The 70,904-nt window shown below is 35.3% G+C and overlaps 7 protein-coding genes across 16 annotated transcripts in view; 3 read left to right on the forward strand and 4 right to left on the reverse strand.

The window, feature by feature from the left end:
- Positions 1–8,504: 8,504 nt before the first annotated feature.
- LOC116402997 lies at positions 8,505–9,548 on the reverse strand. Its single transcript, XM_031883634.1, has one exon. The coding sequence runs from the start codon at positions 9,546–9,548 to the stop codon at positions 8,505–8,507; it is 1,044 nt and encodes a 347-aa protein (XP_031739494.1).
- A 1,859-nt stretch (positions 9,549–11,407) lies between these two features.
- LOC105435495 (mitochondrial pyruvate carrier 4) lies at positions 11,408–24,101 on the forward strand. The gene is made up of 5 exons (XM_011656850.2): positions 11,408–11,641; positions 14,924–15,022; positions 15,262–15,314; positions 22,770–22,843; positions 23,784–24,101. The coding sequence occupies exons 1-5, from the start codon at positions 11,587–11,589 to the stop codon at positions 23,827–23,829; spliced, it is 327 nt and encodes a 108-aa protein (XP_011655152.1). The 5' UTR covers positions 11,408–11,586; the 3' UTR covers positions 23,830–24,101.
- A 607-nt stretch (positions 24,102–24,708) lies between these two features.
- On the reverse strand, positions 24,709–33,825 carry LOC101221727. The gene is made up of 3 exons (XM_004150378.3): positions 33,334–33,825; positions 25,472–25,645; positions 24,709–25,227 (listed from the first exon to the last, which is right to left on the reverse strand). The coding sequence occupies exons 1-3, from the start codon at positions 33,676–33,678 to the stop codon at positions 25,087–25,089; spliced, it is 660 nt and encodes a 219-aa protein (XP_004150426.1). The 5' UTR covers positions 33,679–33,825; the 3' UTR covers positions 24,709–25,086.
- Positions 33,826–48,350: 14,525 nt separating this feature from the next.
- Positions 48,351–54,549, reverse strand: LOC101221492 (sialyltransferase-like protein 2). Of its 2 annotated transcripts, none has more exons than XR_004214027.1 (12): positions 54,262–54,549; positions 54,097–54,170; positions 53,700–53,789; positions 53,453–53,530; positions 53,148–53,248; positions 52,603–52,795; positions 51,328–51,418; positions 51,177–51,241; positions 50,546–50,700; positions 50,381–50,462; positions 49,464–49,602; positions 48,351–48,991 (listed from the first exon to the last, which is right to left on the reverse strand). XR_004214027.1 is itself a non-coding variant. In XM_004150377.3 (12 exons), exons 1-12 carry the CDS (start codon positions 54,347–54,349, stop codon positions 48,796–48,798), a joined length of 1,323 nt encoding a protein of 440 aa, XP_004150425.1. In that variant the 5' UTR covers positions 54,350–54,549; the 3' UTR covers positions 48,351–48,795. The 2 variants fall into 2 exon arrangements, 1 of the variants encoding a protein (XP_004150425.1); XM_004150377.3 differs by having other exon boundaries at positions 49,464–49,573.
- A 7,048-nt stretch (positions 54,550–61,597) lies between these two features.
- On the forward strand, positions 61,598–66,042 carry LOC101221254 (phosphatidylinositol N-acetylglucosaminyltransferase subunit C). 9 transcript variants are annotated; one of them, XM_031880357.1, is made up of 4 exons: positions 61,598–61,775; positions 62,021–62,203; positions 63,084–63,264; positions 64,965–66,042. In XM_031880357.1, the coding sequence occupies exons 2-4, from the start codon at positions 62,152–62,154 to the stop codon at positions 65,890–65,892; spliced, it is 1,161 nt and encodes a 386-aa protein (XP_031736217.1). In that variant the 5' UTR covers positions 61,598–61,775; positions 62,021–62,151; the 3' UTR covers positions 65,893–66,042. The 9 variants fall into 9 exon arrangements, with proteins under 9 accessions (XP_031736217.1, XP_031736218.1, XP_011655209.1 ...); XM_031880358.1 differs by lacking the exon at positions 63,084–63,264 and having other exon boundaries at positions 62,021–62,216; positions 64,962–66,042; XM_011656907.2 differs by lacking the exon at positions 63,084–63,264 and having other exon boundaries at positions 62,021–62,216.
- A 1,961-nt stretch (positions 66,043–68,003) lies between these two features.
- Positions 68,004–68,946, forward strand: LOC101221021. The gene has a single exon (XM_004150375.3). The coding sequence runs from the start codon at positions 68,088–68,090 to the stop codon at positions 68,679–68,681; it is 594 nt and encodes a 197-aa protein (XP_004150423.1). The 5' UTR covers positions 68,004–68,087; the 3' UTR covers positions 68,682–68,946.
- Positions 68,947–70,570: 1,624 nt separating this feature from the next.
- Positions 70,571–70,904, reverse strand: part of LOC116401719 — a 2,624-nt gene continuing 2,290 nt past the window's right edge. The window contains exon 3 of the mRNA XM_031880179.1: positions 70,571–70,732. Coding sequence (XP_031736039.1) covers positions 70,710–70,732 — 23 coding nt within the window. The 3' untranslated portion in view covers positions 70,571–70,709. The remainder of the gene's footprint in view (positions 70,733–70,904) is intronic.

The following is a 70,904-nucleotide window of genomic DNA, read 5'->3' on the forward strand; positions in this document are numbered from 1 at the left end:
AGGCCAAAAATGGGGTAGAAAAAGAGTTTTAGGATTGATTGTAAAAAAGTTGAGATTTAGGATAAATTGGAGGTGAAATGACGAAAATACCCTCTTTTAATTTCCTTCCTCTTTTCTTCTTTTTCCTTTTCTTCAACCCAAAGACAGAAGGCCGTTCAAAAGAAAAACGTAAACCAGAGCATTTGAACTCTCTCGCGTCTGCAGTTACCCCCTTCAACTCTCTCCCGCCTCCGGTGAACGTTTTTCTCTTCTGTCCATTTCTTCTCCACTTCCATCCATTTCTTCTCCACGACTCTCTGCTATATTTTCCGATTTCAACTTGTTCACCGAACGTCTCCATTTCTTCTGCGCGGGTCTCTGTTTTACTTTCGACTTTCAACTCCGCTTTCAATCCTCGGCGGACGCTTCTCCACTTCCATCCATTTCGATTTCAGGTTTGTTTTCACCGGACCTCTCCATTTCTTATCCACTCCTCTACGTTGGCAGTGTCGTATCTATCATCTTTGAAGTCAAGTGAGTAATAAAATCTCAGTTTTTTTTTTAGAGTTAGTCTGTTGTAGCTTATCTATTATTACAGTATTCCATCTTGTTTGTTTAAGTTGTCTGTTGAGATGTGAGTTTTTTTTGTTTTTGGCACATTTTAGAGAAGAAATGCATGTCATATGCACACAGACATAGAGAACCGTGGGAGCCATTCTGTTTTTAGGAAGAAAAACCATTTCCTATGCAATGTACTGTTATAATAGAAAAACCATACCTTGGAGTTTAGAACTTGAATTCGAACATATATTTGGTATCCCATATAAACTCTGCAAAGTTACCAGTACAATAGAATATCATAAGCTGCATTGTTGAAAGACCATTTCCTTTGCAATTTGCTTGAAAGACATTATCATAAGCTGCATTGTTGTTCTCTACTTTGTTAATGTTTTTAGTGATGTAGTTCCAATAGAATACAATCTTTAGAATGCTTGTTTAGCTAGTCTAGCTAGTCTACTAGGTGTTAAGGCTTTAGGGTTAGCAATTTTATTAGACTTAGCTACTTTGCCTTGAATTTTTCCATCATCTCGCACCTATCAGCACCTATCTCGCACCTTCCAAAATTTTGAGTAGAAGTCCCAAGATGAGAGTGTTAACCTTCCTAAACCGTTTAGAATGCATCTTTACCTAGTCTACTAGGTGTTATGGCTTTAGGGTTAGCAATTTTATTAGACTTAGCAACTTTGCCTTGAAATTTTCCATCATCTCGCACCTATCATCTCTCACCTTCCAAAATTTTGAGTAGAAGTCCCAATATAAGAGTGTTAACTTCCTAAACCGTTTAGAATGCATGTTTAGCTAGTCTACTAGGTGATAAGGCTTTAGGGTTACGATTGTATTAGACTTAGCAACTTTGCCTTGAAGTTTTCCATCATCTCGCACCTATCAGCACCTATCTCTCACCTTTCAAAATTTTGAGTAGAAGTCCCAATATAAGAGTGTTAACTTCCTAAACCGTTTAGAATGCATGTTTAGCTAGTCTACTAGGTGTTAAGGCTTTAGGATTAGCAATTTTATTAGACTTAGCAACTTTGCCTTGAATTTTTCCATCATCTCGCACCTATCAGCACCTATCTCGGCACCTTCCAAAATTTTGAGTAGAAGTCCCAATATAAGAGTGTTAACTTCCTAAACCGTTTAGAATGCATGTTTAGCTAGTCTACTAGGTGTTAAGGCTTTAGGGTTAGCAATTGTATTAGACTTAGCAACTTTGCCTTGAAGTTTTCCATCATCTCGCACCTATCAGCACCTATCTCTCACCTTCCAAAATTTTGAGTAGAAGTCCCAATATAAGAGTGTAAACTTCCTAAAACCGTTTAGAATGCATGTTTAGCTACTCTACTAGGTGTTAAGGCTTTAGGGTTAGCAATTGTATTAGACTTAGCAACTTTGCCTTGACGTTTTCCATCATCTCGCACCTATCAGCACCTATCTCTCACCTTCCAAAATTTTGAGTAGAAGTCCCAATATAAGAGTGTAAACTTCCTAAACCGTTTAGAATGCATGTTTAGCTAGTCTACTAGGTGTTAAGGCTTTAGGATTAGCAATTTTATTAGACTTAGCAACTTTGCCTTGAAGTTTTTCATCATCTCGCACCTATTAGCACCTATCTCGCACCTTCCAAAATTTTGAGTAGAAGTCCCAATATAAGAGTGTTAACTTCCTAAACCGTTTAGAATGCATGTTTAGCTAGTCTACTAGGTGTTAACGCTTTAGGGTTAGCAATTGTATTAGACTTAGCAACTTTGCCTTGAAGTTTTCCATCATCTCGCACCTATCAGCACCTATCTCTCACCTTCCAAAATTTTGAGTAGAAGTCCCAATATAAGAGTGTAAACTTCCTAAACCGTTTAGAATGCATGTTTAGCTAGTCTACTAGGTGTTAAGGCTTTAGGGTTAGCAATTGTATTAGACTTAGCAACTTTGCCTTAACGTTTTCCATCATCTCGCACCTATCAGCACCTATCTCTCACCTTCCAAAATTTTGAGTAGAAGTCCCAATATAAGAGTGTAAACTTCCTAAACCGTTTAGAATGCATGTTTAGCTAGTCCACTAGGTGTTAAGGCTTTAGGATTAGCAATTATATTAGATTTAGCAACTTTGCCTTGAAGTTTTCCATCATCTCGCACCTATTAGCACCTATCTCGCACCTTCCAAAATTTTGAGTAGAAGTCCCAATATAAGAGTGTTAACTTCCTAAACCGTTTAGAATGCATGTTTAGCTAGTCTACTAGGTGTTAACGCTTTAGGGTTAGCAATTGTATTAGACTTAGCAACTTTGCCTTGAAGTTTTCCATCATCTTGCACCTATCAGCACCTATCTCTCACCTTCCAAAATTTTGAGTAGAAGTCCCAATATAAGAGTGTAAACTTCCTAAACCGTTTAGAATGCATGTTTAGCTACTCTACTAGGTGTTAAGGCTTTAGGGTTAGCAATTGTATTAGACTTAGCAACTTTGCCTTGACGTTTTCCATCATCTCGCACCTATCAGCACCTATCTCTCACCTTCCAAAATTTTAAGTAGAAGTCCCAATATAAGAGTGTAAACTTCCTAAACCGTTTAGAATGCATGTTTAGCTAGTCTACTAGGTGTTAAGGCTTTAGGATTAGCAATTTTATTAGACTTAGCAACTTTGCCTTGAAGTTTTTCATCATCTCGCACCTATTAGCACCTATCTCGCACCTTCCAAAATTTTGAGTAGAAGTCCCAATATAAGAGTGTTAACTTCCTAAACCGTTTAGAATGCATGTTTAGCTAGTCTACTAGGTGTTAAGGCTTTAGGATTAGCAATTTTATTAGACTTAGCAACTTTGCCTTGAAGTTTTCCATCATCTCGCACCTATTAGCACCTATCTCGCACCTTCCAAAATTTTGAGTAGAAGTTCCAATATAAGAGTGTTAACTTCCTAAAGCATTTAGAATGCATGTTTAGCTAGTCTACTAGGTGTTAAGGCTTTAGGGTTAGCAATTGTATTAGACTTAGCAACTTTGCCTTGACGTTTTCCATCATCTCGCACCTATCAGCACCTATCTCTCACCTTCCAAAATTTTGAGTAGAAGTCCCAATATAAGAGTGTAAACTTCCTAAACCGTTTAGAATGCATGTTTAGCTAGTCTACTAGGTGTTAAGGCTTTAGGGTTAGGAATTTTATTAGACTTAGCAACTTTGCCTTGAAGTTTTCCATCATCTCGCACCTATCAGCACTTATCTCGCACCTTCCAAAATTTTGAGTAGAAGTCCCAATATAAGAGTGTTAACTTCCTAAACCGTTTAGAATGCATGTATAGCTAGTCTACTAGGTGTTAAGGCTTTAGGGTTGGCAATTTTATTGGACTTAGCAACTTTGCCTTGACGTTTTCCATCATCTCGCACCTATCAGCACCTATCTCGCATCTTCCAAAATTTTGAGTAGAAGTCCCAATATAAGAGTGTTAACTTCCTAAACCGTTTAGAATGCATGTTTAGCTAGTCTACTAGGTGTTAAGGCTTTAGGGTTAGCAATTTTATTAGACTTAGCAACTTTGCCTTGAAGTTTTCCATCATCTCGCACCTATCAGCACCTATCTCGCACCTTCCAAAATTTTGAGTAGAAGTCCCAATATAAGAGTGTAAACTTCCTAAACCGTTTAGAAAGCATGTTTAGCTACTCTACTAGGTGTTAAGGCTTTAGGGTTAGCAATTTTATTAGACTTAGCAACTTTGCCTTGAATTTTTCCATCATCTCGCACCTATTAGCACCTATCTCGCACCTTCCAAAATTTTGAGTAGAAGTCCCAATATAAGAGTGTAAACTTCCTAAACCGTTTAGAATGCATGTTTAGCTACTCTACTAGATGTTAAGGCTTTAGGGTTAGCAATTTTATTAGACTTAGCAACTTTGCCTTGAAGTTTTCCATCATCTCGCACCTATCAGCACCTATCTCGCAGCTTCCAAAATTTTGAGTAGAAGTCCCAAGATGCTAGTGCATCCATGTTTAGTAAGTCTCTTATGCAATTATATTTAATTAGTTTTTTTTTATGCAGGTTTCAGTATGGCTTCGACATCAACTAACGGTCCCATGTACAAGATTGACCATGCTCATCATTTTCAGTCTATAGTAAATAGTTTATCACATTTAGAAAACAGTACGCGTACAATAAAGGCTAAATTGAAATTTAATCAATTAACCTTATTTAGAAATACAAAGTTCAGCCACTTTTTGGATATGAATATAGTCTTTAATGGGCCGCTCATCCACTACTAGTTAAGGGAGGTTGAAGATGAAAGGGTTGATCACATCAGTTTCAAGATAGGGGAAGTCGTGTGCAGTTTTGGTAGGAGAGACTGCACGGAAGAAGACTGCACGGGAGTTGAAGGTCATGATGCCCAGACCGAAGATGTTGACACACCCGGTACACCTTCTTGGTTGAGGATGCCCAAGGAGGATGTCACAAGTGATGGGGTGAAACAAGTTGAACTTCAAAAGCAGGTTAGGAATCAAAGTTGTGTAGTGGGGTGAAAATCATCCTTACTAATGCTTTATCCTTAGTAATGCATTTTGACCTTCCATAGGGTGTCGAAGCAAACCGCACGGAGGATGACACAATGGACGAGTTGGATAAGAAGGTTCATATTGATTTGGAGGAGCCAATAGACGTCGTTGACGATTTGAACGAGGAAATTGGAGTAAAAAGTCTTACTTATTTTGATTCAGACGTCATGGAAATAGAACCATTATCCACTAAACGACCACATGTTCGGCCCGCACGTAGCAAGCGTGCAAGTGTATACTTGTCAACCCCCTTCACAGCTTTAGATAAACGGACTACAAAATCAACCACCACCACCTCTCAGTCTCAACCATCTGTCTATGATCCTATGCACAAAATACCTGACGCCCATTTAGATCGACTCAAAGCTTGGATCACAGACAAGCGTACGAAAGATGAGGTGCGTGAAACTTTTCACGGGAAAAAATCGAAGGAGTTTTTCAGAGACTTGTTCATGTGTCGTCGGTGGTTGGCGGATGAGGTTAGAACTTTTCTCATTATTTCTTATTTACAGTTTTAGAGCACTTAGTACCTTCAAGAAGTTGGTTTGATCGCATAACCGAATTAAATGTTTTATTTTGTTTCTATTAGCATTTGGATGCACTCTTTCTTCTCATTCGCTTCAACATTAAGACAACCATGATACCTTCTGCTCAAAACTTCACAACTGTAGACACACTATTCATGGTTTGTACTCGCAACCATACTTTATGTATTGAATTTGCTTTTGATATTTGTCTTATTGTCTTATTGTATTTGATATACATCCATGTGTGTTTTTTTTCCTTCCAGCGACTATTAGTTGCGAAGTGGCCTGAATACCAATGTATTAAAGAGAATCGACCATTTCACTGGAAGGAGGAGTATCGGTTGGTTGACTATGTTGTCGGATCAAAACAAGACTGTCAAGATCCTTGGGTGAATGTTGATTACATTTACTCTCCATTCAATATCCATGGCAATCATTGGATTCTATTATGCTTGGACTTGGTACGTTGTCAAGTTAAGGTATGGGATTCGCTTCCGTCGCTTACGAGTGCCGAAGATATGAGAAGCATATTAGAGCCAATTCAAGAGATGGTGCCAAATTTGCTCGATACTACTGGATTCTTTGTTAGGAGAGGCGGATCATCAACACACAAGGAACCTTGGCCACTTGTCATTGTCGACTCCATTCCACTTCAACGCAACAATAGTGATTGTGGTGTATTTACAATTAAGTATTTCGAATATGAAGCTTCTGGTTTAGATGTAGCTACATTATGTCAAGAAAACATGTCATATTTTAGAAAACAATTGGCATTTCAATTATGGACCAACAATTCCATGTATTGACTTTTAGTTCCAACTTTTGAAGGAATTGTATATGTTCCAAACTATGTACATAAATAGTTTTATATAATGGAATGAATATGATTTTTGTTTTTTGGTATGCAATTTTTATTTCATTCTCTTGGAAAATTGTAAAGTGTGCAGAACTTTTATATAATGTACAACAATGCAGGTGAGAGCAACATTCTCATGCTCTTAGAATTAGGAAGGCCAATTTATCCCACAATGTATGAAAATTTCACCTCTTTGAATGCTAATTGTTTTTGGCAGGTGTCTTAGAAACATTTTTGGATTTCAATGTATGGTAGCTTAGATTACCGGTGGTGGAGCAGAGGTTTGTGGTGGCTGCGGAACTGCAGAACCAATGGGTTCAGGTTCTGCATCAAATCAATTAAACTTCCAGAAGGTTGCTGATAGCTCTGTTATCTCAGCAAGAGCCTTCTTTGTATGACGGTGGTAAAGTATTGGACTTGGTCGTTGCATACATTAACAGGTTATGATATGATAAAATGTGGGGGATGTAAGTTTACCATGATACAAGAGTGGTCTAGAGAATTATGCTTGGTATTCAATGCCCATGGAAATAGTTTTAGTTAGCTCCTAGTGAAAAATGGATTTATATATAGCCTCACGTAGAAGGTTTTCATTATAAAAACATCTTATGTAGGAACAATTGATCCTCATTACCAATAGCAGCATTTTGATCTGTGTCTTGTTTTGTACCTTTGTTGTTAACCAATAGCAGCATTTTCATTATTCTTTGCAGCTTTGGAGTTGTTCTAATGGAAGTACCAACATAAAAGAAGCCCATTTTCTAAGACAACTGCCAGGAAAACAACAGGAAAGCAGAATGAGATATCTAAAAGGTAATTTGAAAGAGATGGTAGATCCCAGCATATCATAGGCTCAGGTGGAGAACGCAGTCAAAGTGGTAAGGATCGCACTTCGCTGCACGACTAAGATTCCATCTACAAGGCCCTTCATGCAAATGGTGGTTCATATGCTTGAAGAGGCTGAACCTTGTAAAAACTAAAAGTAGCAAAAGGTTTGCATTTATACTACTACTGCACACTTTAAGTAATCAGCAAGAGGCTTGAAATGCAGCAAGGGCTGAACCTTTAAGTAATCAGCAAGGGCTGAACCTTGTAAAAACTAACAGAGGCTGAACCTTGAAGATGAATGTAAAAACTAAAAGTAATCAGCAAGATTTGCATCATTAATACTGCAGTAGCAAAAGGAGAGCATTTATTGAGTTCTAAAGCACACAATATTGTCATAATAGGATTTCAAGTCTTTCTCAAAAAGCTTGAAATGCCAAAGGAGTAAATATTCTATAAACAGTTCACAGTAGGATAAAAAAAAAGAGAAGGAAAGTCTTGAAGTTGCAGAAGAAAAGTCTTCAACTTAGAATTGTCAGTGAGATGACTTTAGTGATCTTGCAAACAACACAGGACACAATTTTATAAGCATCTTCCATCTGCATTGAAAAAATGAACATTTTTTACATCGTGATCATGCAAACAACGCAAGCACAAACCAAGCAAGTATAAAACTATTACTACGTACCAAGACGGGTACTAATCTTGTATGCTCGACTTCTGAATGTATGAAATTGGATTGGTACACGTTAATCTATTGTGGCCTGTTTCTTTACATCGACCACATTTATGCAATTTTGGTGCTTCACCGACACTTGAAATCCTCTTTTTCTTCGGTCGACCAACTCTTTTGACTACTTTCGGAGGTAAGACAGTCATATGTACATATTCTTCAGTTGTCTTCCATTCCGACTGATTCCCAACTGGGTAGACGGCCTCCGAATATGCTGCCAACAAACATTAATTAGTGTAATAGTTAGCACATAAGCTATAAACATTTATATTGCGATCCCGTGCAACAACAATAGCATGTGCGCATGGTAGTTGCTCAGCTTGAAACTCCTTACAAGTGCACTCTTGAGTATGAAGATTTATGACCTCCTCTTTATCTAAATCTTTAACATGGAATTGGTAACAATCAATTGGGTTGACTTTCATTGTCAAAGCTCGTTCTTGTTTCTTTTGTAGAACTAACTTTGCCCATTTAGTCAATGTAGACGTCACTTTAATGCCTTCTTCTTGCGACGCTCCCAAAACCAACGTTGTAGCAAAGCTCGAACATGTTCAAGGAATGAAGCAATAGGCAAATCTCTAGGTTCTTTCAGTATAGAATTCATGGACTCTGCTATATTTGTTGTCATCATATTATATCGTCTTCCTGGACAGTGAAAACGAGACCAACGTGTTATTCCAACATCGTTTAAATATTTTCCTGAATCATTAGGAAATGCAAGAATACTTCTCCACGCTTCTGAGAACGTTGATTCACGATATGTTCTAGATGCATTGTAAAACAAAGTAGCTATAGTGTCATTCTTGTATTTATCATTCAAATTTTGAGTCAAGTGTTGGACACAAAGTCCATGGAATGCGGAGGGAAAAACCGATGCAATACACTTAGAAAAACATGTTTTTCGATCTGTCACGAAGCCTAGATTAGGCACCTCTCCTATTGCACCTTTCAATTTCTCTAAGAACCACTGTATTGAAGCATCTGTTTCTCTGTCCACCACTCCAAAGGCAAGAGGATAAATTTGATTGTTACCATCCAAGCAAACAGCAACTATCAACTGACCCCGATATTTGTTCTTAAGGAATGTTCCATCCATGACTATAACCGGTCTAATGCAGTTTAAGAATCCTCGAACACATGGACCAACAGCCATAAAAAGATATTTGAAGAAACGATCATCTTCAAGTTCCATGTGAAATATTGTACCTACATTTGCAAGTTTGAGAGCTTCACCATATCTAAGCAATAGATTATATGACTCTTCAGGACACCCGCGCACTCGTTCATGCGCATTTTCTCTAGCGTGCCATGCTTTTTCAGAACTCATATTTATGCCATAGTCTTGCCTCATGTCTTCTATGATATCACGTGGTTTGTATAGACGACCGACTCCCTTGAACTTTGACTTTATTAATTCTCCAACAACCCAAGATTTTGCTTGCCTATGGTCACGATTCAAAACATCAAGAGAACACGAATGAACTTTGACATACTTTTTAATCTTAAATATATTTGAATCCTTCAATCTCATCGCTCGCAGTCTCCAACCACACTTGTTGTCAATGCATCTAACAAAGAGAACCTCTTTTGTAGACTTTTTTACTACAAACTGAATTTTTTTTTCATTGCCAAGACACTTAATCTCATTGACAAATCTTTTTTGGAAAAAAATATTTGTCCTACATCAAACTCCTCACTTGTAGAGCTTTCTTCGGACCAATCATTCCTGTCTGTCTTCAACTTTTGGCTAGAAGAGCTGTAACGAACTTTACATTTTCCTTTGCAATCTTTTGTAGGACCATCTCTATGTTGTGGGATGTCAAATGATTCACTATTCATCTCTACTGGCTCCCATGTAAAAGTCTCATCTTTCGAATCATATGACTCATATGATTCCCATATAGCCGAAGTGGTCCCTATCACGTTATCACACAAGCCAACTTCAACTTCACGAACATGAACTTCATTCTCATTTAATGTATCCATTACAATTGGAGGATGAGGGTTTAAGTTATGAGCTTGGTTGCTGCCAGATACTGAATTGTAATCTTTGCTTAACACTTTTTTGCTTTGATTACTTTTAGGCTCAAATGAGACGTATAAAGGGACCTTTAATGGATTTTCACTAAGAAGATAAAACTTCAAATCACGGTCATTGCTTAACTCAAATGTAGGAGCTTCGTGTTCCACTTTTATCTCATATATGCATCTTATCATTACGTCGAACTTTGAAGGGTCAACTTCTGCAAGGTCATATAATTCTGCCTGTAAATCTTTATGTGTTATTTCTTTACTGACAACGATGCCTTTTAACATGCCTCCTTCGTATTTTCTTCGCCTCTCATCCCACATACCACCGTAACGCACTAACATGGGAACATGTGACATCCTTAAACCACCTTATACTTTTCAATTGCTGCAAAAAATGATTTGAAGTTAGAATTTGACATATCACATAAACAAAGTTTATTAAAAAACAGTAGGTAAATACTAAATAAAACGTGCATAGTCACACCCTACATGTTTACGATATTGACAGCTACAAAATGTTTAGGATATTGCGAGATACAAAAAACAATAGCTAAAAGTCACCCTAAATCAATTCATTTCAGATTAAACATTTCAATTTAAGAACCTGCGAGATGTTTGCGAGATGTCTACCAGATGTTTGCGAGATAAAATAATAATAATGATAAATTGCTAACATCATTTGAAACATCTATAAAGCAACCTTAAATCAACCCTAAATCAACTTGAAACAATAAAAAATAATATTTGATTTATACATTTAAGATGCAAAAATATATATACATATAACACAACACAATTCAGATTCAGATTTAAAAATTAAAACAAACCACAATGCGTGAGATGTTCGCCGGAGTAGATGATGAACGACACCGGAGTAAAGCGGAAAGTTGACAAACTTTTGAGAGAGGAGAAGAATCGCAAATGGGTTTTTCTTTTTTCTTTTTCCTTTACATAATCTATGAGAAGGAGGAGAAATGCTTCTTTTTTCTTTACGTAATCTATGAGACTGCAAGAGAATGATTCTTCTTTTTTTTTTTCCCTTTACGTAATCTATGAGGAGAGGAGAAGAAGGCTGCCTTCGAAATTCTGTTTTTTTTTTCCTTCAGGTGAATGACATTGAAGAGAGAGAGAGAGAGGGGTTGGAAAAGAAAAGAAGAGCAAATGTGAATTGAAATTAAAAGATGGTATTTTCGTCATTTCACCTCCAATTTATCCTAAATCTCAACTTTTTTACAATCAATCCTAAAACTCTTTTTCTACCCCATTTTTGTCGATTCCCCAATTATATTTGGAAGGAAAAGTTGGAGGGGCATTTTAATGAATTAACACTGTTTGTTTAATTTAGGCTATATTAAATATAGCAAAAAGAAAGGAGACTGAAAAGAGGAATATCAAAACCGCGCTGGCCATTGACCAGTTTGGCCGCCTCGAAAATCCATTTCTATAAGAACACATTTCTTTTGATTGAACAGATTCAGAAGTAAATTCGAGCTGGTGGCAAGGGCCTTTGAGCTTGAGGACAAAGAAGAAGAGTATTTATGGCGGCTTCGAAGCTCCAAGCGTTGTGGAACCACCCTGCTGGCCCTAAAACCAGTTAGTTTCCTCGATCTTTCACAATTCATGTTGTAATTTTTGTTCTTTACGGAGCAAATTGAAGTATGTTACCTCTTTTTTCTTATAGTCATCTATTTCTTTTTTCATACCATCTCATTTTCTAAGCAGAATTTGGGTCGCGATAGATCCATTTTCAATATGATTGATTAAATTTATTTGGAATTGTAACGTTGCGATGCTCATTTTCTCGTGTATTATGTGGGTCGGGTAGCCCATGACCATTGATTTTCAGATGGTTTGAAATGCAGATGAAGCCCAGATAGTTTTATAGAATGCTTAGTGCAAAATCTGAAATGAGTATTTAGCAACTACTAGTCAGTCAACGTGAAATTATAACGTGGATGTAAGAATGGATTCTTTGGATTTAGTCCTATCACCTTTGTATTTAGACCCCATGCATAGCCCACTTGTTTCTCGTGAATATCTCGTGTAGAGGAAAAGATTACCTTTTGATTGGATATAGAGCTATTACCTTTGCGCAAATTGAAAACATAATGATATCTCAAGGAGAAGCAAATAATCGAATCAGGAGATATGAGTCTCAATTTATCGTTTTCTGGACAAACTTTTCCCACCTATGAATCGTACTTCCTTAATATTCCTGCTAGGATGTGTTTTGATAGGGAATTGTGCTTGTGTTCTTTTTTCTTTTTTTTTAGCGTCAGAGCTTGTTTACGTGCATCTCCACTAATCTCAAGGGACAACTTGCTTGATCCTACAACATTTGAGTGTCAAGGAAACTCGTAAGATCCCCTTCTTAGCCATTTACTTACAACTAGCTCAACCCATGAAGGTTGAATTGTGCTTGTTTTAGAAACTCGTAAGATCCCCTTCTTAGCCATTTACTTACAACTAGCTCAACCCGTGAAGGTTGAATTGTGCTTGTTCTCTTAAAAGCACAAATATGGGTATGACTTATGCGACAGATATGTGACATGGACATGACAACATGCTATTATTTTAGAATCTACATATGGACATGGCAATGACACATTTATTAAAATATTCATTTGAAGAAAATATGTATCATTTTTACACAAGGGAATTCGAAGTCAATGAGCTTATGCATGTATGTACTTAAAAAATTAGTTTGATTTCAGTCTAAAATATTATTATTTCCATTATAATTATTTTTATTATATGTGTCTATTACTTAGCAAGTGTTTGATGCATAAATGTTCCATGCACTTCGACTTTGTATAACTAGTGTCTAACACATCTATACCACTAACAAGTGTGTGATATGTGTCCGACAAGCGAAACTGAAGTGTCTTTATCTTGTAGCTCCTACTTCATGGTGAGGGTAAAGTTACTAAGTGCTCTTGGTTGTGCTTCAAACCATTACTATTTGACTCGAACCTGTTCTAAAAAAGTCTAGGCATTTTGAATTGTTTGTTGACACAGACAAAGTCAAGGAAAACCTCTTAAATTATTTCAATATTGAACCTTGGACATATAATAGTTCCAAATCGAATCTCTTTAGAAAGATCATTTGTTTGTCTCATGATAGCCTGCTCCAGTTCCCTTATGAAACTTTCGTTATTGGGTTAGCCACACACTTCACGTTCTTGACTTGTAGGGCATCAATGTATCATCACAGAGGCTGTAATTCTCAAGTTGGAAATTTCTCTGCAAGAAATTTACTCACATATTCACCAATGAGAGTGGAAATTGCCCATAATATTTTTTTTTATAACAACAAACGACTTTTATTGAGAAAGAATGAATGAATACACAAGTGCACAAAAAACAAGCCCACAAAAAAAAAGAAAAAGGAACCGCTACAAGAAGAGATTCCAACTAAACAAAATCAAATTCATCAGATAACTCCAAAAAAGCTTTTGATATTGAAGCCCAATGAGAGACATGAAGATAGACATGCGCTCACAAGTCTCCACTCACCCTCTTGACCCCCCTAAACATCCTACTATTCCTTAAACCCTACAACACCTGTAAAATAGCACAAACGTTAACACTCCAATATTATTGTGCCTGATTCTTTGCCTTCATATTCTTCCACTTTGTCATTTCTTGTAAGAAACTCCTATCAAAGACATAAAAAAGACAAGCCCACAAAAGGAGTCATCTCCTATCTATAGGAAAGGACCTCAATCCAAAAGAACACTACCAAAATTAATAGTTATAAAAAGTTTAGTTAACGAATGCCCATAAAAATATATTAAATCTCACAACCTCCCAACTCCTCCAAAGTCCTCCACTTCTTTAAAAATGCTCATTTCCTCATGAGGAGACACTCTCCAAAAGAAAGTGAAAAAAAGGCATACCATAGGAGTCCCTTTATCCCAAAGAGGGAAAGATCAGCAGTATCTCCTCAATCCTAGAATGGTAGAGGACAATACCTATTGTGTTCCACAACTACAAACACACTGAGGCACATTGACTCCAAGGGGAGTAGCAAGCAACCCCACAAAAAATAATCAAGATCTTCCTTCTACTTTGTGATTTTCGATGAAGTAGTATTAAAATGTTCCAAGTGGTTACCTAATCTGAAGTTTGAACTATGAATTTTTGTTTTTTTAATATGGATCAAAAGAAACTATATTTTTCTCATCACAGCATAAGGACATCTTTTGTATTTTTTTTTTTTTTATGTTGATAACCTTGTTTCTTATTCACAAATAAATAAACAAAAATTAGATATCTTCCTTGCTTGGACTAATGTCTCATGATACGATTCCTTATTGAAAGATTTACCAACTGGATTTTATAATAGGATGTGGCTCATACCTACATTAATGTAAAATAAATTGTGACATGATATGCCTAGAAATTTTATTGCAAAATCTATTGTAGGAATTCCTGGTATTAGATATGAAATAAACTTCTGTGGCCTTGTAATGAGCATCACTAAAAGTAATTACAATATATTTTACTAATCTCAATTGGAAGGCTTTGTTTTATAATAACTCTTTGGAGAAGGGTTGCTTCTTCTCGAACACCCCAGTTTTTGTCCTTTTTTGTTCTTTGGTAATATCTTCCTCTCTTTTTCTTTTTCTTTTGAAAAGGAAACAAGACTTTTCATTGTTAATAATATTGTTCATTATTAAAATGAACAACCAATTATCATTTGTGGTCTTGTAATATTATTGTTGCTGTAGCTTTTCAGTTCTCCGCAATGTTGGCATGTAATGGCAATAATTGAGATCATTCTATTGATAAGCAATTTTTTCAGTCTATGCTTTAAACTAAATATGCCATCTGTACATGATTTCTATGAGCTAAATTTTGTTTGTAACACAGTTCACTTCTGGGCACCAACCTTTAAGTGGGGTATCAGTATAGCCAATATTGCTGACTTCTCTAAGCCACCAGAAAAAATTTCTTATCCTCAACAAATAGGTATGTGTGTTATCTGTGACATTAGATGTTCAAAGGGATAAAAAAAAAGGTCATTCAAGCCATGTAAACTTCGTACCTTTTCGGTTTTTCTATCACCTAATTCTTTTCTCATGTGCTCTCGTATTGCAATTTTGAAGGAGAATCAATAATTTAATATATTTTCCTTTCTGTTATAGTTTGATTTCGAGTTAGAACAATTCCTTTATTGACTTTGTTTTGCTCACTTCATATGCATCCAGCTGTTACAGCCACTGGAGTAATCTGGTCACGTTACAGCACCGTGATCACACCGGTAAGTTAAAGAAATGATTTGACGAATGAACTTGGAAACATAAACTTAAAGTGATACTAATACAACCATATGAATGACCCATATTTTGTACAGTATAAATATTATGAAGATTGTTGGTCTCCAAGTCATGTTGGTTCAATATTTTTATTTCATTTACATTTTTTTGGATGAAAAATTATGATAGTTTTTCTATCCTGCATAAGTTAAATATTCTTAGAAGTGGCTTTTGTGCCATATAATCATAAGACCTTGTCTTGGTCTTTTAACAAGGAGCTACATAAGAAAGGGTGCAACCCTTGCTGCACTAAGTAGAGGAGGGATAGATTCATGTGGGAACATTGGGAATTTTCCATCATACGTTCTAGCTAGAAAAAAGATGGTCATCACTTTCATTTCTGTATTTCTGAAGGATGCTTTTCGTAATTAATTATTAATTGGGGTGGATTTCTTGGAGTTTTACTTTGCTTCAAATGTAATATCAGAGGATCCTTTAGGGATATTGAAAAATGGAAAAAAAATAGTCTCTTTTCACATGAAAATTGGGCAGTATAGAAGCATAGTAGACCTGTATCTACCATCGATTTTGGGGACTAGGCTAAGTTGAAATTTGGACCTCCCTTCAGAGTCTGGGACTTCTGGATGTTTCGAAGCCATTGGTTATCATTTTCGCAGTCCAACCAGAATTTCTTCTAAAATCCTAAATAGCTTGGATTATAGTTCAGCAAATTGAAGTTAAAGGAAATGTTTGTGGTTTCAGTTAAACTTCAATTGAAATTACAAAGGGACATTCAGGAAGTGCTTTTGTTCAAACTAGGTGTTGAAGGAGAAATTTTGGACCAACCACAAATCGCCATGTCGTTTCTCAAATTAATGAAAAGATTGCAAATCATTAAATTTAAGACTAATTAAAGGTTGATTGTGTCCCAAATTGAAATTGAAGACATAAATTGGAGAATCCCGTTGATGCCAAGTGTTTTCATTGTCACTGTTGGATTAAATAAAATTAATTTGGTCCAATTTGATATTATTGTTTGGGCTAAAGTCCAATTGAGCCCATAAATAGGCCTAATTAAGCAAGCTAAAATGCTAAATAAATCCCAAATCTAATTAGTTGGGCCCAAGGAGCCAGATCCATGGACCTACCAAACCAAAACCCACAAAGTCCGCCAAAAAACTCTATCAATAAAGGAGTTCTCTTCATTTGTGAGGTTCAAAAAATTGAGAATTCTCCCAATAGCAAGAAGTCCTTCATGACTCCAAGACTGAACCACTCCTGAACCACTCCTTGAAACTCAACTTCTTTGGAGATACTATTGAAAAGAGAGACAACGAGTTCACACCAATTTACGTGGAAACCCGAGTACCGGGAGAAAAACCACGATTGTTTGTGTTGTTATTATTTTCTAATGAATAAAGCAATAGGTACAAGGGAGAATAAATAGAGTACACAATGGAATATAAAAGGAAAAGATTTAGGAAAATAAGGAATACATTCCCATAATCTTTCCATAATTATTCTAGGATTCTAACAAGGAAAAAGCCTAGAAAAAAAGGAAAGAATTCCAACAGATACAAATATTTTTCCGAGACTCCAACTTCAAGAATATCAAGTACTTTGCTTCCATACATCAAGCGTACACATTCAATCGGGAGAGAATTAGAGAATCAAGTACTAGAGATTGAACCACATTGCATTAAATCAACATAAACACAACATCAACATATGTTTAACTCCACAAAAACACGTTTCTCTAGAAACCTTGTGCAAACACTAGGGTCTATGATGTGCCTTCATTTCAGCCCTTATCTTGACTTCTTCTATAGGGTGCAAAGAAGGAATCTCTCTTTAGTTCTTGGTCCCTCAATACGTCCTTTGTGTAGGTGCTGTCAGGAAACATCTGAAAATTTATTTCTGTGTTGTTCTTTGCTTGTTGTGGGTGGTGCAAGTTGCTGGCTTTCTTTAATTTACCTATTTTCCCCCTTGGTCAGGTTGATGATTGGTTATTGGAAACTTTTGGTGGTTGGAGTTTAAGTGGAAATTTCGGGTTTTCTGGAAGTTTGCCTTAGAGTTCCCTTGTGGCGTTTGTGGTTGGAAAGAAATAGAAGGATTTTTTAAGCAAGTCCTCTTTTTTTTTAAGTGTTTAGGATTTTATACAGCTTAATACTTCATGGTAGTGCCATACTTCAAGGAAATTCTGTTGTAATTTTCATCTTGCTTTGATTCGTTTGGATTGGCAAGATTTTCGTAAGTAGCCCTTTGGGTGGGGGTTTCCTCTTCCCCAGCCTTTAGGCTGTTCCCTTCCTTTTTGTTTAATGTAGTAAAAAAATTAAAAACAAATTAAGCAAGGTTGATAATTCTTTGGACCACCTTTGATACAAAACAATTTCAGAAGATGAAAAGTTGGACATTTCTCCCTTTTTACCCTCGGCCGAAGGTCAACTAGATCCAATACGATTAAATGATCATGAACATTTGCTCTCAATTGTCAATGGGCAGATATTCAAAGTTTTATTGTTCAGAAATTGGAATTTGAGAAGAACAAAGGTGTTTGTTTAAACAATTATGTGTAGGATAAGGTGGCTTCCATAGGTCCAACAAGAAAGTCCTCCCAAGTGTTTGGAGATAAGAATTTGTTTACTTATTCTTTTTTCTACACTCAGTAAAACGGTATTGTGAACTCCACATTCTGCGTTTAGTTCTTTACCTTGAGAAAAGGAGTTTTCAGCATTTATGGAAAATTCAAAAGAAGATTATGGATATTTGAATTCAAACCTTTTAAGCAAAGATAATTCTCTCTTTTGTCTTCTATCTTATCATTTTGTGTCATTAATTAGACTAAGGAAATTGGAAGAAATTCTAGCTTGATTGGGGTTGATGATTCAGTTATGGAGTACATTATTGGTATGAGTGGTTTGAAATTAAAGGGTCCAATTACTCAAAAAGCTACGGAGACTGTTGATCGTGAAAAAGATGTGTATCTAGAAGTTCTGGGCACCTTATTTTGTGAACTTCTCCCTCAAACTGTGGAAGATAATCGTAGATTTGCAATGTTTCAAACAACATTGATATTCTCAAACAAATGATAAAAAGGGGACTTGAAAGGAGAATTCTCCTTCTAACCTGTCTTTGGACACTATTGTGATCTTACAAAATCCCCTCCCTCCATCCTTAGTATCTGGAAAATTCTCAGCTCTTATAAAAACAATCGGTTTGCATTTTTGTGAAATTTTCCCATTAATATCAAAGAAAAACCATACATGAAATTGCTGGTTTTGTTTTTCTTGGAAGAAAGTGATCTCATTACGTCTAATATGATCTGTGTTTCAAGGAAATTGTATTTCTGTTGTCTTCCACATTTCTTATCTTTGGTTAAGAAGAATTCATTTGATCAAGTTGGGTTGGGTAGCGTATCTGGGTTCTCAGTTGTTTTATTAGTTGGTTTGGATATCATTAGTGGTAGTTTCTCATGAGGAATTTGTTAATTTGGCTTCTAGGGCGTAGCTCTGGGTTTTCTTGAGATTTGTTTGAGGTATATCTTGTTGAATAGTTTTCTGCTTGTTGGTTGTTCTCTGGGAAGTTAAATTGCCTTTTTCATATGGAAGTTGCCTTTGTCTCCAATTTTTAAACGGAGCTATTTTTCATGTAGGAACGAAAGATTGGCTATAATTTACAAAAAGAGAGGCTCTGAGTAGTTATTGTGTTTCCATTGATGATGATAGAATACTTTGTGAAATACAAACGAGCTTGGACGCATTTCCTACATTTATGGCCAAACCCTTTTCTTGTCTCTCAAAATATTATCAGAATTGTCAACCAACCATTTTCTCTATATCAAGGTTGATAATCACTTCCTTTTTTTTCCTCTCGTATTCTTCAAAGAGCTCATTAGCTATTAAAGAAGCATTAATGATTTTGCAATTGGGTTATAAATTTCACTGTTTGTGGATGACACTTCTAGATGGAACCTCCTCCAATGACCTTACTTGAACATGATTTGTTCTATAGATTGTAGAATTGTGTGCTCGAGTTCTAAAGAAAGAATCTCCACCACATTGTTTTTTCTCTATGAAAGTTCTCATCCCTTGTGATAGTGAAGATCAATGTCCATAGGGACAGTCCCAGCCAATCTCTCGACACAGATCAATCTCTTGCCAAATCAGGGACAGATTGTTAAAATATGGAGTAGCATCCATTGTCCTCTGCTTGCACTCGTGAACCTGCTTACACAAAGTATAAAGGCAAGATGCATTTTGCCTCTTTGAAAATAACTTCTGAACTATCCCATATGTCCCTAGCGGTAGCGACATACAACAAGGGTTTCCCAATTTGAGGTTCCATACTGTTAATTAACAAAGACTGAACAAGAGAGTCCTCCCCTTTCCAGATTCGCTCTTGAGGGTTTCTTGGTGTATGCCTCAATACCTCTCCTGTTAGATACCCAAATTTGTGACACCCCTCAAAGGCCATCTTAATGGATTGAAACCATGAGAAATAATTCTAGCCATTTAATTTCTCCCTTCCAATTACTCTTGTGGAATTTTCCATAAAGCCAGATAAGTAATTTGTAGCTGTTAAGGTAGGGAAAGAGGTTACCGAGTTCTCCAAATACATTGATAAGACTGAAGGAGTGGCAGAATTTGTGGAGTTTGTAGGTCACTTCCCTTGCTCCTCCAAAGTCTTTGGTTCCCTTCTCTAATGCCTGTTCAGCGTCCACTAAAACTTTTTCTGGGAAAGCCCCAAGTACTTAATCTTCCTCCATCTCACATTCTCCTTCCCTTTCTTTCTTGGCCAAATCTGAGGCAAGAGCCAAGTCGTAAAAGCATTCAAAACCTAAGAAACTCCTGCTTTTATTCAAGATGTTCCCAAAGTAGTTTGTTAGAAGAAAGAGGTTGAAGTAGGCCTCAAAACAAAAATCTATAAAAGCATGTTAGATCAGAATTGGAATTTGTTAGATGGCAAAGTGTGACCAATTTCAAGCCCCATCCCATTCAAACAGGACAGACCCTCAGAGCCATCCTCAATTTAATTACGGTTTTTTCTTTACCTAATTCAAAGGTAAAAAATTTTAGAGGCTTTCCTGGCGAAACTCCGATCCCTTCGTCTACAAAGAAGTGTGTTTTGGATTTTGAGTCTCCTTTAGTGTAAGCAGTGAGGAAGCCAACCATTTGTTGAAGTCAGCTTAAAAGGAGGATTAATCGCTAAAGGACCCTTTAAATTAAAATCTGATTTAAATGCCCGTTCCAGCCTGAGGAAGATTTAAATTTTGAAAAGCAGGTTCCTGTAATTGCCTTTCAAGCTCAACATTGTGAAATTCCAGAGCATTTGAAGTCTTTTGTTGAGAAATGTGGAACAATTCTGGTTGAGTCCTCGAAAGTAGATTTTTTTTTCTGTTTCATCACTCAATTATTTCTTAATTTTGAATAGTGGATCACAAGGTTTTCAACGGATACTTTTGATAGTTTGGTCATCCACTGCTTCTTGGTCAACATAATACGGATCTAGATTCTAGTCATTCATTCTAGTTTTAAAGGCACTTAGGAGGCATGTTGAAGCAAGGATCTTGTTTGGACTGACTCCTCTTTATTCCAGAAGTTTGTTTTTGGCAGTTCGGAGCTCTGGTTGGTTTTTTCATCATTTTTTGGTGGGCAAAATAATGGTTTCCTCTTGGAAAAGAAATTGATGTTAGATTGCAGTACGCTGGGTCAAAAGTTTTTAGCAAGACTTCTCAGGCTTGGGATCATTTTTGCCTTTTCTTGGTGTTTCCTACTCCATTCATTTTGAAGCTTTTAGTACGCAAGTCTTCAGCTGAATTTGAGCTTCTTAATGTCCCTGGTGTTTCCTCTCCATTCATTTTGAAGCTTTTAGTGTGCAAGTCTTCAGCTGAATTTGAGCTTCTTATTGAAAGAACATTATTTTTGCTTTTTAGTTAGTTCTCTTTTATTGGCTTGAGATCTAGAGGATTTTGTTCAGCTTGTTTGTAATGTTATCTTGTTTATCTTTTACTCATTTTAGTCCTAGTAAAAGTCTTTTGTACTTTGAGCACTAATCTCATTTATTATAATTAATAAAGAGCTTCGTTTTCTTTTTAAAAAAAAGTGTGGTGCACCATCCACATAATTTGATGGGCATGGCTAATTGCTATTGAGATATTGTTGGGGAAACGAGCTTAAAGGAACTAAGTAGGGGACCATAGCAATGGCAGGAGTATCCTTCATTTGATTGTGAGAGCTCTTAGTTGGGGATGAAGGATCAAGATCTGAAGGAAATATAATATTTGTGGCGCACGGGTCTCAAAAGTGCGATGGTGGTAGTTTATCAGTCGGTTGTACAAAGAGATTAGGGCACGTTGATTGGACAACTCACAACTCACAACTCACAGGATGGAGAACAAACTTCTGCTTGGCGCATGTTCTTCAACAAAATGTCCTTTGATGTTTGAAAATGAGTGTAGGGCTATGAAACGTAGGCATGTAAGCAATGGAGTAATCGTCCTGGAAAAGAGGTCAATGTTGACTTTGTTGCCCGAAGTCTAAATTGGAAGGGATGAACCTAAATGAGTTTTCCTTCATTCTGATGATAACTTCAACCATATCAAGGAGAGATGATGGTTTTTTTTTGTTGCAATTTCACAAATCCCTCCACAAGCGCCTCCAATGAACTAAATTATATCAAGACTCCATTTTGTCCTGAAGAAGGGGTCTGATGTTCCTTTGGGTGGTCAGGGTGATTACTTGATGCATTCTGTAGGATTCTTTGTTGGAAGTTAAGTGGGAAGGGACATTAATGGAGGTTGGTGTAGGTGTAGTGGTTGGTGGGAAGTCTTTAAAAATATTCCAGCCTTTCTGTTTTCACCGCTGGGACAAATCAACTTTGCGCATCAACCATTTTCTTCCAGCTTAGTAGTCTCTGCACAGTGCCCCATTCTGCTCGATAACTTCTCAACCGACATGCCATCCTTTTTTCTTTAAAGAGTTTTTGAATGAAAGGGACTCCATGAGGCTAATGAGGGTAGATAAAAGCTAGGCTGGAAACTCCACTGAATAGAGGAGAAAGTAGTGTCTTCGGTGTTCAGTAACTAACTCTGCTTCCTTTTCAAGCTTGGTCAGTTTCAATGGAAATTTCTTCCTTCTTGGAAGGAAGACTTTGGTGGGGCGTCACTGGCCATTGAAGAGCGACCATAAGAGGTTATTTCCTGGTCGGGGGGTTGGCCAGAGGGGATTCTTGGTTAGGTAGGATCATGGATGTAGAGAGAGGTCTTCAATATTATGTGCTGACTTTGACAGTGGTGTGAAAAACATACATAAACAATAAATAATAAGATTAAAAGTCAATTGACGCTGAGTTCTTATTTTATCCCTTTAAGTACCTTCATCAATCAATAGGATTAAACCTTATCTTAGCTAATGGCTACACTTTCTAGCTCTGAATATCTTTTTTGTTTCTGGAAAATGCAGAAGAACTGGAACCTTTTTAGTGTCAACATTGCAATGGCAGGGACTGGCATCTACCAATTGACAAGAAAAATACAGTAAGTCATCTCTCACTTCTTCAGGCTCATGAAGAAAAACATTTCTCAGCATTGATTCTAGTGGGTCAAGGGGATTTTGTTGTGATCTAAAATTAGTAATAAGTACAAGCTTTATGTTTACGTTATCGACATTTTTAACTTAGAGCCTAATTTTCATGTGAATATGCTATTTGCATTTTTTCAACTTTATTTTATCTTTTTTGCATCAATCATGTGCATCTTTGCCACTAGTTTTAGAATGTACTTTTGAATATTAAGTCCGCAAAACTTTTTAAATCTAAGATGTAAAAGGAAGAACCTTCCATACGGACTAGTTGGTCTCCATGTGATTTTGTTTCATGGCAACTAATCACTTTCATCTTCATTGAGGCAAATTTTATACTTGATAGAAATTAGACTTCAATTGTATTTATGTTTTCTTGAATGTGAACCTTAATATATTCACACAAAATAATGGTGTAAAAAAATGAACGTACGAGACTCCCCATTTAGGAATATATTAGGATTATCAGTATGTTTATAAGTGGGGGCATATTAACAAATAACTAAGGAGTTCGTTAGGGTTATAAATAGAGACAGTGGGATTGGAGCAAAATTGGAAGGGTTTCAGAAGTTGACTTTGGAAGAGAAATCTCACGAGAGGCTCCTATTATATTATAGTTTCCCTTGTATTTCAATAATTTTTTTCGAGTGTTCATGTGTTTCTTTGTATTCTTAGAGTTGTATCCTAACCCATTCGATGATTATAACAAAATGTTAACAAGCTTTAACGTAACTAAAAGAAATATTTGTTAGAAAAGTGAGTTTAGAAAGATATAACCACTGTATTTTACCTTGAACTTTGCTGAGTTCTTAGTTGGATATTTTGGTAGGATTGTTTGTGATTGATCGATCTTCTCTTTACTAATTTTACATTTCATTTGCAAAATGGTTGTAACAGGCATGATTATTTCTCCAAGGAGGAAGTAGCTGTTGCCAAAGAATGACGACGAAATATGATCTATTCTTCATTTATCTCTGTGACGATCAAAATTTCCCTTACTTTTTCATGCATCTCCTCCTCCAATTCTGACCTACCAAAGTCTCTATGACTTCTCCTTTATTTTCAATCAATTTATCTTTCTTTATTTTACTTTTGTAGCTATGCCACTATGCTTGAAACTGTTCGGAAAAATAAATAAGATCCTATTTAGCCAACATCACACTAATGAAACGCTTCTTAATGGATGAGTTATGGAAATTGTGCATTAATAACATCTATGGAAATTGGTCATCTTGAACTTGATGGAATATAAGCAGTTTATTTCAAGGATATGGGAATAATGAATATGAAAAGAAAAATCTAATACCCAATTGATTTGTTATCTAAAATGCAGAATGAAATCAACGGGTGGAACTCACCCCAATCTAGTAAATTGTTGTAACGAAAAACCATTACTACAGAACTAACATTTTATGAATTGGAAGGGTTCAGGTTGAAATTATTATTATTATTAAAAGTTCTATTAGCATAGCATTTAATTAGTTTTTATTACAAATTTTATTTAGTTAATGATACAAAAAAAGTTAGTACGTATAATATATAATTTGAACTTTTTATTCTAGTGTTGTAAAACACATCAAGCTAGATAAACACGTAAACAACATTTACATTTTGATTTAGCCCATTTTCATTCCTACATAAGCAAGATCTTATATTAATATTAACCTTCTCGTCTAATTTGTTTTAGTCAGATGCTTACTTGATTTTGTAGCAAATAGCATGATATGTTCATTTCTTTCCCATGGGGGACAACCGAATATAATTGGAAGCCAAAATTGAAAAGGAAAAGTAGACATGTTGGGAAGTTAACATGGAGAAGAGATGTGGAATAAACGTCATATATCAATTGAAATAGCAGGGATTGTGAGTTCATTAGACGATCATTTTAACAGTGAAATCAAACAAAGCTAAAATCTCAACATGTGGATAATCGTACACAATTTCTTTGCCTCTCGTAACAGTTTCTTACATTGATATCGAATTTTAAGGATCAAAAAATTGGTACTGTATATTTTCTGTGAACAAATCAAGATTAGAATATGTAATCATACTAGAGAGAAACGATATACTTCCAGGATTAGCAGAGATGTGGGATGTCAAGTAACTCAGTCCCAATAAGAGAATTGAATTGGCAAGGACTAGACTGTAGCTGCTTCTCTAATGTAAAATGACAGGTCCAAGCAATCCAGAAAATCTAAGGTTAGCCCTTTCTCTTGCCATCTCTAATGTGATCAGCTTTTGAACTAGCTTCGCCGCCATCGTCGAGAGCATTCAAGTTCAGACTTAAATCCAAAGTGCTTTCGTTCAAATCTTGACGCACTGGACGATCGTTGTCCTGAGACTGATGAAATCAAAAGGCCGACCATTATACATGTGTTACACTAGAGAAAGATGAAGCTTAGTTCCAAAGGTTACTGAAAATAAGTTCAGAGTTGTATAGCTCATCAGTTTACATTGAGCTTATGGAGCATTGCGTGTATAACTAATTTTGAAAACTTAAGAGTACTCAATACTCACTAAAGAACCCAGAAACGTATAACGTGGCAGATTGAAATTACTTAGTAAGACAACAAAATATAATTTACCTGACTTTCTTCCATTGGCACGTCATTAATATCTGGTTTCTCATCTTGAAGCTCCCCCTTGGTTGCTACTGTACTACTTGGTTCAACATCATCTGATTCTAAAGCTTCATCTTCGACATTATCAGTGGCTTCATTTTCTGCAGCCTCGTTTTTTTGTTCCTCTAACACAGCAATCTGCACACGAAGACAAATAAATGCACTTTAGAACTTCTAAACATTCCACTTATTTATGATTTAGATGTGTACGTCAATCATAATTATGAAGCTTCACCACCATCTTCCATTAAGACAAATGGTACCTAGAAAAAGAACCCAACTGTTGGTGATCCCTTGAAAAGAACCCAACTTTTGGTGATTAATATTAACCCCCCACCCCCCGGAGTATAACACTAAAAGAGAGATATTATGTCCAAAACCAAAACTCCACATATCCTAGGAACTATCTAAATTTTTAAAATAGAGTAAAAAAGTTGTCTTTCTTGTATGAAAACTAACAAAACATCAACAGATGACTCGCTACAGTAAGCAATCTTTATCCCAAAACATTGAAACCAAAACAGCCTTTCTTTAATCATCATCTCAGACCCATCCTCTAAACCAAAGAGATACAAAAATGTCTGGCCACAAATGACCCCCACACCTTCGAAGCAAAGCAAAAGGAAAACTTGTAACGAAGTGATTCAAATCTTCAGTAACACATTTACACTATATACACTTACAGGGTCAACGAGCCTCTTTAAACAAAGTATAAGCAAATGATCCTTCCAAAGACGAGGCAAGAAAAAATATGAATCTTCTTTAGAGTTCAACTTCTAGTGTTTGGAGGAACAAAGAGAAAACGAGGAGAGGGGAGAAAACCAACCAAGGATCGACTTCCATGTGAAGATATCTAAGAGATAAACCTACATACAATGATAACTGAGTAAAGAAAGGTTCACGTCTTGGGTTTAAAATAGTGGAGTAATCAGTAGCACTGTAGTATATATGCCCTATCATTGCCAATTGTATAAAAAAGGATATTAAAAAGAGATATCCTACGTTTTTAAAAGAGGGGGAAAAGACATAGTACAAACTTTTCGTTTTCAAAAAAAAAAAAAAAAACAACTTTCCTTAAGAAAAAATGAAAGAAAACAAGACCAGGTTCACGTCTTGGGTTTAAAATAGTGGAGTAATCAGTAGCACTGTAACATATATGCTCTATCATTGCCAATTGTATAAAAAAGGATATTAAAAAGAGATATCCTACGTTTTTAAAAGAGGGGGAAAAGACATAGTACAAACTTTTCGTTTTCAAAAAAAAAAAAAAAGAACAACTTTCCTTAAGAAAAAATGAAAGAAAACAAGACCCAAAAAAGAACCCCACAAAAGAAGGGGTTTCCAAATGGGTAAAATGTTGCTTAGATAGTACAAAAAAACCTCAAAACTCAAGCCCATGGAGAAACATGAAACCTCACTAAGGACCAAGTCTTACAATAGTCTCTTTCCACACTCCTTGACACTATTGTTTCTCCCACACCACAGATCCCAAATCACAGCATACACACCAGCAAATTAAAGGAGACGCCCTTTCTCTCTAAAGGCAGATGAAGAAGGAATTTCCCAATCATTAGATGAACGTCCCTCTAACAAGCCAACGAGGCATCAAACTCTTGCAAGAAAAAAATCCAAACAGATCTTGTATACGGGCGTCCCTTTAAATAAACTGTTCCTCTCACCCCAAAGATTCCACAATAGCATACATACCCCTGACAGGACACAAGAAATGATCAATCTCCATAAAGTCAAACTGAGAAGGAATTCCTCTATAATCTCAACCAAGTCTGTATCGCGAGCCAACTAAAAGCCATACACCTCAAAAAATAATTACACAGGATGTGCGAAGTTGCATCACAACTAGCTTCAGAAATTGGCCCAACCAAGAAGCACCATCTTCACTATCATGCTTTCTCAAAAAGAATTTCTTAAAAAAGGACATGTCCATCTTTCAATCAAGAGGCCACCACCTCAAGTCTCGATTGTGAGACCTTCAAAATTACCAATGTAGTTGACAAGCTGCCCATCAGAATCACAGCTCTATGCTAGGGGTGCTAGTAGAAAAGAATTAGGAGTTTCACAGTATAATAATTAGCTAAGGAGATTTTGTTATAAACCCTAGGCTTAACTGGTTTAAGTTTGATTATCTTAAAAGAAATAGGGTTTAAGTACATCACAGTGTTTTCAAAACGCAAGGTGCACTTTAAGACGAAAAGTCTTCTAATTGCCTCATGGCGAGAGGTCATAAGGCGCTGCCTAATTGAAGCAAGACATGTTACATAAAATAATTAACAATATTATCTACTAACATTTATATATTATAAAGGCCTATTTTCAAATATAGAAAAATGAACCACAATATTTACAAAATATTACAGTCTATCGTGGTCACAGATAGATTCTGATACTTTGCTATATTTGTAAATATTTTCAGAAGTTGTCATTTAAAAAAAAATTTCCTATTAAATTATTAATAATACCAGCAAATACTCGTACTATAATAGCATTGTTTATCTTTGACATGATTATCTTAAACAACTGAGTTATTTTTTAATTTAGTCAAATTTTTTTACATCATTAAGGTTGTCAATTTGAAATAATAATTAAAGTGAAAAATTTAAGCTGATCTAAAATCTAACGATTGACTTAACATAACTAAATATTACAAAAACTCAGGATTTCTAAACCTACAGTCCAAATCTAATACCGACTTCTTGAACCTGCACTCCAAACAAAATAATTCTAAACCAGCTTAACACAAATGCCCGCTCAAGGGTTATATCTAATCTCTCTAAAACTGGGTTCTCTTCTTTCTGGCTAGGTGCTATCTTAATGATGCCCATCTTATTCATATCTATTCTACATTCCTTTCCCAAATTTAAAGCTCCAATCCTGTATTTTGATAGAAAAGGTATGGAATAAAACTCCATTGTGGAAGCCATGAAACTTTACTTTACTATGCCAGAAAGAATATAACAGTCTGGCAAGAAAGACGTTGGGAGAAAAAGAAACAAGAATAAAAAAATCTTATTGTTGGTAATTACATTATTTCCAGACCATCAGGGAAAAAAATTCCCCATACCTCTTCATCGAATCTGTCTTTTTCTAAGGGATACTTAAAATTTGTCACTAAGTAATGAAAAGCAGATTTATGTTCCAAACTACAAAAAGGTATTAAGGAAAAACTGCCCAGGGAAAAAGTAGAAGCAATAGAGGTACAAAAAAACAAGATAGCAGTTAAAAAGGAACATGGAAATTCTCTCAGTTAAAAAGTTACAATAACAAGGAAACGTATTTTGGGAAGATCATTGGGTGGGGGATACACCTCTCTTCGGCATTTCCTAGGTTATATCATCTGTCTTTAAAAAATTGTGTGGTGCCGAAATTTCTAGATTGGTCGGGGAAATCTGTTTCTTTTTCCTTTGGTTTTCGTCTGCCGTTGACTGTTAGGGAAACGTCAGATGTAGTCTCGCTTCTTTCTTTGGTGGAGGGTTATGACTTTAGGATTGGGAGAAAGGGTGCTCGTGTTTGGAGGCCAAATCCTTTGGAGGCTTTTACTGTAAGCCGTTCTTTAGGACTTTATTAGATCCCTCACCTATTGTTGAATCAGCTTTTAATGTCTTGTGGAAGATTAAGATACCATAGAAAGTTAAGTTATTTTCCTAGCAAGTTTAGCTCAGTCATGTGAATATGTTGGATAAGCTGATGAGAAAGATGCTTTTGTTAACGGGTCCTCTTTTTCGTATCCTTTGTCATAAACCAAAGAAAAATCTTGACCACCTTCTCCAGAAGTGTCAGTATGTGAGTTCTGTTTGGAATGATCTCTTTAAGTAGTATGATATCTTGTTGGCTCAGCAGAGGGATGTTGACTTGGTTCGGGGAGATCTTCCTCGATCCATCCTCCAATGAGAAAGGTTATTTTCCTTTGATGGCAAGGTCGTGCACATTATTGGGGAGGGAGAGGAAAGGAACAATAGAGTGTTTCGAGACGTGGAGAGAAACTCAAGTGAAGTTTGATCTCGAGTGAGGTTTCTTGTTTCTCTTCAGACTTCAGTATTGAAGACATTTTGTAATTACCCTCTGGGCAACATTTTACTTAGTTGGAAATTTGTGGGTTTTTGTGGGCTTGTTTCTTTTTTCTTTCTCTTTTTTTTTCTTTTTTTTTTTTTTGTTTTTTGTATCCCATTGTATTCTTTCTTTTTTTTTTCTCAACGAAAGCAGTTGATTCTATCAAAAAATAAAGATATGGATAAGTCTGCTATTCTAACATGTGTTATCAAAGCCATGCTACAAACTTGATCCTATCAATAAATCCTCATATGTCAAACAATGTGTAGAGGCTTAGACATAATTATGTGGAAATATAGATAAACTCTATGGTGCCTGGCAAAAACTAGCGGCCACTAGTTATCCAATGTAATCTGTAAAGTAAAGGCAACATGCTCAAAAACAAAGATTGTTGCAAGAAGCTCAATAGAACTTTGTTTGGGAGGCAGATTATTAAAAGTTCTACAACACAATGAGCGATAGGTGTTGACTCTATCATGAAAGGATAAGTTGGTGAGCCCTATCAGACTGTGTGCTTTAAAAAGTTAACATGGACAAGAATAAACACTTGATGAGGTAAAGATTGTTCCAAGGAGGGAGGGCTGAAGGGTCCTTACAGGATGGAAACGTATTGAAGTAGGGGAAAACTTACTGTATGTAGAAATTTGATGCGCTTGCATTGTTTCTCAATAAAAGCAATTGTTTTTATAAAAAAAGAAAGAAAATATGACATGTATCAGTACTAAGAAGCCTGTAAGGTGATGCTAAAAGCTAACTTATAGAGCTTGTACATAAATGGTAAAAACTTGGAAAAGCCCAATGTCCTAATAGATGAATAAACGAGTGGTATTTTTTTTTTTTATGAAGCAAACAACTTTCATTGAGAAAGAATGAAAAAATACACAGGTATACAAAAAAACCAGCCCATCAAAACACCCCCATTAACAAAAGGTGGACCAACTATGTAAAATGTTACCTATAGAATAATTACAAAAAAGCTTCGAAATCAAAGCTCAAAGGGAAACATGAAATCTAGCCAAAAACCAAATCTCACTATGCTTCCTCTCCCTACCCGTACCCCTAAAAACCTGCTCATTCCTCTGGCCCCAAATATCCCAAACCCGAAGAAAGCCCTCTTTATCTTTAAATGGCAGATGGAGGAGTAACTCCTCGATCGTCTCTTTGACACTCCTAGAGCCAGCAAAACAAATACCAAACTCTGGCAGGAAAGAGCTCCACATTGCTGCCCTCACATAATGGCAATCCCAAAAAAGATGATCAAGATCTTCCTCTGCCTTCCGACACAGAATGCAACAAAAATGGGCAGATAAGCGAAGTCCCCTTCCCAGCAAGCCTATCCATAAGATGCCCAAGCAAGACTTGCCAGATAAAGAACCTAACTTTCTTGGGAACCTTAGTCTTCTAGACCACATCAAAGACTGACTCAGAATATGAAGAGGAATCTAACAAAAGACCAAACAAGGATTTACACGTGAAACCCCTACTTGGATTAGGAGTCCAGCGAACATCCCTTCTCTCCTCCCTAAAGTTACACCCTTCAAGCAAGGAAAGAGGAGAGATCACCTACATCACTTCCCTCTTGGTCAAATTACAATGGAACCCAAAGGAGAAAGAGACACGATCCACCAAACTAACCAGACAATTCGAGACCATGCAGTTTTTTAACGAGGATAAATGATATAGATGAGAAAATAAAGAACGGAGGGAACTCTCCCCCACCCAATGGTCCTCCTGGAAATACAGGTCCTCACCATCCCACACAAAGCAACGAGTAAACCGAGAGAACATGGGAAGCTCAAAGGAAACTTCCTTCCAGAGATTTCGATGTGTGCCTTTAACCCATTTTGACATCCATTCAATGGGATGGGCGCCATGCTTGCTCACAATAATCCTATGCCATAAAGACTCAGGTTCAAGAGAAAAGCACCAGAGCCACTTAGCCAACAACGCTCCATTACGAATTCTTAAATTGTCAATCTTTAATCCCTCTTGGTTCACAGAACGCCCCACCAACTCCCAACTCAACAAATGGGAACCATGACTTCAGTCAGCCCCCTCCCAGAGAAAATCTCCCATGTATTTCTCCATACTTGCAAATCAAACTAGGGATCTTGAACAGCGACATATAATACACCGAGAAACCACTCATAACAAATCTAATCAGAGTTAACCACCCAGCTTTTGAGAAAAACCTTTTCTTTCATCCCGCCAATCTCTTACAAATCTTGTCGCAAACGAGGTCCCAAAAAGAAATAGCCCTTGGATTGTCCCCCAAAGGAAGCCCAAGATAAAGCAAAGGGAAAGAACGAACCTCATAATCAAACACGTCCCCCATCTCTGAATCCTAATAGCATCCACATTAATACTCATGATGGTGCATTTCTTCCTACTAGCATCCACATTAATACCCATGATGTGCATTTCTTCCTACTAGCATCCACATTAATACCCATGATGGTGCATTTCTTCCTACTGATTTTCAAACCAGACAACTCCTTAAAGAAAGCCACCATATAATTAAGAGTGAGGAAGGACTCTTAATTCCCAAAGCAAAATAACAAAGTATCGTCCGCAAATTGCAAATGCGATATAGTAACTTAATTTCTGCCAATCCTGAAGGGGTCACTAATGTTTCCTGCAACCCCTTTACTTATAAGCCAGCTTAAAACTACGAGTAAGAACAGAAAAGGGGATAAAGGATCCCCTTGTCTTAAACCCCTAGAAGCTTCTATGACCCTTTTGGGGATCCATTGATGAGAATCGAGTACTTCATATTTCTAATACACCCCACATCCACATTCTCCATTTATATCCAAATCCTTGTTTCATCATCACTCAGTCCAAAAAGTCCAAATCCCCATGATCATACGCTTTTTCAAAATCAAGCTTGAGCAAAACACCCTCCTTTTTCTTCAACCTATACTCATCTATAGCCTCATTAGGAATAAGAGCTTGGTCCAAAGTCTGCCTTCTTGTTAAAAAGCACCATGGGCTTCAAATATTGTCGAGGGCAACCTGCAACACTTTCCTTAACCTGTTAGTAAGAACCTTAACCAAAATCTTGTAAACACGGGTGATAAGCCTGATAGGCCAGAACTCCCCAACTCTATTGGCATTTTCCTTTTTGGGAATCAGACACAAACATTTCCACCATCGAGCTGTTCAAAAAACCTCTTTCAAAGAACTCCTTAAAAACTCCTTCCAAATTCTATCAGATACCAGTGCATTTGGAAGAAAGCAATGGAAAACCCATCCGCCCTAGGTGGATTTGTCACCATCGCAGCTGAAAACAGCCTTTTAAATCTCTTCTAAAGAAAAAGGTATCACCAGCTCCTCCTCCTCCCTAGGCGAAATGGGGTTCCAATCAATACCTTCCAGAAAATGCCTGACCATCACTTCAGGACTGAGGAGAAACGAGTGGCATTAATCGACCACACTTCTTAAAAGAAAAAAGTATTTGTTCTACGAATGAAGGACACTGTAGAAATTTCACAAGCACAGGATCCAAACATAAGCAAGCCTTAGGGTTACACCCCAACTGGAAGCCTAAATAGGACATATGCACCGTACTGCGTGGATAAGGAAGCTGTCAAATTATCACGATATGACAAAGGTCCACATTTGCCAATTGCCTACAAGTACACTCAGACACGTAAATCTAAAAATCCCAGTAATGTAGACCAACAAAGCTGCAGCAATGCATTTAAAACTTCAAAATTCAACAAACCCAGATAATTCAAATGAAAGAAAAAGGCGGGTACCGGCATGTATTTAAATTTTCGGCGAGGAGGCTCCTCTGTCACCGTTGGGGTGTCCTCTTTGCCGGCGTTCTTTTCATCGGCGTTGCCATTGTTGAGACTCTGTGTAATAGGCGTCCACTTGAAAAGTAAAAGATGCGAAGCGTTAGTAGAAGAGTTGGCAGTGGCATTGGCGGTAACATTGTTGGGGTTAGTATGGCGCTGAGAGTGGGAATGGTTGTTGGAAGCGGTGGTCGACGGCGCAACGTGGATCCATTTCTTCTTCCACTTCCTGACCGGGCCAGTGAAGACGGTGGCGGGTCCGTAGCGAGTTGAAGAGCGGCCGAGTCGGGCACCAACGCCCTCCATCAATCAATCAATCGGTCGGATCGGTGGCGCTGGCGTCAGGGTGGGGCGTCCGATCCGTATCGGGGGGAAAATTAAAATTGGGAAATTCTTATCTCCTTCCCTCTAAAATGCTTTTTGGCTTCGACTTATTAAAAGACAGATAGCTTCTTCAAAACCGTGTTTCCATCCACGACCTTCCTCCTTGTTTTATCATATCCTGCCCTTCAAAATCAATACCCAATTACTATTAATAATAATTATATTTTATAAAGTGAACTTACCTCAACGATAATTTGTATAGTATTTCTTTATTTGAAAGCTTGTTTCTTCATCTCCACGCTACAATAGTTTTGAAATTAAAATTTTTAGGGTAACTGATGAAGCTATTGCAATTGTAGAGACCAATCAAACTAAAATTTATGTTATACAGATTAATGTTACCTATACTAAGTAGTACAAGTGACAAGATCGGATCGATCCACGGGGAAGCGCAAAGGTTAGTTTGGAAAATTGCCAAAATTAAGACATTTTCAATGGAGTTTGAGTCTTAGGATAACTCTTTTCTAAAAAAGCAGTGTCACACCCAGCCCGATTGTCGCACCTTGCGAACAATTGAGGGTGTGTCGTCGAGACACTTCAACGCATCTTCCCTCCTGGATGACGCGCCAATAATTTAGTGAGCAAAACAACTCTATGATTTAAAAACTGAATGCAGAAAAAGGTTTTTAAAGGAAAGAAGATCAATTCATTAAATAAACGACTATAATAGTACATTTAACCATGGGTGCTTAAGTTCCCCGAGAGAAAATAAATTACAGACTAACTCGACCTTGCTCGCCTAGACGCTACATGTTATGCAGAAAGATTGTGGCCATTACCAACATTATGCGAGTATAAGGCATATAAGGCGATCATAACTGCAAGTTCAATGTTGGATGTCTTTCGCTACCTAGGGGGAAATCAAACAAAATTTGAAAGCTTAGACGAAAATGTCTAGTGAGTGTTGGGATTTATGTCCTAAAACTCTTAGATTGTAAATATAATTCATTGACCGTTAGTAATAGTGTTTTGTAATTTCAATAAATGTTATTGACTATATTATTAGTTTTGTCTTAATAATCCAAATCCAATAAACTAACATCATAAGTTGTTTGATGAGTCTTCAACCGTATGTAGACACACATAGGGATCATTGTTTGATATCAACTTAAATGGTCTGTAGTATAAGGATAAGACTGTGTACTTTATACTGGCAACACTGTGGATATGGCTCACTTTGTATTTGATACAAATGCAATGATCAAACGCATTTGTGTAGGTGACATGCGAGTGAGAGTATCCTATGCAATGAGTTTTTATAAGACCATACTACAAAATAATAATCACTAGATGTAACTTCGTTAACTAGTTATGTTTCTATTTCATTAGGATGACCTAGGTAACTTAGTCTTAATCATGAGTATATTATGAACTCCTGTTCGCGAGGGATTGTTCTTTAATTTGTACGAATGAGAGTGGTCAATCGCCAACTCAATAAGCTTATCATTTTAGGGACAAGACCGAGTGGGGAGCTAGGAATATAATTACACAAGATGAAATTCATGCATTCTTTACTTTAGGGTAAGTAGATGAGTGTTTTCTTAAATGATGTTTCTAGGATTTGAACAAAGGGCTCTACCCTCTATATGGCATATGAGAAGTTTCTATTTATTAGTAGGATCATAAATAGGTTGTTCATTAGATGAGCACTGGTATTTAAGGATCAGAGGTAATCCAAGGGTTAAATGGTAATTTGACCTAGCTGGTGTTACGAACACTCGTGAATGACTAACTTACTATTATTAATCTATATTCGTGGACATAGAAATATATCTACTGTGAGAAAAGTTCAGTTGTGAGTCTTTAGTGGAGTGTACACATAGTTAACGAATATTGATTAATGTGGTTAATGGTGTTATGATATATATATATATATATACATATGTCCTTTATTGTAATTTTACATAGTCTCTAGGGTTTAGTTTATTCTCTATATAAATATGTAACATTTCTTTGACTCAATGATAATAAGACAGATACTTTTCTGAATTCTAAATTACATGGTATCAGAGCCATTAGGATTTCGAATGGCCATTAGCTTCCTCCTCCATTAGGTTTGAAGTTTGGGTTACCTTCCGGTGACCATTTGTCGACACCGCCCATACCATAAGAAGCATCACCTCCGTCCGCCCAAGTCTGTCTTCGTCGATCGCCGGAAAACACCGCACGTGACCGTCACGCGCCGCCGGAACCATCGTCGCCTTCACCCACGCGCCAGCGCGTGAGAAGTCTGATTTGTCTTCCGTCTTCTAGGCTTGTCTCGAACCATTGTTTTCTGCCAGTCTGTACCATTGGGTCTATCAAATAACATTCGGGTTTGACGAAAACCGAAGGTTACACGATTGGTTTTGTGTCTTTTTCCAATTTTGCAGTTGTTTGGATTGATTTTCTCTTTGTTCGTGTGGACTACAATCAACGTGTGACTTCAATATGGCCGACATAAAAAATTTGGTAGTCTCCAACGTTATTCCCTTGGCCTCTAAGATCACAGAACATAAGTTAAATGGATCCAATTATTACGATTGGCGTCGGACAATTTTATTTTATTTGAGAAGTACTGATATGGATGATCATATGACTGAAGATCCCCAAAAGATGCAAAGCAGAAGAAGGATTGGCTTCGTGATGATGCCCGTTTATATCTTCAGATCAAGAATTCAATTGAGAGTGAGATAATTGGATTGGTTGATCACTGTGAGTCTGTTAAAGAACTTCTGGAATTTTTAGATTTTCTATATTCAGGTAAAGAGCAAGTGCATAGAATGTTTGAAGTTTGTATGCAATTTTTTCGTGCGGAACAAAAAGCTGAGTCTGTCACCAGCTACTTTATGCGGCTTAAGAAGATCATTGCCGAGCTTGGCTAGTTGTTACCTTTTAGTCCTGATGTTAAAGTTCAACGAGAGAAGATGACTGTTATGATTTTCCTGAATGGACTCTTACCTGAATTTGGAATGGCAAAGACACAGATTCTCTCTGACTCCAAGATTCCATCATTAGATGATGCCTTCACTCGAGTCCTTCGCATTGAAAGCTCTCTGACTGGTGTGTCTATTCCTCAACCCAGTAGTGCTCTCTTTAGCAAGAACAATAACCCTCGGGCACCTCAGAGGAATAGTACTGATCATCGAAAACCAGAGTCTGTAGAGATTGTTTGTAACTACTGTCGTAAGCCAGGCCATATGAAACGTGATTGTCGGAAATTGCTATATGAAACCAAGAGTCATTACAAGCGTCATCTTCCTCTACTCCGATTGCATCCACTGTTGCCCCAGGTAATATAAAGTGTCTTCTTACATCATCTACCAAATGGGTCATAGACTCTGGTGCCACAACTCATATGACAGGTAATTCTCACCTATTTTCTAGACCGTTGTCCCCTGCCCCTTTTCCATCGGTTACATTGGCCGATGGCTCCACATCTTCTGTTCTTGGCTCTGGCACTATTCACCTTACCCCATCATTTTCTCTCTCTTCTGTGTTACATTTGCCTAACTTATCCTTTAATTTAATTTCTACTAGTCAACTTACTCATAACCTAAATTGTGTTGTCATGTTCTTTTCTGGTTATTGCTTGTTTCAGGATCGTGTGACGTAGAAGATTATTGGTAGAGGATATGAGTCAGGAGGCCTTTATCTCTTTGATCATCAAGTATCGCAAGCTGTGGCGTGTCCTGTCGTTCCCTCTCCTTTTGAAGTCCATTGTCGTTTAGGTCATCCATCTTTGTTCGTGTTGAAGAAACTTTATCCAGAATTTAGGTCTTTGTCCTCTTTAAATTGTGATTCGTGTCAATTTACGAAATTTCATCGTCTTAGTTCGAGTCCTCGAGTCGATAAACGAGCAATTGCTCCATTTGAGTTAGTTCATTCTGATATTTGGGGTCCGTGTCTAGTTGTATCTCAAACAGGCTTTTGTTATTTTGTTACTTTTGCTGACGATCATTCTCGTCTAACTTGGTTATATTTAATGAAAATCGTTCTGATTTATTATCTCATTTTTGTGCCTTTCATACTGAAATAAAAAAACCAGTTTAATGTCTCTATCAAAACTTTGCGTACTGATAATGCGGGTGAATATTTTTCTCATTCTCTTGGCTCTTACTTGTGTGAAAATGGCATTATTCATCAATCTTCCTGTGCTGACACTCCATCTCAAAATGGTGTGGAAGAGCGAAAAAATAGGCATTTACTTGACACTGCCCGTGCTTTATCGTTTCAAATGCATGTTTCAAAAATATTTTGGGTGGATGTTGTCTCTACAGCTTGCTTTTTGATTAATAGAATGCCTTCCTCTGTTCTTAATGGTGAGATTCCCTATCGTGTTCTTTTTCCTACCAAGCATTTGTTTCCTATTGCTCCTAAGATATTTGGTTGTGTCTGTTTTGTTCGTGACGTTCGTCCTCATCATACTAAGTTAGATCCCAAATCCTTGAAGTGTATCTTCTTGGGTTATTCACGTGTTCAAAAGGGTTATCGTTGTTATTGTCCTACCCTTAAAAGGTATCTGGTTTCGCCTGATGTTGTCTTTTTTGAAGATACACCCTTTACTTCATCACCATCGAGTTCGTGTCAGGGGGAGGATGACAATCTTTTTATATATGAGGTTACCTCTCCCACACCATCCTTGTCTACTGATGTGCCTCCTTCCCGCCCGTTGATTTCTCAAGTCTACTCCCGACGACCTCCACCACAACCTTCAGACTCATGTCCTCCATCAATGCTTCCTTCATCATGTGATCCAGCGCCAAGTGATGATCTTCCCATTGCTCTTCGCAAAGGTAAACGCAAGTGTACTTACCCCGTTTCTTCCTTTATTTCCTATCACCAGTTATCTCCCTCCACATATGCGTTTATTACGTCTCTTGAGTCCACATCTATTCCTAACTCTGTTCATGAAGCTTTGTCTCATCCTCGCTGGCAAAATGCAATGATTGAGGAGATGACTGCTTTAGATGATAATGGTACTTGGGATTTGGTATCTCGTCCTGCAGGAAAGAAGGCCATTGGTTGTAAATGGGTGTTTGCTGTCAAGATGAATCCTGATGGAACAGTGGCTCGTTTAAAGGCTCGCCTTGTTGCCAAAGGTTATGCTCAAATCTATGGCACTGATTATTCAGATACATTCTCTCCGGTTGCCAAGTTAACTTCCATTCGCCTATTTCTTTCCATGGCTGCTACCAATAAATGGTCGTTGCATCAACTTGTCATTAAGAATGCTTTTCTTCACGGTGATCTTCAAGAGGAAGTTTATATGGAACAACCACCAGGGTTTGTTGCTCAGTGGGAGAGTGATAAAGTATGTCGCCTTCGAAAATCTCTGTATGGTTTGAAACAGAGTCCTCGTGCGTGGTTTGGTAAGTTTAGTCAAGCCCTTGTATGCTTTGGTATGAAGAAGAGTACATCTGATCATTCAGTTTTCTATCGCCGATCTGAGAAGGGTATAGTTCTACTAGTTGTATATGTTGATGATATTGTTATTACTGGAAATGATGCATTGGGTATTTCGTCTCTCAAAACTTTCCTTCAAGGTCAGTTTTATACAAAAGATTTGGGCCAATTGAAATATTTTTTGGGCATTGAAGTGATGAGAAGCAAGAAAGGTATTTATTTGTCTCAACGAAAATATGTACTTGATTTGTTGTCTGAAACAGGAAAATTAGGCGCCAAACCAAGTGGCACTCCAATGATGCCAAATCAGCAACTTGTTAAAGAAGGAGAATTATGTAAAGATCCTGAGAGATATAGGAGATTAGTTGGGAAGTTGAACTACTTAACAGTGACTCGACCAGACATTGCATATTCTGTAAGTGTTGTAAGTCAATTCATGTCTTCCCCTACAGTGGATCATTGGGCTGCAGTAGAGCAGATTTTGTGTTATCTAAAAGCTGCTCCTGGACGTGGGATCCTATACAAAGATCATGGACATACGAGAGTTGAATGTTTTTCTGATGCTGATTGGGCGGGGTCTCGTGAGGATAGGAGATCGACTTCTGGATATTGTGTTTTTGTAGGTGGAAACTTAGTTTCATGGAAGAGTAAGAAACAAAATGTTGTTTCTCGTTCGAGTGCTGAGTCAGAATATAGAGCTATGGCACAATCTGTGTGTGAAATAGTATGGATTCACCAACTATTATCTAAGATAGGCTTCAGTATTACCGTGCCAGCTAAATTATGGTGTGATAATCAAGCTGCACTTCATATTGCATCTAATCCAGTATTTCATGAACGAACTAAGCATATTGAGGTGGATTGTCACTTCATTCGTGAGAAAATCCAAGATGGGTTGACTTCATTCGTGAGAAAATCCAAGATGGGTTGGTATCCACAGGATATGTGAAGACCGAAGAACAATTGGGAGATATTCTAACTAAATCTTTAAATGGAACAAGGATAAGCTATCTGTGCAACAAGTTGGGCATGATCGACATATTTGCTCCAACTTGAGGGGGAGTGTTATGATATATATATATATATATATATATATATATATATATATATATATACATATGTCCTTTATTGTAATTTTACATAGTCTATAGGGTTTAGTTTATTCTCTATATAAATATGTAACATTGTTTTGGCTCAATGATAATAAGACAGATACTTTTCTGAATTCTAAATTACAAATGGGTTTAGCCAATTCATCTCAAATCGTTGTAACTTTTGATCTGTAAGCCCATTAGGTCCCTTTCATAGCTCGTTTGTCCTAAAACTCGTAGTTTGTAAAGCATATTCTGTTCAATAAAGTTGTTATTGAGAAATTAAATATTATAATCTTAAATCCAATAAATCAAGTTCCAAGGCTATTTTTGAATAAACTTGAACTTTATGTGTAAACATAAACGTGGATCAAGTTCGAGTATATAGCCTAAATAGTCTATAGTATATGAAATAAATGTTGGGCGCCTTATTTAGAGAAACTATGGATGCAGCCCACTTTGTAGTACAAACGAAGTGATCCTAATCGTTCATGTAGAGACATGAAAGTGGGGGCATCCTATGTAAAATGTTTACATAAGACTAAACCATGAATTAGTCTTTTTTACGTTATAACACCGTTTACTATTTAAAACTGACTATCTCAATTATTGATGACCTAGGTAACTTAGTCTTAATCCTATGTTAACTATGAACTCCTGTTCACACGAGATTATCCTTATATCTGCATAGGTGAGGGCAGCTCATCAGCGTTGGCCCAATAAGCCTCCCATTTCAGGGGTAAGAATAGGTGGATAGCTGGGAACATAGGGTACAAGATGGAATTCACTCCTACCCGCTTTAGGGTTAGTAGATAGGTTGTTCTCTTAAGCACTAAATCCAAGTCTTGAACAATGGGCCCCACCCTCTCATTGGCCCGAGAGGGATTAAGTTTATAGGTTGAACCTTAAACCAATTGTTCAATAGTGGATTAGTGGGACTTAAGGAGCAAGATGTAATCTTGGGGGTAAAACGGTTTTTGACCCAGCCAAGGTTATGAGCAACCTGTGAAGGATTAACTTACTGATTATGGTTTTATCAAATGGACACAAATATATCTATAGTGAGGGGAGTGCAACTACAGGACTTTAGTGGAATGACCCGTTAGTTAACGAATGTTGATTAACTCGGTTTAAAAGAGTTTATCTAGTTAATTTTGAATCATTGGAGCCCATGATCTATAGGTCCATTAGGTTCCTTTGCTAGCTTATATGGATTAAACTTAGAATAGTGTGATGAAATAAGTCGAATTGTTCGAATTGGGAGAAGAAAGGGAAACTGACAAATATAGTGATATAGTCGTTGGTCTTCTAATTAGAAATAGAGCTTTATGTTTTACATACTATAAGTATGAATGCGGATTCATACTAAGAAGCTCGAAATTGATGGAATTGGTCAAAAATAGTAAAAAGTCAAAATGTTGACTTTTGACTTTGAAAAGTCAAACTTTGACCGGCCTTATATTCAAATGTGATTTGAATTTTGGAAAAATGAATGCGGATTCATGCTCGAGAGGTTGGAATTAGTCAAGACGGACAAAATGGTAAAAAGTCAAAATATTGACTTTTGACTAGAATATCTAATGACCATTTTACCCTTGGACTAAGTTAGTGGGAAAATCCAACATTTTGTTGGATAATCCCACTAACTCTTAGTGGGATATGTGGCTATATGAGATATAGACACCTAGCCCACTGAGTTCCACTAATTGTTAGTGGAACATTAGGTGTTGAGATTTGGCAAATGAATTGCATGCATTTTTTCATGTAATTAGGTTATAAATAGAGGTGTTTTCAAATGTTGAAGAACTTTTGCCTCTTTGATCATTTTCATCATCTCAGCAAAAGAAAAAAAAAAGAAACCTTCCAATCCCATTTTATCTCCATTACTTTCTACACCAAAATTGGGTCCCACAACCCGGTTCTTTGTCTAGAGGATAACAGTTGAGTACTAGTGGTGGTCTCGGTTAGAATTGGTAAAAAAATATTAAACCTTTTGAAAGCTTCAAAGGTAATATTTCTTAAAACCCTAATTTGATTAGTTTATGGTTACATGTTAATTGTGGCAATTAGGGTAGAAATTCGATTCTTTTTCCGCTGTGCATGACTTAGTTCTATCACATCTGATGGTCGCGTCTCTTCCTCATGTAAGAGATCTTATCGTAGTTTAGTCGTAGCTTGCATTTTAACTCAGGAATCTCTTTGCACATCATTCTTATCGCAAGGCCTTTATCATGTTATCTGCATGCGAGGCCTTAAACTACTACCTTCTTATTGGAATTTCGTCCCCAAAATTCAACGAGATAATGCAAACAACTGGGGGTACTTAGCTTTCACCTAAACTTTGTTTTCCAAGTGGCCTCCTCGACTCCATGGTTGTTCCATAAAATCTTAACCATGGGAATCACCTTCGTTCTTAACACTTGCTCCTTTCTATCTAAGACGTGTATAGGTCTTTCTTCATAGGTCAAGTTTTCTTGTACTTCTAGAGGCTGGTCTTAGAGAATGTGCGAGGGATCCACACATATTTCCTTAGCATAGAAACGTGGAAGACACAGTGGATCCTAGAGAGTTCCATGGGCAATTTTAACTTATAGGCTACTGGTCTCATGCATTCCAAAACCTCGTATAGCCCAACGTATTGCGGGTTTAGTTTCCCCTTCCTCCCGAATCTGATCACTCCTTTCCAAGGTGATAGTCTTATGAAGACCTTGTCTCCCACTTCAAACTCTAGTGCCTTGTGATGGTTGTTTGCGTAACTCTTTTGTATGTCGCAGCAACCTTCAAATTCTCCTTCATTACTTTGATATCGTTCGTCGTTGCTTGGACTAACTTTGGTTTGTACAATCTTCTTTCACCGACTTTCTGCAACATCTCATAAGGGGTCATCACAATGTTGGAATGATAACTATTATTATAGGCAAACTTAATCAAGTGCAACCACTCGTCCCAACTTCCTTTGAATTGTAGGATGTAGGCTCTTAGCATATCTTCGAACATTTGAATTGTCCTTTCAGATTGGTCATCCGTTTGTGGGTGGAATGTGGTGCTGAAGCGTAGTCTTATGCCTAAGGAATCTTGCAATGGCCAAAACTTGGAGGTAAATCGTGAATCTCGGTTCGAAACAATAGACACTAGTGTCCCGTAATTACTTACAATTTTGTTGATGTACAACTTGGCAGACGACGGATTCCTCGCAAAACCTGTGGCCCACAACGTTGTTCACAAAACATCCACCAAAGAAATAGTACCTCACCTCAACCAGCTGCACTTTTATCATGTTGTCCATCAACATCTGCTCAACTGTAAATGGGGGGGGGGGGGGGGGGGGGGGGGGGGGTACTTTGAAAGCGAATCCAAAGCCAATTTTATGGTGCTCTTCGACAACATGTAGATGAACTTATCAATGTCGAAGAGCATTCACTTGGTCATAATCTTGTAGCAATGTAAATAATATCATGAATTGGTCGTGATAGTATCCATCAATTTTCTTCTCCTTTAAAAAATAGCAACATATGCCTAAAAAAAATTTAAATGTCAATAAAAACAATTTTAATAAAAAAAACTCAAATTATTAGAAAACGAAATTACCATAACAACAAATAACTAAAATTATGATTTAATTAAGAAAAATCTCAAATTAAAAAAAAAAACAAATTATTAATATAAATCAACAAAATCTCAACAATATAACCATTAATATAAGAAAAAACAACAAATTCTCAACAACTTCAAATTAAGTATATAAATTATTAATAAATAAATAATAATTTCCTGATATAAAATAATAATAATAAATTATTAGTTGTTTAAGAAAAATTTCAAAATTTAAAAATACAACAAATTTCAAATCCTAACAACTTGAATTGACTAACAAACCATCTATAAATTAAACATCTTTTAAAATTGGGAACTCAATAACATAACGTTTTTTTATAGAAAAAAAATATGATTTTACTTTACATTTAAAAAACACACAAATACTAGTCATTTAATGAAAAATATCTTTATCATCTAAACATTAAACCATCTTGTAAGCGCTGGTTTAGAATTCTAATATAATTAAATAAATAGTTTGTAGTTTTTGAAATTGGAAAACAAATTTCAATATGCAAGATAGAAGGAAAAAATTAGTATATTAACAAAAGTGAGATAAATTAAATCATCTTGTAAATTGGTTTATAATTCTAACATATAATTAAATAAATACATAAATACTTTGGACACATTTTTAAAAATAACAAAATAAATTAAAATATTTACGAGCTATAACAATTTTTTTATTTTACCAATGATAGAAATTGATAAACTTCTATCACCGTCTATCAATGTCATTGATAGAAGGATATTAGTGCCAATCAAATGTTTGTTATTGATAAAATCTGAAATTTTGCTATAATTTGTAAATATTTTATCAAATTTGCTATTTTTGATAATTTCGGTAAATACTTTGTATTTGTTGAAATTGAAAAAAAAAAGTCAATGTACAAGATAAAAGAAAAAAAAATAGTGTATTAACATAAGTGAAAGTTACTTAAATTTTAAAGAATTTAAGAAAACTTTACCATTCAAAAAATAAAAAATTTGAATACAAAATACATTGTATTTGCTATTTAATTCATTACCTAAAATCATTAAATATGCATTGCACAAAATCATTAAATACGATGGGTATTGGGTAGTTCAATATTCAAATATGTTTACTTCCAGTAGCACCCACCGATACAGAGTCAATGTAAGACCCCTAGTTAAGATCCGTAGATAAGACTCATAGTTAATACCCGCAGTTAAGAGAAAAAGTAAAATTTTGGCCAAGTGTCCTCAAATAGGTGCTTTGGGTGGTCTATGTGAGAAGAGTGGGTTACTCTGCAAGAAAGGTTATGCAAGAACACTTATGAAAGGTTAGGCGATTAGATTTTTTCGCAAAATGAAACTTGACAAGAAGAAACAAGGAAACTTCTTAGAAATTTTTTAAGTGGTTTAGTGGGTCATATGTAGAGTCTATGTTAAGCATGGTTAATTGAGTTAAATCTTAAGATTACACATGTACCACTAAGAAGCAGGAGGTGACGACTTATCATAAGCTTAAGAGTGACTAAGCTTGTTTAAGGATTAGTATAAATAAGGGTCTTCAGCCAAATTATTAGTCATGGTTATTATGAGAATTTGAAGAGAAAAGTTAAAAGTGTTGAAGTGCAGCCAAAGTGTCTACGCAAGAAGAAGAAGAAGAGAAGTCTTGGAAGTTTAAGTAGCTACGTAGTGTTAGTGTTTTCTTTAAAATGTTTATGATTAAAAGTTTTTCTTATTTGATTTGAGTTAATTATTTCTATTCAGAAGCTTCCAAAAAAAGAGACTTATATGAAAAACTTATATGTTTTAAAGTATGTATAATGTGTTTTCAAGCATGACTTGTTATGAAATTGTGTTCAAACCATTAGTTTCCTTCCTTTTAATGAACTAACTGTTATGAGCACATAAAGAGTAAAGGTCATCATGGGGTGAAATGAGCTACATGGTGAATTGAGGCGGGACAACGTATAAAAGATGTGCATTGCATCTCGGTATGAACAACAAGAACGAATTTGTATATTCTCAGATGCTTTAGTACAGTAGTCTAAACCTGAAAATGATGAGATTTAGCATGGATAATAATTCGGGATCCTTTGCTAAAGGAATGTTGATAACTAATGTGTGCTTATGCGAGATGAAGTATTTGTGCAAAATGTTATGTTTATATGAAAAGATGAATTTATGTGATTTGATATGTTTGGCGAAACAATATTTACAAAAAGGTATTTCATGAAAATGTTTTCTTAAAACCTCACTAAGTCTTGTAGACTTACGTTTTTATATTTCATCTTCCAAGAATCAGGTGTTAAGGCCAAGTAAAGAAGAAGTGAAGGACTTGCTAGGTGAGAAGCGTTATCAGACATTTTCCTTTTAGGCTTAAGAGTTGTACTTTTGTAATTTCTATTAAGTATTATAGAATGCCTTACTTTAAAAAGTTAATAGAAGTTTTGGTTTGGTTTACTTCTCTTATGTTAAGTTGTTTTGTCGCTTAAAGTATAACTGTAATTTAAGTTACAGAAAAGAACCAGGTGATTAAGCAAAGCTTGTGGATCTCAAGATTGGGTGTTTTGGCGTTTAACGCGTCAAGATACTCAAGTCACGCGGCGTCACGCAAGACAAGCTAGTGGGTCTATGGGACGGGGTGTGACAACTTGGTATTAGAGCATGATTTTGGGGAACCTGGTGGTTTAAAATATATCCACTACTAGAAATTTGGATTTCATCAACTTAAAATTTGTGTTCTAAAGAGTTTCAACCACACAACTTTTACGTCATTGAAGAGCATGTTAAGAAAGGCTATTTAACGACATTTCGAGAAATGTGCCATTAAATATGCTTAGATGACATAAAAATTGTGTCATTAATACATTTACCTTGACTCAATAAATATGTCATTGTTATCTATAACTTGACACCAACTTCTGCAACATTGATTGGGGCAATGAGATGACCAATCTCTAAGGTTATATTTATAGATTCCATCCATCATGGTGTTTAATTAGGGTATTATCTTTTGATCTAATGGGCCTAATAAAATAATAGGTCACAAAGAGATAAAATGACATATAATGTACATGGATCACATTAATAATAACATTATATTTAAAATAAATCTAACATTCTCCCTCTTTGTCCATTGACACTATTTACCATATATGTTCATAGACATAATAATGCGCAAAATCTTGATAGCATATCATGTTAAGTGAAAAAAAAAACTACTAAAGAATCATGGTGGTCATACATCATTGCATTAACATACTCCATTCCATGTATCACTAAAATAGTTATTCTATTAACATGATCTATGACAAAGATAATCAATAACGATCTAACAATAAGTGTCTTTTTCAAAAATGATGTTCTGTTTGATTTGCATAATTCATTTATGTATATACTAATCATAAGAATAGAACCATGAGATAAAATCAGAAACAATGAATAAATGAGCTTAAGTGTCATATAACATAATCTTGATTTCAATAATGATATCTACTAATGTCCATACGTTTAAGATCATTGAATGTCTTTAGTGACAATCCTTTAGTTAGTAGATCTGCAATCATAAGTTTAGTGCTAATGTGTTTGATTAACAACATTTGTTTCTAAATTTCTTCTTTAACAACAAGTATTTTAATTCCATAAGTTTAACACATTTAGAATACTTGTCATTTTTTATAGAAGAAAACCATTGCCGAATTATCACAATAAATTCTCAACTGCTTAGCAATACTGTTGAAAATTTCAAGTCTCGAGATAAAGTTCTGCAACCATAAAACATAAATTATAGTCTCAAAACATGCTACAAATTCTGGTGGATGCAACAACAATACACTACTTCACATATTTTCATGAAATTGCTTCTTCACCTAATAGGAACAAATAGCCAAAAGTGGATTTTCGTGTATCCACACACTCAGCAAAACCTGAATTTGAATATCCGCAAAACCTGAATTTGAATATCCAATCACCGGAAGATGATCAGATCTCTGGTAAGTAAGCATATAGAACAATAATTATAATTAAACTTACCCCCAATGATCCTTAGGTATATACATTGATTAATGATGTTTTCTTTAAAACCAAAAGATGTGATGGCATCATTGCACTTAAGATACCATTGTCTGGAGGCTTGTTTAAGTCCATATATTGACATCTTTAATTTTCACACCATATGTTCTTTTCCTTCAACTATGAAACCTTCTAATTGATCCATGAACACTTCATCTAAATTCCCATTTAGAAAGTCACTTTTCACAACCATTTGATGAAGCTATAAATCATAATTAACTACTAATGCCATAATAATTCCTATTGAGTTCTTTTTCGAGACAGAATAAAAGGTCTCTTTGTAGTCAATGTAAGTAAATTTTTTTGCAACAAGTCTAACCTTATGTCATTCAATATTGCCATTTGAGTCACATTTAGTCTAGAAGACAAATCGTCTAATTCTTTTACTAAACAAATGGCTCAAAGCTAAATAGCTTAAGTTTTAGATCGAACTATATCAAAAGCTTCATAAAAGTATTTGGGAGTTTTTGAAGCAGGAGATTATAAACCACTCCACTCAATAATCAATATGTGGGGCAGTCGGCAGTCCAAATAAATTCATAATATCAATTTCTATATCAAAATCAGCTCACCTCACCAATCCAGACTTTACAGGAGAAAAAAATTGTTCTCGGACGAGCAGGAACAAGCCTGAATGACAAAAGGCGTATTTGCAATTACTCTTCGAACTAAATTGCACGAACAATGGGTGAAAAATAACCACTAAGACCTTTTAATGCAGTCACCACCGATGAATGCTCGTGCTATTGCTAGAAAGAGAATGAATCAAGAATACATGGACTGAAAAATCCCAAGTTTCAAGACTCGGAAGATGTGCATGCAGAAGTTCTGAATTTTGAAAAAATGGATGATGTCTTCTTGTCTTTCAATCCTCTGCTGCAACGATGTCTGGTTAGAAATGAACTTCATCAATCAATTCATGGATTCAACTTGGTGGCACTGTGCAAAGAAGGCCACGACCAGGATTATGCTCCAAAGGATACATGGTTGTGCCTCTCACATATTTTTGATGGTCAGCGGCAGGTTTGCGTAAGCTTGAAATTGATATTGGCGTACTTCTGCTTTGCATTTTTATGATGGAACATGCAGCCAATGGGTCTCTAGAACCAGCTCCAACCTTCCTGTAAATTTAAGGAGAGCACCAAGGGTTCAGAAAAATGATATACTTATACATCGATCAAGTGAACGAACATACGAGTTTAGGAATTCTTTAGTTTGCATTAGTTAAGCAAATACGATAGAAGTTAAAACGCCAAACATTTACATCATAGTCGTTGATAATTGCAAAAGAGTTGCGGACCAACTATTCATTTATGAACACGAGCATTAAGATAATTTTAAAACTGGCATGAGATGGTCAGTATAATAGTAACTAACTAAAGGAGGTCACCCGATAAATACATTGAATAGCTGATTTGCTAAGTCTTGCCATGCTGCACAGATTCATCGAATGAGATCATGAAATGACATCCATACAATGATTCCTAGTTTAGTAGAAACAAATACATCGATCACCCATGAAGTTCCTATTTTCTTTTTTTTTGTTGGGGTGGGGTGAGGAGTGCAGATGGTAATGATCAAGGATTCAATTACCTCAATCGTTTCTCAGATGCAACTCTAGCAGCATTAACCATCTTTTGGCTTGGTACCCACTTCACCACCCGGCGAGGGTTAGGTCGCATTGGAGAATGGATTTTGACAAGCTAAACAGTTTATAAAATACTATTACTTCCTAAGTAATCAAGCACAGATGAAAGTTTAAGGTTAATACATAACTTGTCTCAATAAATAACAGTTTAAAAAGAAAATGAAGTTCCACCAAGCAAGGATGAAAATAACAATGTTGATATCGATATCCAAATTTCAATTTTGTGGATACATCAACAGATGTATTGACGAAATATTGGTTAAAGTATATCTATGTAAGTCAAAAAGTTGTAAAAGTTATTTAGATTGATAATTAGGGTGTTTCAACTCAAAACTAAGTGGTCATGTATATCGAACTAAATAGATGACATTTTTTTTAATGTTTTACATGCATTTATAAAAGAGAACAAATATATCGAAGATATCAATGAATCTTTACGATTGATACCAAACCCTTTTATTAATGGATATATCACCATGTCAATGGATATTTTAATTCTCGAGGATAGATATTCATATTTGTTGTTAAAACATCAAGTAATTTTTATATATCAATTTTGAATTCTCTTCAAATTCTCTTGAGATCTACATTAAAATGAACTGTAACAAAGAAGACTCAATTTATAAAACCAAACGTAACTCAGTTAATAAAATCAACAATGAAATTTCAATGACAGGTTTACCACTTGGATATTCTAATGTTTTCTCAATTTAAATCTTGACAAGGTCTATAATCTATCATCAAAGTTTTGATACTCAAAATATTTAGTTTAGTTTTGCCATCAGAAGGGAACTTCTCAGTTACACTAAGTATATAAAAGCACACAAATTTTAGTACACTACATAAATATTAGCAAACTTACACCCAAACATTCCATCATCTGGTAATACGCCCTACCATGAAGAGGTGTATGACCTTGTCGAGATTCTGAAAAGTATCTTGTCCTGAGAACATTTAGTTTCATATCAATAAAGTATAAATTTTACTTCAAATATTAAGAAATAAATTGTAATGACAAATTTCATACCATTCTTTATAACCAGGATCAACAGTGAAACCATACATATCTACAGAGTCACATATAGAGAGAGCAAACTCAAGAGCCTTGAGCCCAGTTCCTTTTGCAGCAGAACCAAATGAAGCACCAAGCATGAGATAGACAGGATTTTTTATTGGAACCTCCTGCATAAATTATGAGAAAACAATAGGGTGGAATGAAGCAATCAACTAAATAAGATATCTGATGGTAAAATTTAAGCGCAAAGCAAATTCAACATTCAAGTTATAAAATTTTCAGTAGAAATGGTACGTAAAACATGACCCATCTTTAGCGGTATGACATCTAACAAAAAAATTACTCTTTAGGTAATAATGGAAAATGAAAGAATTTGTTGGTTCACATTCTAGAGGATCAAGAATCTTCTACTACAAACGATGTCATTGAAAAATCCTACAGATGATGTTAGAGAAAAAACCCTTTATTTTTTGCTTGAACCTTGTTGATGAAAAAGAGGAACTAAAGAAACTTCAAGGTAACAAATCACTGAGTTTGGTCCAAACCAGTATCAGTTCTAGAAAGCTACAAAGCATAGAAATTAAAATCCCGTATTTTCTGCAAAGGTAGTTAAAAAAGAAGCCACTATAAACAGTAAGGAGACCTTAATCATCTTGTTCATGATGTCATGAATTGTTGTTTTAACCAACAAAACCTCCCTTCTTGTTTCTGCAAAATATGAAATACGTACTTTAGTATATTTTTAAGTTCAATGTCATTACCAAAACAAATAACAAGTGAAAAGATATTGATACCATCTAACTCCACGACTTTATCCAGAGCTTTCGCAGATCCTCTATTAAGAAGACGAAAGGTGCTCTTTTTACCCACATGGTCAGTATAGTTCTGTGTAAATCAGAACATAAAACAAGTTAAGAAAATTGTTTTTTAATGAATAACCAAGCTTTCATTGAAAAAACAAATAGGCCACCAATAAAGCAAAATAAGACCTAATGGATAATCATAATACAAAAAGGTTTTGTCACTGGTGCCCACATAGAAACGTAGATCCTAACAAGGGACCAACATCACTTGAAGATCTCTCCAGCCTTCTAAAAATTCTAATGTTCCTCTCATCTCAAAGCCCCCAGAAGATAAGCACACACCCCACTTCAAATTTTTCTCTCACAAAACAAAGGGTGAAGAAAGAACTCCTCGAGCATCTCTTTACAGTCCCTCTGCCTAGCCTGGCCAAGATTGAACTCAAACACACGACTTTAAATTACATAAAGAAACTTACAACTCCAAAAAGTACAATAAAAATCCTCAAGTCAACTACCCTCCCATTAAGAATGCAACACAAGGCTCAATCAAATTCGGCACCTTCCCTGACATTTTATCTAAGGAGTTAACTCTTCCATAGAGGACCCTCCAAACAAACAACCTAACCTTCTTGGAAACTTGATCCTTCTCCAATGAGGTAAGCAATATCAACCAAAGGAAGGGGTTAACTATATTGAAAAGAGAGACAACGAGTTCACACCAATTTACGTGGAAACCCGAGTACCGGGAGAAAAACCACGATTGTTTGTTGTTATTATTTTCTAATAAATAAAACAATAGGTACATGGGAGAATAAATAGAGTACACAATGGAATAAAAAAGGAAAAGATTTAGGAAAATAAGGAATACATTCCCATAATCTTTCCATAATTATTCTAGGATTCTAACAAGGAAAAAGCCTAGAAAAAAGGAAAGAATTCCAACAAACTACACAAAGAAAAAAGTAATTACAAGAGAAATCAGCAGATAACTGGGTTCCGAATAACTAACATCTCCCTTCTCCCTGAAGAAGGATGAAGTTCACTCAGTAAAGAAAGAAGGTCGGCAATATCCAGTGTTTCTCTATTAGACAAAGAATCTCAGAATCACAATAGAGGAGGAGGTGTCTCAGGCTGACATAGAGCATTAGTTAATGAAAGATTCCTTATCGAGGAAATATGGTATAAACGGGGAAATGCCGGCAAAGTGGGATTGAGAAAAGTTATTAAAAGGAAAGGAGCATCTAAAATGATTAGAAGAAGCGGAACCTGGATAGGGGCCCCATTTTCCCTGATAACAACATCAAAACCATCTATTTCCTCCCCAAATTTGGTTTTCAAGAGATCTCCAGAATTTCCCACAACAGCACAACGACCATACTGTTTTGGTACATATGGTGGTGTTTCAGGAAGTACTAGGGAAAGTTTCTCCATGCACAATGTTTTATTCACGCAACGATTACTGCAAAAGGAAAAAAGGTCACAAATGAGCCTGGCTAGGGGAAACTGACTATGGTCTTCTGATAAGAATGCACATTCTGAAGCTCAAAACACAGCAACATCAACATGTACTTTGTTAATTTATGTGCACTTTGCCGTAAACTATACTGTTACAGAAGTTATTTCCTTATGATTATTAGAAACAAAGTTTAAAACTAAAAATCTAATATGGTGCAAATTCAAAATTAAGGAAACGTACATTCAAAATAGGTTGCTTTTTTGCAGTAGAATACAAACCTTCAGCAAGTGATTGGTGTTTACCCATATATTATCAATCATTTCAAGGATAAACTTTTGTAACTGTAATTACTTACAGAAGTACTCCCTTGTTAATCCTACGCCAAGCATACTCCTCCCATCCATTTGGCAAGCCATCAATGTACTCCCTGGTCAGTATGGTGGTACTGTTCCGCACCTAAGCAGTCCACTCATTAAACAATAAATAATTTTAAAACAAGCCTATGAACATTTATAAGAGAAATGATATAAAAGGAGACCTAATTTAGTTTCAAGGTGCATCTTTTGCGATAAAAGTAGAAATTAGAATGGGTGACGGTCAATTACTCCAAAACAAAATTGATGCATACAATCTTTTATCATAAATGGAAAGTCCGCTTACCTGTTCCCAAATTGCCACAGCTTCGCAAAGATTAAATTCATATGATAAGCCTTCAAGATCACCAGTTTTAGGGTCTTTCTGTCCACATGCAAATTTCAAAGATCTAAGTACTAGCTAAGTTAAGTTCATAAGAACATAGCGTGGCAGGATCAGGACTTATAAATGGGATTTCATGCTCCAACTTAATCGGACTTCATCTACTCAACAAATATATGAAAAGTTCGTCAGATTGACAAAGAGAACCTACCCATTTGGGAATAGTATCTTGAGGAAACCTCATTGTAACTAGGCAATAATCATCACCACCTTCAGCTTGTAAACCCAATCCATTCGCACTCTGCAACAATATTGAATAATTAACGTGCAACTACTGAAGAGAATAAAGTTTTTCATTTAAAGGAGCAAAACGTTAAACTTCATTGCACTGGATTGAGATATACACAATCTTCTACGTCAATAAAACAAAGTAGCATCCTAAATCAAATAAACGATATTAAATATCCCATTCGAAAAGCTCTTCATGTAAACAGCATGTGAAGTCACAAGCTTATGCATCACAACAGCCACGGGCAAAACTTTCAACAGCATGTTTTTTCCAGTTGGGAATTAGCAAGTTTTGTAAATAATTGGTTTCCAGAACTCACCACACACTTCTGGAAATTGCCCTGAAGAGATTGCAGAGCTTCAAAATCCTCGTCGGAAAGTTGATAATTGCCATCTAACAATAGATACAAGTACAAATAGATGATGAAGCACACACAAGGAACGCAAAAGGAGAAGGAATTAAACAGAAACATGAAGGGTCTTACATAGGTTAGAAACACCGTTAATGTAGATGAGTATAGCGGTAAATCCAGAAGCTAAAGCAAGCAAAAAGGCGAAATGCAACAGCTTCATCTATATAGAAAGAAGCTTGATTGGATCTGAAAGCTGGATATGTAGGTATCAGTTCCTTCACCCAATGGATCTCGACGAGAATCAACCTTGATTTGTAATTTCCTGTATCTTGATTCCGCTCTCACTGGAAACGGTGTTATTCGAAGTTCCAACCAGAAAACTTTCACCCAAAGAGAAAAGGCAGGACGGTATTAATTTGATTTGGGGAATTGACAAAAAAAAAAAAAAAAAAAAAAAAAAAAAAAAAAAAAAAAAATCCAAAAATGGAGTAGATAAAGATTTTAGGATTGATTGTAAAAAATTGACATTTAGGACAAATTGAAGGTGAAATGATGAAAATAAACTCATTTCAGATTAAACATTTCAATTTAAGAACCTGCGAGATGTCTACCAGATGTTTGCGAGATAAAATAATAATAATAATAAATTGCTAACATCCTTTAAATATCTCTAAAACAACCTTAAATCAACCATAAATCAACTTGAAACAATAAAAAATAATATTTGATTTATACATTTAAGATGCAAATATATATACATATAACACAATTCAGATCCGGATTTAAAAACAATTAAAACAATTAAAACAATTCAGATTCAGATTTGGAAAAGAAGAGAGATTCAGATTTGGAAAAGAAGAGCATATTTAGGGTTGATTTAAGGTTGTTTTAGATATGTTTCAAAGAATGTTAGCAATTTATTATTATTATTATTTTATCTCGCAAACATCTGGTAGACATCTCGTAAACATCTAACAGACATCTCGCTGGTTCTTAAATTGAAATGTTTAATCTGAAATGAGGGTATTTTCGTCATTTCACCTCCAATTTGTCCTATATGTCAACTTTTTTACAATCAATCCTAAAAGTCTTTATCTACCCCATTTTTGGCCTATTTTTGTCAATTCCCCATTTGATTTTGAATTGAATGCTGTTCTTAACGAAATCTCATTTTGCATTTGATAGTGTGAATTTCACGGATCTTTTAAATTATTTATCTTCAGTTACTTCTGCACATTAGAGACTCTATGATATGTGTTATCTTGCACACTAATGTCTTCAAATCGTACTTACCTCAAATAAAAAATGAATGTAGGACTTATATTTTATCACTCTTTCCGTTTTACATTATTTACAACAATGTCTAATTTTCTTCCATAAATACAATAGAGTACATGTCACCTACATTTTTTAAATTGTAAAAATAACAAATTTAAAAGAGATTATCATTTAATTACTGTTTGATTACCGTCATATTTGTCAAAATTGTAATATGAAAAAAAAGAAAAGAAAAGAGTGTTACTATTTTTTCTAAATTATTTTGTAATTTTTCATTCTAAATTTGCAATTCAAAAATCACTTATTTAAGTATATTTGATTATTTTTAAATATTTTAAAATAGTTAAGGTGACGGGCAAATAAACCCACCACTCTCACTCACCACCGTTTACAAAAAAAAATGTTGTCTTTGTTGTTTTTTTCTTAAATAGGTTTGAGATCTATGATATTTCAATATATATTCGAATTTAGGGTTTAATGCAAATATACCCATATTCTTGTTTGAATAATATAGGTAATTGGGATGATTTTAGGCAATGAGATTAAACCTGTAAACAAGGTCGAGGGATGCACTAGAGAGGTTAGTTCTAAACTGATATCAAATTCTCTTTTTATCTTCCAACTTTCTAACTTAAGCATCGGAGTGGTTGTGGCTTACACCACACTGGTGTCTAGGTTTCTCCTTAAAATATAAATTTATTGCTACTTTCTCATGAAGATCAAATAGGCTTAGCTTGGACAAAATTTGGTATAACAGTTGGTATTGTCTATGGGGGAAGGATACTCAAAAGCAAGAATTAGAAACTCATTTGAAGATGAGTTAAAGGTTCATAAACATGAATCTGTACGAAGACAAGTTTCCAAGAACACCACCATCGGTAATTTTGGGAGGGAGAAGCTCCTCAACCTCGGTCTGAGTATCAGTTTGTTAAAGATAAAGAAAAGATTGATCAAATTTGTCCAACATCAAGGATCCAAGGTGAAAAGTCTTGTCGGTCTCGACCAAATGAAGATTGATCTAAGGAGACATCTAAAGCGTTAGAGATGCAAAATGGTTTACAAAAATATGTAAGAATTAAATGGAGAGCAACACAATTGCAATACAAGTGATCAACAGACGAAAGAGATTAAACAATGGTAAAGGAAATACAAATGGATAGTAACACCGACGTATTTAGTATAGGCTCAAAGGGCTTGGGTCCCCTCAACTTTATTGTATTTATTTATTTATATATATAAACACTATTTAATTTTTAACATATAAAAAATCTATTTAAAATTTAATATTTGTAGTTAGTTTACTTGTTGCTCTATTTGTCAGCTTCCTTTACGACCTAAGTTCAAATCTCACAAATATAATTTTTTTTTCCATATTACAATTCTTCAATTTCCACCAAGAAATAGTTATACACTTCTTGTCACCTAAATTAAAGTTATTCAACTTCGTTCATTTTATTATTTTTTTTATTTTTATAAAATTCATTTTATTTTTGTATTTTTTTTAAACTTTAACTTTTGTTTTTTCTTCTTCTTGTTCAACGTCTTCTCAAAGTTTGTGAAGTTTGTTATTCTATTTATACGCATTTGTTTTAGTATTTAAAATCATTCTTATTTTCTATTTTAGTTTTTAAAATTTATTTTTCAACCTCTTCTTGACTTCTTCTTTAATTTATCTCGTAATTGATGAAGTAAGTTTTTGTAATTTATTTTTTCTCTTAACAAGTTTGTTATTTTATTTGTATGTATTTAGTTATCATATTTCAAATGATTGTTACTTTTTTTTTGTATTAGCCCATTTATTTTATACCTATTTTATTAATTCTTGAAATAGTCTATGGATCTTAATTTAACTTGTTGGGTTGTTTAAGTTATATTTTTGTTATATGTCAAATATTTTTTGATTTATTTTCGTTACAACGTTATGTTATTGTAGATTTAATTTGAAATCTAAATGGAGAAATATTTGAAAAGAAAATCGACAGGAGTCATCATCTCTTTTGAAGAAAAGTAATAATAGTTATGAGATGTACTATATATATATTTACTAAACTATGAAGTTCCTTCGTCAATAAATTTTTTATATCCGCGCCACTGGGTAGTAACCTACCAAAAACGACCCTTCAAAAAATTGAAAAAGATAAATACCTAACTTACCAAATGTAGAACAATGTAAGTAGGGGTCCTATCCACGGAAACTATGGTTTGGTCGAGAGAAAAGCTAAGAATATCAATTTAACAATTAGTAATTTCAAGAATTGAGAAAAGAATGATGTAGTAGTAAGAGGGTTTTGTAACATGTAAAAGAGAAACCCTTTATCAATTATAGAACAAAATATTAGTTGCAAGAATTACAATCCTTGATCAATTAATTCAAGAAATCCAAACTTTTATTGGTTAATTGTCTCAATTCATTCATCATTATAAAAGACATGCAAACAATCATACTAATCCAAGTTTATTGAGTTTCCATTTTAACAATAAGTTTGTGCACTTACACATTTGGTTGACATGGTTGGGTCTTGTAGTGCTTTTTTCACCTTTTTTGAAATGTTGGTAGGCTGTGAGTTGTCAACTTACAATTAAGCATTTTTTGTCATTTTCAAAGACTAGACACATTTTGAAACTAAGTTTGTTGTACTTACACACTTGGTGGTCAATATATGACTTGAAGTGCTTTATTCAGACTTTTTGAACCTTTTTGGTAAGTTATGGTTACGAACTAATACATGAACATTGTTTGATCGTTTTGTAAAGTTCAAGTGATACTTAGATATGTTTTGAATATTTACTAAGTTTGTTGCAGTTACACACTCCGTTGCCATTTTGTGTGTAATAGAAAAGTGAAGCTAGAGTCGAACCAAAAGGGACTTGTGGCAAAAGAACCAATCAAGTTAGAAATTTCAAGAGCATATTAAAAGAAGTGTAGAAGTGAAATGAGGGTTTTGGAACGACATGCAAGAAAGCAGAGAATGTGATAAGAGACTTATGATAAAAGTACACTTCAAGAATCAATTGGTCAACAAAGATTAAAAGGTTTTCTACAAGATTAAGAGCGAGGGAATTAGATATGCAATGTTCATTCCAATCATAGAGTTAAAAAAAAGTTGCAAGAATTGTGAACCTTCGTTAATTAATTCATGAATCAAAAACCTTATTTGACCCATGAATTAATTTCCTCCATTAAATGATTAAAACGCAACACTCACATTTAATTATACTAAATCTAGTTTATAGTACTTCCATTTTGAGCAATTTTCAGACAAGAACAAAGAAATGCATTAAGATCAAAAGGTTTCCAACCAAGATCTGTTAGAATGTGAATAGCCACTAATTCCTAACAAGATTAATGAAGCAAGTTTAAATGACAACTTAATGCAAAGATCAATTTTAGACAAGAGACACTTAGCAAGAATTCATCAACATTAATTTCTTGCAATGGTGTTGAGCCACTCTAGCAACAAGTTTGAATTACAATTAATTAGTTTGATCATGACTAATTATAAAGCATTCTTTATTAAAAGAAATTTACGAAGCATGCTTCATGATCACAATTAAACAACTAAGAAATCAAAGAACTCTAAAAAAAATGGACTAATGCATAGTAATTCCCTTAAGAATTACCTTTAGCCTTGCATTTTGATTGAAAATCTTCAAGAATTGAGATGTAAATCATTGAGAATCTTGAGATAAAACTTGTGAATTTTATTATTTGAGATAGAATTTACAATTGGGGTTTGATTGTTGGAGTGGAATTGAGAAAATGGGGATTGAATTGTGTTAATTGGGGATAAAATAAGTATTTATAAAGAAGATAAAAGAAACAAAGTTGTGATTCGAAGCCACGGGTTGGGAGGCGGAGATGAAGGCACGCACAGAGTGAAGATGGAGGGGACGAGTGTTGCGTAGAGTTGAAGTTTATTTATGGAATTGCCATTGACTTTCAATTTGCATGTTCTTCTTCATTCGAGCTCTGTTTTAGCTTATTTTTGTTGTTGTTGGGTTGTTCTTGTAAGTATATGCATGCATGGGGATAAAGTTAAGTAGTAAATGTATGGCCTATCTAGCCCTAACAATATGTCTTAATTTTGAGAATGTTTTGTCACATTCTTCTGTTCATTGGATCTGGAAACCCTTTTTCAAAATTTTAAAAAAGGGGAGACACCCATTGATTGCCTAGATGAAAAATCTATTTAAAGTGGTTATCTTATTGTTGAGACTTTGAAGTTGCTTGAGATTTGTTGGAATAGACATGTCTAGGATTGCTTGAATCTTGTATGGTCTGGTTTCTATCCCTTTTTATGAACTAAGAAGCCTAAATTTTTTTCCAACATTACCCCAAAAGTACATTTGGTGGGGTAAGACTCGAAACTAGGCAAAAAACTCTAAGATTAAGTAGTATTGGTTTTGCTTAAGACAAAGAGAAGGCTTCCACCATAGGAGTTCATGCCCCACTAACATTGGAAAACCTAAATGTGAGCTTTCCCAACTCATAACCTACCAAAAAGTGAGAAAAAAGGATTTAACTACACGAAATGACAACCAAGTGTCCAATGCAACAACTATAATGCCAAACCAACCTAACTAGTGTCCAAAAGGTGCCCAAGGTTTAAAGACAATCAAAGAATGCTTAAGTGTGAGCTTTTTCGACTCATAACCTACCAATAAGTGAGAACAAATGACTTAATGACCTGAAATGACAACCAAATGTCTAAGTTCAACAACTATAGTGCTAAACTGACCTAAGTAGCAGTGTCCAAAAGGTGACTAAGCTGTAAAGATAACTAAAGAATGTTTAATTGTGAGCTTTCCCGATTCATAATCTACCAAAAAGTTAGAAAAACAACTTAACGACCGAAAATGGAAAATAAGTGCCCAAAGTGCCACAACTATAGTGCCAAACCAACCTAAGTAGTGTCGAAAAAGTGCTTAAGCTATAAATACAACCGAAAAATTGTTAAGTTTGAGCTTTTCCGACTCATAATCTACAAAAAAAAAAAAAAAAAAAAAAGAGAAAAAGAGACTTAACGACCCATAATGGAAACCAAGTGTCCATCTACAACAACTATAGTGACAAACCAACCTAACTATGATCCAAAAGGTGCCTAAGGTTTAAAGACAACAAAATAATGCTTAAGTGTGAGCTTTCCCTACTCTTAAAAGGTGCCTAAAGTTCCTCACTATAGTGGCAAACTAATCTAACTATAATCCAAAAGGTGCCTAAAGTTCGTTTATGAAATACTGGATTAGATGCAATGTGAAGTACAACTTGATTATCACACCATAATTTAGCTGACACTGTAATATTGAAACCTATCTCAAATAACAGTTGGTGAATCCATACTATTTCGCACACAGATTGTGCCATAGTTCTATATTCAGACTTAACACTCGAATGAGAAACAACATTTTGTATCTTATTCTTCCATGATACTAATTTTCTACCTACAAAGACACAATATCTAGAGGTCGATCTCATATTCTCTCGAGAGGATAAAATATATTTTAAGTATTTTGTGTTAAAACTTGAATTCATCTCGAGAAAATTTCAGTTGAAACAACATGAAACACCAATTGAACTTAGGCAACATTGTCGGGATGACACGAAATAGGGTTTTATATGCATTTTATAAGGTAACCTCGGTCTCATCTCGAACGAAATCGACCTCGAGATTCCGCGCATGTGAAACACATCAGATTTTGGGACTCCTTCAACGAATCTCAAAGTTTCCCATCTGCCTCATATTTTAAAATAAAAACTAAACCGTAAAATATGAAATTGTTAAAAGTGCTTTACCTTGAGAGATTTAAGAGGATAGGTAAGTTCAAAAAGTTCCACCAAGGAAAAATAAGTGAAAACGTTTGAATTGTAGGAGGAAAATTGTTCACTACTGAAATGACACAATGTTTTGCATTTAGTGTTTTTAGAGAATGTGTAACATTTGAAATAACAACTATATTTTGGTCAGTTGATATATTCCTTTACTTTTATTTTTAAATAAAAACGCATAATCTCCCCAACTAACCCAATCCAATGAATGAGAAATTTACGGACAAAAAAAAAAAAAAAATACTAATTTTTCCAAATGTGTTACTCTTAAAATGTAAATCTGAAAAGGTGTTATTTCTTGAAATAACCCCTGAAATTCTTTAATTTTATTTTTTAATATCATTAAAAGAAATTTAAAAAGATAAACCGCATCCCGTTTAACTTCAGCCCTTTTGTAAAAAACAAACCCTAACTACTCGTCTACGCTCTCCTCTAGTTCCCTCCATCAGACGACGCCGGCGACTGCCACTCACCACGCTGGCGACTGCCACTCCGATCACATCAGCCGCACTCGCCCTCCGTTTTGGTTCTCAGTTTAAAGGTTTTTCCCTCTTCTTTTTTTTCTTTTTCTTTTTTGTGCATCAATCTTTGAGTAGCGTTTCTGGTTTGAAAGAACACATATATGCTTTTTTATTCATTACTTCATATTAATATGTATTCCCATCCTAGATGTTGAAATTTATATGAAACATAGTTTAGGCCTTGGGCTTTTGTGGTTAAATAATTGATGAGTATTTTTTATTCATTATAACGTGTCTCTAAATGTGTCTTGTCTTACTTTTCTAGAAATTGGATGTATCGTAACGTCTTGTCTCCCGTTGGTGTTCATGCTTCCTAGGAAGTGGGTATCATCAAATAATTATTCAATTAGAGGATTAGTGGAAAATGACACTCAAGATCAATAAAGGTTTATTTGAATGGCTTGTGTGATGCCATTTGGCTTATTGTTGCTCCTAGCACTTTCACGAGGTTAATGAACAAGGTCCTTCATCCATTTCCTTTACAAATTTCTTGCTATATATTTTGTTGACATATTATTTATAGTTTACAGCACTACTTTGATGACATTTAGTTATAGTTTATAGCAAAACTACAAAAGAAAATTTGGAACACCTAAATTGCCTTTTGACAATATAGCAACTATACATCAGCCCCAAAAAATTCCATATCCTTATTGGTGAAACACTTCCTTGGTTTTATCAATGGGGATTTGGGAATTTAGGTTGACACTAACAAGATTCAAGCCATTACTGATTGGCCCCCACCAAAGTTTGTCAAAGACGTTCAAACTTTTCTTAGTTTTGCTTCTTATAAAAAGTTCATAAAAACTTTTAATTTTGTTACTACTCCCTTGACAAATTGCTTGAGAAAAGGAAATTTTGAATGGGGGTTCTGATCAACTAAATATTATATATTTTGTTCAAAATAAATTAGCGAATAGCCTATTTTTCTGTCTTTACACTTCCTTTGAATTGTCCAGGGATGCTTGTGGTGTAAAGTAAGAGTTGGGATGTTTTGTCTCGAAACGACCATACTATTCAATATTTTAGTGAGAAACTCATGCTCTCTAACAGAGTTGGTGCGAGTGTGGTTTACAGGATTGGGTTAGGTGTGGCTTGTGATTCTGTACTTTTATCTGTTGGGGGATATTTTGTGTTGGTCTTTTTATTCATATTTTGTATAACCTCGATCTCCTCTGAGATGCCTTAGCCTTATCCTCCATTTGGAACAGTAAAATCTCCCTGAAGGTCAAATTCTTTGTCTTATGTTTGACTTTGGAAATTAATACCCTGGACCAAAGACAATTTCCTTTTGTGCTTGTCCCGCAATGGCACATTCTTTGCAGTAGGCAGGTTAAGGATATTGACTAATTCTGTGGATGCCAATTTGCTCATTCCCTGTGGAATGCTTGAGTCTGTTCGGGTGGCTAAAGGCAGAGGTTGCAGGGCTACTGATTGTGGAGGTGCTTCCAGTGTTAAGACGCAGCTGGGTGAGAGGTGTGAGGCCTTAACGCCTTGGAAGTACCCAAGGTGAGCACCTTTTGTAAGGTAAGGTGCTTGCCTTTTGCGTGAATCCAGGTGCTTGTGGTGTAAACCAAAGAATACTTTTGATTGAATGTACAATCTGCCTCTCAATGTGAAAGGAAATGCTTTTTTATTTATAGAGAAAAAGTTTGTCGTCTCGTGCACCTTGGGCATTGAAAATACTGGGTGCTTTTGAACCCTTCATTACAGGATAATGGCAAACTTCTGTGACAGACTTGTTTCTTTGGAGTGTTGGGGAATTTGATTTGAGAGGAAAAACATAACCTTCTAGATAGATCGGGGAGGTAGTTAAGTATAATACGTTCTTATGGGCATTTGCCACCTAACCTTTTTTTTTAAATTATGAGCTCGAACAGAGTTGGAGGGGAAAAAAAAGTTGGAGCAATTGTGGTTTACAGCATTGCTTTTTGTCATTGTTAACTGCTTTGTTTTGGGCCCCCTGATTTTTTGTATTTATCCTACCAATTTGGTTGTACATCTTCTGATATTCTCATTTTTCCTCTTTTGCTTGTTATCTTTATCGGTTCTGTTTCCTTCTCAGTTGGTCATCTTCTGTTTTGGTATTTTCTCCGATGTTTATAATGCTTAAGGCGGCTTTTACGCTTTTCTTCTTGAAGAGATGAGACGTAAGCCCAAAATAATGAATAAAAAACATTATGAAAATCTTCCATCGGTATGACAAGTACTATTCAACATGATTGTGGTATGACAAGTACTACTAAACATGCTTGTCCTATAAAAGTGGAAAATTAGCTCCCACAATTTTCACTTGCTCCTGGATTCTAAAAGGATATCTTTATCATCACTATTACTACTACTATCATGGGTTACTATCAGGATTCTAAACCATCATGAGTTGGTCTCAATATCTAACTAAGAGGTCATATCAATCTATGGTGGCCACCTTAGTAAGAATTAATTTCTTATGAGTTTCCTTGACACACAAATGTTGTAGGGTCAGGCGGGTTGTTCCATGAGATTAGTCGGGGTGCGCGTAAGCTAGCAACACTTACGAATATAAAAAAACATCACTAATACTATTATCAATTTTTTTTTTTGGAACTACTACTATTATCAATTAATACTATAATTTCTGCGAGCAATGTTTTTAAAGTAACAACAGTAAAAGTAGTCTTAATTCAAATTGTCACAACTCAAAGCTTAATATTTTGAAGAAGCTAGGCTAATCACTGTTATTTTTTTTAATTATTAGACGAGGCGCATAGATTCTAAGTCTCGAAGTATTTTCACTAAGGCGTTAGCTTCTTCTATGAGAGGTGTAAACGAAGGTGTAAGTCTTGAGGTTAAAACTTAGAATTTTGTCTCAAGGCGAGCCTCAAGACATAAACCTCTATAGCTTTTCGAATCATTGCTTTATTCCATATTGTACTCTGGATATTTTATTCAAGTATGGCCGTGATTCTCTTGGATTGGATTCCTTTTATGCTGTAATGTGGTTCCTCCTTTTCTGTAGTTACGTGATTTCTCCTTTTTTGTGCGCTTTGTTTTTTTGTATGCAATTGTTTTTTCTGTCATTTTCCCCAAACCTTGTTTTAAAACTTATATATATACAAGTTCCCAAATCTTGTTTTTCTGTCATTTTTCCCAGCTGATCTCCAAGTATATGGAACTTGACTTTCATTTGTTTTTAGACACTGTAACTCAAACACTTCTAATATTAGCAGGTCATTTGGTTTTGCCATGGATTCTAGCACCAGTGGTGGCAGTTATCACACACAGCCCAAATGGAGAAAAGTGGCATATGGAGGTATGCAGCCTGGGTTTGATGACAACCACACTGACGAGTCTTTTCTTGAAGATATTGTCATGAATGCCAATGTCGTCAAGAGAGATATCCTAAAGGTGATGCTGGACTCTGTTTCCATATCCGAATATCTGTGCATTGTCACCCTTGTTGGCTTGGTTTGGACATACACACTTAGATCAACTCTTGATGAGAATTCCCTCTTATTTCTTGACATTGGTCTTCTTGGTTCAGGATTCTTAATTCTTCTTTTCACTGAAGGCTCACTCTCATTGAGCCTTCTCTTACACTATATTCTTAATATATCCTATTTCACAACTGGGTTGTATGTCTTGGCCCCCATATATCAAACTCTAACTAGATCCATTAGCTCAGATTCCATATGGGCATTGTCAGTTTCACTTATTATCCTCCATCTTTTCCTACATGATTACTCAGGTTCCACTGTTAGGGCTCCAGGGGATGTTAAGAATCCAAGCTTAACCAGTTGTATTTCTTTGAATGCTTCTATTGTGGCCTCTGTTCTTATTGCTTCACGTCTTCCATCTCGGTCACATGTGTTTGCCATAATGTTGTTCTCTTTGCAAGTTTTCCTTTTTGCTCCACTGGTTTTTTATTCTATTAAGAAGTTTTCTCTTCATCTTCATCTCTTATTTTCTTTCTGTTTAGTAACAATTACTTTGGTTTACGTTTATTTCTTACACCAGCTATTTTTTATTTTGTTGGCTAGTCTTTTGATTTTTGTAACCATAGTTTGTCCTTATTGGCTCATACGAATCCAGGAATTTAAGTTTGAGATCAATGGTCCCTGGGATGAGGCCAAGCTTTGTTTTGATATTAGAGACTGAGATTATCTTTGTTTTGTATAGAAAGATTAGTTCGATGAAGGTCAAATTGAAATTATATTTTGAATGTTTATAGTTAAAAATTCGTGAGTTTGGAATTAGATTCATCCAATCTTTGATGACAATTTTATAGACATATTGGATTGAGTTTCATTTCCATTTCCTCACAGGTGGTTCTTTTTGCAAAGCTGACGATTTTTTTTCTGTATCTAATTTATGCCAAGTATTACAGACCTATAATACTCTTAAACCTTGGAGGGAAGTATTAATTAAATTCTCAAACTAATGTCAAAATAAGTATAGGGTCCAACTAGACTAAAGCTTATATTGTCGATTTTGTGGTTGGAATTCAATTTTTTTTTAACTTACATGTTAAAAAAAAATCTCAAACTAATTATATATCTATTAAAATCTTTAATTTAGGAGTGGATCAATTTAGACTATTTCTTAGGATTTCATTTTAAAGTTGGTAATGTATAATATTTGGTGTATTCCTTTCTTCATCGTAGGGATCGATGAATTATGAGACGATGCTCGGATCAAAAGAGGTTTTTTCCAATCTTTTTATAGTTATTCCAATTAAGATTTTTTTCTTTTTGTTGATTTGATATATTTAAAAAGGTGGGAACCTCAAACCCTGAAGGTTATAGTATAAGTTTGTTTTAGTTGAGTTAGATTTTATTGGTGAATGGTGTTTTGATTTAAATTGATACCATTATTAGTTTTACATTTTAATTCTTACCACTGAAATTTAGGAACATTAATATAAAATGTAGATGTTTCTTAAAAATAGTTTAGAATATTATCACTAAAACTAATTGATCGTATACATCATATCCTTATTGATCGTATACATCATATCCTTGTGTATAGACCGTGGAAGTAAAAGGGAATGACAAAACAAGTAGAGTAGCTGTAAGTAATTACAATTAACATGTTTGGAATTATTACACCTCAAGTTCTATCATGAGTTGACTTAATAGTGAAAAAGAAAATGTAGTTTTAATAAATGACAAAGAGGTTATGGATTTAATATATGATAGTCATTTACCTATGATTCATAGGTTAATCGTAGGTTTAATATATAGTAGGTTATGACATATTGTTTCATGAGACTAGTTGAGGTGAGTATATGGTACCAAAAATGCTTTTCAATAATTTTTTATATTTAGATTTTATCCTTTAAATTTGGATAGTCAAATCTAATAGATTTTTTTTCATAAATTTTTTGTATTTGTTTAAATTTGGGTAACCAAATGTCAACTATTTTTTTTTCAAGATTTTTTTGTACATAATTGTTTATATTTGGAAATGGAAAACAGTTTAAATTTGGCTATTGAAATGGTTTAAATTTGACTACTAAAATCTAAACAATTTTTTTAAGAATATTTGTACACAGTCATTTAGATTTGACTATTTTGGTACACTATCGTTTAGATTTGACTATCTAATATCTAACAATTTTTTTTCTGCACAATTTTTTACATGTTGTTTCCAATTTGATAAAAAATATATTTAAAGAAAAAAATGGTAGAAAATGAAGAGAAGAAAGACAACGGATACAGGGACAAACTTGAAATATTAAAAGAAAGTGAGCATTTTGAGAAGACTTTTTGATTTGGTTAATGGAATATTAAATATTTTATTATATTTATTAAAATTAAGCATTCTTTTAAATGTCTTTTTAAATAAAAGAAACAGAAGGATAAAATAAATAATGAGTGAATGCTGATTGGGGAAAACCGGAAAAGTGAAAAAAGCGTCCAAGTTCATGTAGAGCTAAAACTCGATGGGAAATCCAATCCATTCGGGTTTAAACCGGAAGCCGTAAGCGTAGAAGTACAAATTAGGACGATTTAAATTGAAGCAGAACCCGGTGAGGTGAGATAAGATAATAAGCAAGAAATATTTAATAAAGTGATTCAATGTAGGCCCCCACCTCCATGAAATCAAGAATCTGGACTGTACGATTAGGGGTGTACTGTGTGTACTCAAATTCCCGCGTTTCACGTGAATATTTCCATCCCCATGCATTCCCACTGCCACTGCGGCAGTACCTCCAGCATCTTTTACAATCCCCACTCGCACTTTATCCCACGCCCCTTCATACCCCGACACCCCCAATAAAATCTCTTCCTCTTTTCCCACTCCAACCCATTCCTCCCTCACTCTCTATTCACTCTCTTTTTTGGTCTCCGATGAAGAAGCTCTACCGCAAAAGAGGAACCGTCCACCCGTCTCCCCTTATCATCTCCGATCACCTCTCCTTTCTCCCCACCGTCATTCTCACCCTCGCCGCCGCCCTCTCTCTCCACGACCGTGAGGTTTTAGCCTACCTTATCTCCTCCTGCTCCAATGACTTCACCGCCGTCATCAATTCCTCCAGCCACCGCGGCAAGGCAACTCACCAGAAACACGCCGCTGCCATGGGTGGTTTGGACCATCCCCCGGCGTTCTCCTGCTACTGTTTCCAATGCTACACAAGCTACTGGGTCAGATGGGATTCCTCACCGAATCGGCAGCTGATTCACGAAATCATCGACGCTTATGAAGAGAAATTGGCCGAGAGCAAAGTTGGGAAGAACAATAAGAAAGAGAGGAAGAAGAGAAATAATAGGGGACCGGTTTCCGGTCCGGGTGAGGGGAAAGGGTCTGAAGCGGCGACGAAGGAAGAAGAGTGGAGGGTGACGGAGAGGGAGGTGGCAGAAGGCGGCGAGGAGGGAGCGGAGAAAGGGCCAGTGAGAAGGATTGTGAGTTTGCTAGGGGAAAAAATTTGGGGAAGTTGGAATTAAGTGATTGGATTTTGCATTGATGAATGAATTTGGAGATTTTTCGTTTTTATGTTTGTGAATTAATTAGTTTGCAGTAATTAGGAAGGAATTGAAGAAGAAGCAAAGGGGTGTTCTTATAAACATAATTAAGATATCATCTTCTTCTTTTTCTTTGTTTTGATTCTGGTTAATGTTGTTGTTAGTAAGTTATATATAGAATCTCATGTTTTTCATGTACAAATTTATCAATATATATATATAAAGAACTTAGAATTTTTATTTAGTATGTGTATTGTTTATAATGACCTCTTTAATTTCTACTTTTATGAACTTATGGTCTTACATTGAAAAGTAATTTACTCCAAGGCAATAAGGAATCGAAAACTTGTACCGTAACTTTTCTTTTTTACATAGTTCTTCAAATAATATGGGACTCTTTTTTAGTACTATATATAGATATGAATATTTCTAGTTACACACATATTTTGGTTGCTATTTAGTACTCAACTCATCACTTTGGGGTTTACTTGTTTGGGGTTATGAATATGAAAAACCTCATCACTTCAAAAGGAATAATTTAGACCAATTATTAGTAATTTATAATTGTTTCTTCTTGGTATTCATGAAAAGGCGCCACCGTTTTTTGAAATTTTATTCATTTGAAAAGGAAAGTTTATATTATTAATAAGTTCAGATTTTCTATGAATAAAACTATGCGTCCTAGTTTGAGATTTAAACTCATTAATGACCTTTTTTTGTATATATCTCATTTGGTATTTCTACTAAGATCATTAGGTAGCTAAATTTCAATCTTGAATTAGAGGGTAAGTGCATTTTTTTATTGATCATTGTACTATTAGTTCCTGTTGATTGTTGGCATTCTACTCCATTATTGGTCTTTCAGTGCTTTGTTACCTCAAATTGGGATATTTTTGTGATACATAAAGTGATCTTTTTTTCCACTTCAATACAACCTTCTCTCCCCTAAGTTTTGGGATTTATTGAGGTAATATTTTTTTCTTCATTTTCTTTTTTTGAGTTTAAGTTAACATTTATTTGATTTAAATTTATTTATAGCTTAATTGAAATTCTATATTTTATATATAAAGAAATAGGGGAGAAGAGAGAAGGAAAATGGGAATGATGGGGAGATGTGGGAAGGGGGTGGGGAGACTGGAGAGGTAAAAGGGAAGGGAGTGCTTGGATTCAAGCGAAGGGCATAAATAAAATCAAAAGAAAGGGCCCATGGTCATCTGTTAAGACTCCATCTCCAATGCCCTTTTCCGGTGTTCCCCATGCCCTTTCCCTTCCATACTCTTTCCCTATCTTTTCTTTTTCTTTTTCTTTTTCTCCCTTTCTATCTTCTTTTTACGCACTATTTTTACAAATACGGTGTTCTTGGAAAATGATAACGAAAATAGTGTACAAACACATTTAATTCATTGATCAATCAACCCCATTTGTATGCTTTAATTTTTAATAACTTAATTAACCAAACTCTTATTTTTGTCCTAATTCAGCCAAAACTACTTTGATTATTATAATTATTACAATCAACTTCAATTTCTATCTTCACTTGCATTAAAAATTCTTCACACGATTTTCTTTTTAACACAAATATTTAAAATTCCTTTTCCATCTAATTCCCTTACTTTTGAGACAATTAAGAGTAATTATTTAGAAATATTTTTATGGTCTAAATTTTGAAAGCATAGTAACAACTTAATGCATAGTTAAAGGACGTGAGATGGAGCTTGGAAAGAGTGCTATCAGATTTGTTATAAAATTTTTAAGTTTTAAAAAAATTGTATAGTTTTAGGTAAGTTTTTTCTTTTAAGCTTTGAAAGAATATTTTTTTACCTTTTAAGTTTGTAGTATGACCATGATTTGTATCTGTACCATAAGTTTGATGCAAATAAAAATGCATTTTCGTATAATTCTACATTTAAATTGAAATTTATATGAATAAAAAAATAGATTTACAAATTAAGCATTTTCTTATGACATCATTGTCTTGTCATCGTCGTCTACGTCAAATGCGTCTTCAACCTATGTCGGCAACATTGAGTCGTCTGATCTGCCAAATAACTTGTTATATACGTTTCAAGGTTTGATCACAAATTATGCTCAAATCTTGTAAGACTCAAAACCCTAATAAACAAGTTCAATGGGTAATAACTGATCACATGTAATATAATGAGAATCATGCTAAGTTAGGAGTTCCATTCTTATGATTCAGTGATT

Source organism: Cucumis sativus, chromosome 1, assembly GCF_000004075.3.
Source record: "Cucumis sativus cultivar 9930 chromosome 1, Cucumber_9930_V3, whole genome shotgun sequence".
NCBI lineage: Eukaryota > Viridiplantae > Streptophyta > Magnoliopsida > Cucurbitales > Cucurbitaceae > Cucumis > Cucumis sativus.

What these genes read in the sequence shown, in the direction of transcription:
- LOC116402997 (XM_031883634.1), bottom strand. Translation starts at nt 9,548, where the DNA reads ATGAGATTGAAGGATTCAAATATATTTAAGATTAAAAAGTATGTCAAA.
- LOC105435495 (XM_011656850.2), top strand. Translation starts at nt 11,587, where the DNA reads ATGGCGGCTTCGAAGCTCCAAGCGTTGTGGAACCACCCTGCTGGCCCT. An exon ending in CCCTGCTGGCCCTAAAACCA is followed by an intron (nt 11,642 to 14,923) that starts GTTAGTTTCCTC and finishes TTTGTAACACAG; the next exon opens with TTCACTTCTGGGCACCAACC. An exon ending in ACAGCACCGTGATCACACCG is followed by an intron (nt 15,315 to 22,769) that starts GTAAGTTAAAGA and finishes TGGAAAATGCAG; the next exon opens with AAGAACTGGAACCTTTTTAG.
- LOC101221727 (XM_004150378.3), bottom strand. Translation starts at nt 33,678, where the DNA reads ATGGAGGGCGTTGGTGCCCGACTCGGCCGCTCTTCAACTCGCTACGGA. An exon ending in GAAAATTTAAATACATGCCG is followed by an intron (nt 25,646 to 33,333) that starts GTACCCGCCTTT and finishes CTTCGTGTGCAG; the next exon opens with ATTGCTGTGTTAGAGGAACA. An exon ending in TGCCAATGGAAGAAAGTCAG is followed by an intron (nt 25,228 to 25,471) that starts GTAAATTATATT and finishes TGATTTCATCAG; the next exon opens with TCTCAGGACAACGATCGTCC.
- LOC101221492 (XM_004150377.3), bottom strand. Translation starts at nt 54,349, where the DNA reads ATGAAGCTGTTGCATTTCGCCTTTTTGCTTGCTTTAGCTTCTGGATTT. An exon ending in AAGATACTATTCCCAAATGG is followed by an intron (nt 53,531 to 53,699) that starts GTAGGTTCTCTT and finishes GCATGTGGACAG; the next exon opens with AAAGACCCTAAAACTGGTGA. An exon ending in AAAATGGGGCCCCTATCCAG is followed by an intron (nt 51,419 to 52,602) that starts GTTCCGCTTCTT and finishes TGATTTACACAG; the next exon opens with AACTATACTGACCATGTGGG.
- LOC101221254 (XM_031880357.1), top strand. Translation starts at nt 62,152, where the DNA reads ATGGCTTGTGTGATGCCATTTGGCTTATTGTTGCTCCTAGCACTTTCA. An exon ending in GCTCCTAGCACTTTCACGAG is followed by an intron (nt 62,204 to 63,083) that starts GTTAATGAACAA and finishes TCTTTGCAGTAG; the next exon opens with GCAGGTTAAGGATATTGACT. An exon ending in ACGCCTTGGAAGTACCCAAG is followed by an intron (nt 63,265 to 64,964) that starts GTGAGCACCTTT and finishes TAATATTAGCAG; the next exon opens with GTCATTTGGTTTTGCCATGG.
- LOC101221021 (XM_004150375.3), top strand. Translation starts at nt 68,088, where the DNA reads ATGAAGAAGCTCTACCGCAAAAGAGGAACCGTCCACCCGTCTCCCCTT.